The sequence below is a fragment of the Bufo bufo genome, chromosome 9 (genome assembly GCF_905171765.1).
Source record: "Bufo bufo chromosome 9, aBufBuf1.1, whole genome shotgun sequence".
Classification (NCBI taxonomy): Eukaryota; Metazoa; Chordata; class Amphibia; order Anura; family Bufonidae; genus Bufo; species Bufo bufo.
Window position 1 is genome coordinate 4097227 of NC_053397.1, and position 72089 is coordinate 4169315.

Consider the following 72089-nt stretch of genomic DNA (forward strand, 5'->3'; position numbering starts at 1 on the left):
AGAGAAGGCAAGAAAGGAGGAGGAGTGGCCCTGTATGTGAAAGATAGCATTAAATCTAACCTAATACAAGTTGGTGAGGCCAACATAGAGTCAGTTTGGGTTACGTTGCAGTTTGCTAACCATGCAGTAACTTGTGTAGGTGTGATATATAGACCACCTGGTCAAGTTAAAGAACTAGATGATCTACTAGTTGAAGAAATAGCTAAAATGACAATGAAAGGAGAAGTTATCATTATGGGAGATTTCAATCTTCCAGATATAAACTGGAAAACCAAAATAGCAAGTTCTACCAGGAGTACAGATATTCTAAATTCCCTACTGGGGTTATCTCTACAACAAGTGGTTGAGGAGCCAACCCGGAGGGAGGCCATTTTGGATTTGGTATTCACAAATGGGGATTCGGTATATGATGTCATTGTAGGCGAAACCTTGGGATCTAGTGATCACCAGTCAGTGTGGTTTAATATAAGAACTGTGAAAGAGTCCCACCACACAAAAACAAAAGTTTTAGATTTTAGAAAAACAGACTTTTCAAAAATGAAATTAGTCATAAATGAGTCCTTATCAGACTGGAACGGATTACATGGAGTCCAGGAGAAATGGGACTACTTAAAAGGTGCATTATTGAAGGCAACAGAAAATTGCATTAGACTTGTCAGTAAAAGCAAAAAAAGGAAGAGACCACTGTGGTACTCAGCAGAAGTGGCCCAAATCATTAAAAATAAAAAGCTAGCATTTTGTAATTATAAAAAAAACCAGAGCAATGAAGATAAGGAAATCTACAAGATTAGGCAGAGAGAGGCCAAGCAAGTTATAAGAACTTCTAAAGCGCAGGCAGAAGAAAGACTAGCTCAGTCTATGAAAAAAGGGGATAAGACATTCTTCAGATATATAAATGAAAAAAGGAAATTAAAACAGGGAATAACTAAATTAAAAACAAAGGACGGAAGGTATGTAGAAGAGACTAAAGGGCTAGCCGACTGCCTTAATGAATACTTCTGTTCAGTTTTTACAAAAGAAAAAGGAGAAGGACCTCCACTAGAAAGGATGACTAATAAATTGTTTGATGCATGTATCTTTACAGAGGAAGATGTTCTAAGTTTGCTGTCTAAGGTGAAGACAGATAAGTCACAGGGGCCTGATGAGATACACCCAAAATTATTAAAAGAGCTTAGTGGTGAGCTGGCAAAACCGTTAACAGATTTATTTAACCAATCATTAGTAACAGGAGTCGTCCCGGAAGATTGGAAATTGTCAAATGTCGTGCCCATTCACAAGAAAGGTAGTAGGGAGGAATCGAGCAACTATAGACCAGTGAGTCTGACATCAATAGTAGGCAAATTAATGGAAACCCTATTAAAGGATAGGATTGTGGAACATCTAAAATCCCATGGATTGCAAGATGAAAAACAACATGGGTTTACTTCAGGGAGATCATGTCAAACAAATCTTATAGATTTTTTTGACTGGGTGACTAAAATAATAGACGGTGGAGGTGCAGTAGACATCGCATATCTAGATTTTAGTAAGGCTTTTGACACTGTCCCACATAGAAGACTTATCAATAAACTGCAGTCATTGAGCATGGACTCCCATATTGTTGAGTGGATTAGGCAGTGGCTGAGTGACAGACAACAGAGGGTTGTAGTCAATGGAGAACATTTAAAACAAGGTAATGTTACCAGTGGGGTTCCACAGGGATCTGTACTGGGACCAATTTTGTTTAATATCTTCATAAGTGATATTGCAAAAGGCCTCGATGGTAAGGTTTGTCTTTTTGCTGATGACACAAAGATATGTAACAGGGTTGATGTTCCTGGAGGGAAACGCCAAATGGAAAAGGATTTAGGAAAACTAGAAGAATGGTCAGAACTCTGGCAACTGAAATTTAATGTGGATAAGTGCAAGATAATGCACCTGGGGCGTAAAAACCCAAGGGCAGAATATAGAATATTTGACACAGTCCTGACCTCAGTATCTGAGGAAAGGGATTTAGGAGTAATTATTTCAGAAGACTTAAAGGTGGGAAGACAATGTAATAGAGCAGCACGAAATGCCAGCAGAATGCTTGGATGTATAGGGAGAGGTATAAGCAGTAGAAAGAGTGAAGTGCTTATGCCGCTGTACAGAACACTGGTGAGACCTCACTTGGAGTATTGTGTGCAGTACTAGAGGCCATATCTCCAGAAGGATATAGATACTCTAGAGAGAGTTCAGAGAAGAGCTACTAAACTAGTACATGGATTGCAGGATAAAACTTACCAGGAAAGGTTAAAGGACCTTAATATGTATAGCTTGGAAGAAAGACGAGACAGAGGGGATATGATAGAAACTTTTAAATACATAAAGGGAATCAACTCGGTAAAGGAAAAGAGCATATTTAAAAGAAGAAAAACTACCACAAGAGGACACAGTTTTAAATTAGAGGGGCAAAGGTTTAAAAGTAATATCAGGAAGTATTACTTTACCGAGAGAGTAGTGGATGCATGGAATAGCCTTCCTGCAGAAGTGGTAGCTGCAAATACAGTGAAGGGGTTTAAGCATGCATGGGATAGGCATAAGGCCATCCTTCATATAAGATAGGGCCGGGGGCTATCCATAGTATTCAGTATATTGGGCAGACTGGATGGGCCAAATGGTTCTTATCTGCCGACACATTCTATGTTTCTATGTTTCTATTATAAAGCCACTACTAGAGGGAGCTCACTACATACAGATTATACATCCACCACTAGAGGGAGCTCACTACATACAGATTATACATCCACCACTAGAGGGAGCTCACTACATACAGATTATACAGTCACCACTAGAGGGAGCTCACTACATACAGATTATACAGCCACCACTAGAGGGAGCTCACTACATACAGATTATACATCCACCACTAGAGGGAGCTCACTACATACAGATTATACAGCCACCACTAGAAGGAGCTCACTACATACAGGTTATACAGCCACCACTAGAGGAAGCTCACTACATACAGATTATACAGCCACCACTAGAGGGAGCTCACTACATACAGATCATACAGCCTCCACTAGAGGCTGAGGGTACGCCAAATCTGTGTTCTGGCCATCACCTAGGCTGCCACCCAAGGTGTCGGCACGGAGCTTTGACTATTAGGCTGGGCTCCCCCTGGAGGGAATGCCCAAAGGGTTTTGCAGGGGAGTGCGCAACCGGGATGGCTCCCCCCCCCATCATCTCTAGGGGGTACCCATAAGGGAGACGCAACCGAAGAAATCCTTGCGACAAACATACATGGAAAGTGAACTCACAGTGAATAAAAAAAAGTTTAATAAATAGTGAATGTGCGCTGAACTTCAGCCCGGACATCTGCAGTGGGCTAATACCGATGCTAGGGGCCTCTTCTACAGGTGTTATGAGAGTTTTTAGAGTTTTTGTCGTGACTCCAGTTGCATTTCAGCAACGAGGGACAGAGTCCCCCTATGTAGAAAGTGATGGTGGAACCCAGGTGTAGGAATGCCAGAGTGGGATGAGGGTTGCCTATAGTGTCCCTTTTATGTGCGGCTTTTGCACTTGTCACGGTGTTCCTACCTGGATATTCGGAACCCCTAGCGTAGTCGTCTGAAGCAGTGATAAAAGGGTGGGCTCCTACCCCTAGTGAGTTCAGGCACCCCAGGGTCGCCACTCCTGGGGCTCTTCTGCACCTGGGGCTTTCAAACATCTCAGCCCCTGGCTTAGATCCAGTAGAGCCCTTGGTCACCTAGCATAGGGCACTAATGGCCCAAGCCGTACACCCTAGGGATGCTGTGTGGTTCTCTGCTCCACATCCTCGCAGGGCTCTGTCCACCAGGAATCTAAGAACAGATACTACACTTGATCTTAGCCAAAAGGCTGAGAAGCCAAGGAAATGCAGATTCCCCTCCAGCACCTGCCTCATGGTGCACTTCCTGTGCTGGCCTCCAGGGGGTAGCAGAGCAGTGTTTTTCCCACCTCTCCCTCGCACTGATGCATGATTGCACGTATGCAAACTTACACAAAACCACCGATTTCAATGTGGAAAAGGATTTGAATAATCGTTTGGAAATTCTAAACCTGTGACAGGAAAAAAACGTGGTCAGCAGTAACGAGAGCGGAGGGTGGCGCTGTCCGTTTGCAGGGGAGGGGGGCACCCTGTGACCTCTGTGCAGATAGTCGGGGATAATAATGGAAACAGATTTGCATGACAGGTGGATGAGGGGCGTCACCAGCAGGTGACAGCAAGCTGTAAGTCCTGACCAGCTACATCTCACAGCTGATGGGTTTGCTACAATGTGTCAGTACCATGAGTAAAGGAGTTAGAATGAACACACTAGATCTGCTCTGCTTGCTGTGAGTGAATGGAAACATCAATTGTAATAAACCCTTAGATAACTATTTCATCAGGAGGCGTCTCAGCCTCTGGATGCAATCAAGAAAGTTTTTATTCACTGACAGCCAGCAGAGATCTTGTGAATGATATATAAGTTCAATTATATAAATAGCAGAACGCATAACACAATGGCGAATATAAATCCAGAGCCCCAGAGCCACGCAGGATACTGGAGCTCCATGTGCAGCGGGGACTGGTGGGGGGTCTACACAATAACAGAACACAAGAAGTGAGTCACATATCTGATATACACAAGGAGGATATGGAAAGTGAATTGCGCACGCCCTGTCACGGTAGACACGCGAGGTGTAGTCTGCACTGATACACTATAACAAACTCTCAGCTGTGAAAGCAGGACAAGGCAAGGCAGGGTTTCAGCCTTTGAATGAAGACAATGGGGGCAATTACTAAGAATGGTTTTGTATTCCTCCATACGCTGCTGAAAGATGAGTCTAATTTATAATGAGGCGTGCCCCTCGTCATCAATTAGGCGCCTCTACAGCAATTAGTGCACCTGGCATAAAAAGTGCTCCAGACCTGACTGATACCTCCAGACTGACAGCCCCCTGACTGACTGACTGACTGACAGCCCCCTGCCTGATACCTCCAGACTGATACCTCCAGACTGACAGCCCCCTGACTGACTGACAGCCCCCTGCCTGACAGCCCCCTGCCTGATACCTCCAGACTGACAGCCCCCTGACTGATAGCCCCCTGACTGACTGATAGCCCCCTCCCTGCCTGATACCTCCAGACTGCCTGATACCTCCAGACTGCCTGATACCTCCAGACTGCCTGATACCTCCAGACTGACAGCCCCCTGACTGACTGACAGCCTACAGACTGATAGCCCCCTGACTGACAGCCCCCTCCCTGCCTGATACCTCCAGACTGACAGCCCCTGACTGATACCTCCAGACTGACAGCCCTTTACTAAAAACTCCTGACTGATAGCCCATGATTGATAGCGCCTGATACTTCCTGACTGATTCAGCCATTTCAGGGGAGAGGATGACTGTAGGACAGGAGAATACAGTCTATTACCCCCTGTTATCAGCCATTTCAGGGGGGAGGATGACTGTAGGACAGGAGAATACAGTCTATTACCCCCTGTTATCAGCCATTTCAGAGTAGAGGATGACTGTAGGACAGGAGAATACAATCTATTGCTCCCTGTTATCAGCCATTTCAGGGGAGAGGATGACTGTAGGACAGGAGAATACAGTCTATTGCCCCCTGTTATCAGCCATTTCAGAGGAGAGGATGACTGTAGGACAGGAGAATACAGTCTATTGCCCCCTGTTATCAGCCATTTCAGGGGAGAGGATGACTGTAGGACAGGAGAATACAGTCTATTGCCCCCTGTTATCAGCCATTTCAGGGGAGAGGATGACTGTAGGACAGGAGAATACAGTCTATTGCCCCCTGTTATCAGCCATTTCAGGGGAGAGGATGACTGTAGGACAGGAGAATACAGTCTATTGCTCCCTGTTATCAGCCATTTCAGGGGAGAGGATGACTGTAGGACAGGAGAATACAATCTATTGCCCCCTGTTATCAGCCATTTCAGGGGAGAGGATGACTGTAGGACAGGAGAATACAGTCTATTGCCCCCTGTTATCAGCCATTTCAGGGGAGAGGATGACTGTAGGACAGGAGAATACAATCTATTGCTCCCTGTTATCAGCCATTTCAGGGGAGAGGATGACTGTAGGACAGGAGAATACAGTCTATTGCCCCTGTTATCAGCCATTTCAGGGGAGGGGATGACTGTAGGACAGGAGAATACAGTCTATTGCCCCCTGTTATCAGCCATTTCAGGGGAGAGGATGACTGTAGGACAGGAGAATACAGTCTATTGCCCCCTGTTATCAGCCATTTCAGGGGAGAGGATGACTGTAGGACAGGAGAATGCAGTGTATTGCCCCCTGTTATCAGCCATTTCAGGGGAGAGGGCGACTGTAGGACAGGAGAATACAGTCTATTGCCCCCTGTTATCAGCCATTTCAGGGGGAGGATGACTGTAGGACAGGAGAATACAGTCTATTGCCCCCTGTTATCAGCCATTTCAGGGGAGAGGATGACTGTAGGACAGGAGAATACAGTCTATTGCTCCCTGTTATCAGCCATTTCAGGGGGAGAGGATGACTGTAGGACAGGAGAATACAGTCTATTGCCCCCTGTTATCAGCCATTTCAGGGGGAGAGGATGACTGTAGGACAGGAGAATACAGTCTATTGCCCCCTGTTATCAGCAATTTCAGGGGGGAGGATGACTGTAGGACAGGAGAATACAGTCTATTGCTCCCTGTTATCAGCCATTTCAGGGGGGAGGATGACTGTAGGACAGGAGAATACAGTCTATTGCTCCCTGTTATCAGCCATTTCAGGGGGGAGGATGACTGTAGGACAGGAGAATGCAGTGTATTGCCCCCTGTTATCAGCCATTTCAGGGGAGAGGGCGACTGTAGGACAGGAGAATACAGTCTATTGCCCCCTGTTATCAGCCATTTCAGGGGGAGGATGACTGTAGGACAGGAGAATACAGTCTATTGCCCCCTGTTATCAGCCATTTCAGGGGAGAGGATGACTGTAGGACAGGAGAATACAGTCTATTGCTCCCTGTTATCAGCCATTTCAGGGGGAGAGGATGACTGTAGGACAGGAGAATACAGTCTATTGCCCCCTGTTATCAGCCATTTCAGGGGGAGAGGATGACTGTAGGACAGGAGAATACAGTCTATTGCCCCCTGTTATCAGCAATTTCAGGGGGGAGGATGACTGTAGGACAGGAGAATACAGTCTATTGCTCCCTGTTATCAGCCATTTCAGGGGGGAGGATGACTGTAGGACAGGAGAATACAGTCTATTGCCCCCTGTTATCAGCCATTTCAGGGGAGAGGATGACTGTAGGACAGGAGACTACAATCTATTGCCCCCTGTTATCAGCCATTTCAGGGGAGAGGATGACTGTAGGACAGGAGAATACAGTCTATTGCTCCCTGTTATCAGCCATTTCAGGGGAGAGGATGACTGTAGGACAGGAGAATACAGTCTATTGCTCCCTGTTATCAGCCATTTCAGGGGAGAGGATGACTGTAGGACAGGAGAATACAATCTATTGCCCCCTGTTATCAGCCATTTCAGGGGAGAGGATGACTGTAGGACAGGAGAATACAGTCTATTGCTCCCTGTTATCAGCCATTTCAGAGGAGAGGATGACTGTAGGACAGGAGAATACAGTCTATTGCTCCCTGTTATCAGCCATTTCAGGGGAGAGGATGACTGTAGGACAGGAGAATACAATCTATTGCCCCCTGTTATCAGCCATTTCAGGGGAGAGGATGACTGTAGGACAGGAGAATACAATCTATTGCCCCCTGTTATCAGCCATTTCAGAGGAGAGGATGACTGTAGGACAGGAGAATACAGTCTATTGCTCCCTGTTATCAGACATTTCAGAGGAGAGGATGACTGTAGGACAGGAGAATACAGTCTATTGCCCCCTGTTATCAGCCATTTCAGGAGAGAGGATGACTGTAGGACAGGAGAATACAGTCTATTGCACCCTGTTATCAGCCATTTCAGGGGAGAGGATGACTGTAGGACAGGAGAATACAGTCTATTGCCCCCTGTTATCAGCCATTTCAGGGGAGAGGATGACTGTAGGACAGGAGAATACAGTCTATTGCTCCCTGTTATCAGCCATTTCAGGGGAGAGGATGACTGTAGGACAGGAGAATACAGTCTATTGCTCCCTGTTATCAGCCATTTCAGGGGAGAGGATGACTGTAGGACAGGAGAATACAGTCTATTGTCCCCTGTTATCAGCCATTTCAGGGGAGAGGATGACTGTAGGACAGGAGAATACAGTCTATTGTCCCCTGTTATCAGCCATTTCAGGGGAGAGGATGACTGTAGGACAGGAGAATACAGTCTATTGCTCCCTGTTATCAGCCATTTCAGGGGAGAGGATGACTGTAGGACAGGAGAATACAGTCTATTGCTCCCTGTTATCAGCCATTTCAGGGGGAGAGGATGACTGTAGGACAGGAGAATACAGTCTATTGCCCCCTGTTATCAGCCATTTCAGGGGGAGAGGATGACTGTAGGACAGGAGAATACAGTCTATTGCCCCCTGTTATCAGCCATTTCAGGGGGGAGGATGACTGTAGGACAGGAGAATACAGTCTATTGCTCCCTGTTATCACCCATTTCAGGGGGGAGGATGACTGTAGGACAGGAGAATACAGTCTATTGCCCCCTGTTATCAGCCATTTCAGGGGAGAGGATGACTGTAGGACAGGAGACTACAATCTATTGCCCCCTGTTATCAGCCATTTCAGGGGAGAGGATGACTGTAGGACAGGAGAATACAGTCTATTGCTCCCTGTTATCAGCCATTTCAGGGGAGAGGATGACTGTAGGACAGGAGAATACAGTCTATTGCTCCCTGTTATCAGCCATTTCAGGGGAGAGGATGACTGTAGGACAGGAGAATACAATCTATTGCCCCCTGTTATCAGCCATTTCAGGGGAGAGGATGACTGTAGGACAGGAGAATACAATCTATTGCCCCCTGTTATCAGCCATTTCAGAGGAGAGGATGACTGTAGGACAGGAGAATACAGTCTATTGCCCCCTGTTATCAGCCATTTCAGGGGAGAGGATGACTGTAGGACAGGAGAATACAATCTATTGCCCCCTGTTATCAGCCATTTCAGAGGAGAGGATGACTGTAGGACAGGAGAATACAGTCTATTGCCCCTGTTATCAGCCATTTCAGGGGAGAGGATGACTGTAGGACAGGAGAATACAATCTATTGCCCCCTGTTATCAGCCATTTCAGGGGAGAGGATGACTGTAGGACAGGAGAATACAATCTATTGCTCCCTGTTATCAGCCATTTCAGGGGAGAGGATGACTGTAGGACAGGAGAATACAATCTATTGCCCCCTGTTATCAGCCATTTCAGGGGAGAGGACGACTGTAGGATAGGAGAATACAGTCTATTGCCCCCTGTTATCAGCCATTTCAGAGGAGAGGATGACTGTAGGACAGGAGAATACAATCTATTGCCCCCTGTTATCAGCCATTTCAGGGGAGAGGATGACTGTAGGACAGGAGAATACAATCTATTGCCCCCTGTTATCAGCCATTTCAGAGGAGAGGATGACTGTAGGACAGGAGAATACAGTCTATTGCCCCTGTTATCAGCCATTTCAGGGGAGAGGATGACTGTAGGACAGGAGAATACAGTCTATTGCCCCCTGTTATCAGCCATTTCAGGGGAGAGGACGACTGTAGGACAGGAGAATACAGTCTATTGCCCCCTGTTATCAGCCATTTCAGAGGAGAGGATGACTGTAGGACAGGAGAATACAATCTATTGCTCCTGTTATCAGCCATTTCAGGGGAGAGGATGACTGTAGGACAGGAGAATACAGTCTATTGCCCCCTGTTATCAGCTGCAGTGTAAAGTATTGCCCCCTGTTATCAGCCATTTCAGGGGAGAGGATGACTGTAGGACAGGAGAATACAATCTATTGCCCCCTGTTATCAGCCATTTCAGAGGAGAGGATGACTGTAGGACAGGAGAATACAGTCTATTGCCCCCTGTTATCAGCCATTTCAGGGGAGAGGATGACTGTAGGACAGGAGAATACAGTCTATTGCTCCCTGTTATCAGCCATTTCAGGAGAGAGGATGACTGTAGGACAGGAGAATACAATCTATTGCCCCCTGTTATCAGCCATTTCAGGGGAGAGGATGACTGTAGGACAGGAGAATACAGTCTATTGCTCCCTGTTATCAGCCATTTCAGGGGAGAGGATGACTGTAGGACAGGAGAATACAATCTATTGCTCCCTGTTATCAGCCATTTCAGGGAGAGGATGACTGTAGGACAGGAGAATACAGTCTATTGCCCCCTGTTATCAGCCATTTCAGGGGAGAGGATGACTGTAGGACAGGAGAATACAATCTATTGCTCCCTGTTATCAGCCATTTCAGGGGAGAGGATGACTGTAGGACAGGAGAATACAGTCTATTGCCCCTGTTATCAGCCATTTCAGGGAGGGGATGACTGTAGGACAGGAGAATACAGTCTATTGCCCCCTGTTATCAGCCATTTCAGGGGAGAGGATGACTGTAGGACAGGAGAATACAGTCTATTGCCCCCTGTTATCAGCCATTTCAGGGGAGAGGGCGACTGTAGGACAGGAGAATACAGTCTATTGCCCCCTGTTATCAGCCATTTCAGGGGGAGGATGACTGTAGGACAGGAGAATACAGTCTATTGCCCCCTGTTATCAGCCATTTCAGGGGAGAGGATGACTGTAGGACAGGAGAATACAGTCTATTGCTCCCTGTTATCAGCCATTTCAGGGGGAGAGGATGACTGTAGGACAGGAGAATACAGTCTATTGCCCCCTGTTATCAGCCATTTCAGGGGGAGAGGATGACTGTAGGACAGGAGAATACAGTCTATTGCCCCCTGTTATCAGCAATTTCAGGGGGGAGGATGACTGTAGGACAGGAGAATACAGTCTATTGCTCCCTGTTATCAGCCATTTCAGGGGGGAGGATGACTGTAGGACAGGAGAATACAGTCTATTGCCCCCTGTTATCAGCCATTTCAGGGGAGAGGATGACTGTAGGACAGGAGACTACAATCTATTGCCCCCTGTTATCAGCCATTTCAGGGGAGAGGATGACTGTAGGACAGGAGAATACAGTCTATTGCTCCCTGTTATCAGCCATTTCAGGGGAGAGGATGACTGTAGGACAGGAGAATACAGTCTATTGCTCCCTGTTATCAGCCATTTCAGGGGAGAGGATGACTGTAGGACAGGAGAATACAATCTATTGCCCCCTGTTATCAGCCATTTCAGGGAGAGGATGACTGTAGGACAGGAGAATACAGTCTATTGCTCCCTGTTATCAGCCATTTCAGAGGAGAGGATGACTGTAGGACAGGAGAATACAGTCTATTGCTCCCTGTTATCAGCCATTTCAGGGGAGAGGATGACTGTAGGACAGGAGAATACAATCTATTGCCCCCTGTTATCAGCCATTTCAGGGAGAGGATGACTGTAGGACAGGAGAATACAATCTATTGCCCCCTGTTATCAGCCATTTCAGAGGAGAGGATGACTGTAGGACAGGAGAATACAGTCTATTGCTCCCTGTTATCAGACATTTCAGAGGAGAGGATGACTGTAGGACAGGAGAATACAGTCTATTGCCCCCTGTTATCAGCCATTTCAGGGGAGAGGATGACTGTAGGACAGGAGAATACAGTCTATTGCTCCCTGTTATCAGCCATTTCAGGGGAGAGGATGACTGTAGGACAGGAGAATACAGTCTATTGCTCCCTGTTATCAGCCATTTCAGGGGAGAGGATGACTGTAGGACAGGAGAATACAGTCTATTGTCCCCTGTTATCAGCCATTTCAGGGGAGAGGATGACTGTAGGACAGGAGAATACAGTCTATTGTCCCCTGTTATCAGCCATTTCAGGGGAGAGGATGACTGTAGGACAGGAGAATACAGTCTATTGCTCCCTGTTATCAGCCATTTCAGGGGAGAGGATGACTGTAGGACAGGAGAATACAGTCTATTGCTCCCTGTTATCAGCCATTTCAGGGGGAGAGGATGACTGTAGGACAGGAGAATACAGTCTATTGCCCCCTGTTATCAGCCATTTCAGGGGGGAGGATGACTGTAGGACAGGAGAATACAGTCTATTGCTCCCTGTTATCAGCCATTTCAGGGGAGGATGACTGTAGGACAGGAGAATACAGTCTATTGCCCCCTGTTATCAGCCATTTCAGGGAGAGGATGACTGTAGGACAGGAGAATACAATCTATTGCCCCCTGTTATCAGCCATTTCAGGGGAGAGGATGACTGTAGGACAGGAGAATACAGTCTATTGCCCCTGTTATCAGCCATTTCAGGGGAGAGGATGACTGTAGGACAGGAGAATACAATCTATTGCTCCCCTGTTATCAGCCATTTCAGGGGAGAGGATGACTGTAGGACAGGAGAATACAATCTATTGCTCCCTGTTATCAGCCATTTCAGGGGAGAGGATGACTGTAGGACAGGAGAATACAGTCTATTGCCCCCTGTTATCAGCCATTTCAGAGGAGAGGACGACTGTAGGATAGGAGAATACAGTCTATTGCCCCCTGTTATCAGCCATTTCAGAGGAGAGGATGACTGTAGGACAGGAGAATACAGTCTATTGCCCCCTGTTATCAGCCATTTCAGGGGAGAGGATGACTGTAGGACAGGAGAATACAGTCTATTGCTCCCTGTTATCAGCCATTTCAGAGGAGAGGATGACTGTAGGACAGGAGAATACAGTCTATTGCTCCCTGTTATCAGCCATTTCAGGGGAGAGGATGACTGTAGGACAGGAGAATACAATCTATTGCCCCCTGTTATCAGCCATTTCAGAGGAGAGGATGACTGTAGGACAGGAGAATACAGTCTATTGCTCCCTGTTATCAGCCATTTCAGAGGAGAGGATGACTGTAGGACAGGAGAATACAGTCTATTGCTCCCTGTTATCAGCCATTTCAGGGAGAGGATGACTGTAGGACAGGAGAATACAGTCTATTGCTCCCTGTTATCAGCCATTTCAGGGGAGAGGATGACTGTAGGACAGGAGAATACAGTCTATTGCTCCCTGTTATCAGCCATTTCAGGGGAGAGGATGACTGTAGGACAGGAGAATACAGTCTATTGCTCCCTGTTATCAGCCATTTCAGGGGAGAGGATGACTGTAGGACAGGAGAATACAGTCTATTGTCCCCTGTTATCAGCCATTTCAGGGGAGAGGATGACTGTAGGACAGGAGAATACAGTCTATTGCTCCCTGTTATCAGCCATTTCAGGGGAGAGGATGACTGTAGGACAGGAGAATACAGTCTATTGCTCCCTGTTATCAGCCATTTCAGGGGAGAGGATGACTGTAGGACAGGAGAATACAGTCTATTGCTCCCTGTTATCAGCCATTTCAGGGGGAGAGGATGACTGTAGGACAGGAGAATACAGTCTATTGCCCCTGTTATCAGCCATTTCAGGGGGAGAGGATGACTGTAGGACAGGAGAATACAGTCTATTGCCCCCTGTTATCAGCCATTTCAGGGGGGAGGATGACTGTAGGACAGGAGAATACAGTCTATTGCTCCCTGTTATCAGCCATTTCAGGGGGGAGGATGACTGTAGGACAGGAGAATACAGTCTATTGCCCCTGTTATCAGCCATTTCAGGGGAGAGGATGACTGTAGGACAGGAGACTACAATCTATTGCCCCCTGTTATCAGCCATTTCAGGGGAGAGGATGACTGTAGGACAGGAGAATACAGTCTATTGCTCCCTGTTATCAGCCATTTCAGGGGAGAGGATGACTGTAGGACAGGAGAATACAGTCTATTGCTCCCTGTTATCAGCCATTTCAGGGGAGAGGATGACTGTAGGACAGGAGAATACAGTCTATTGCCCCCTGTTATCAGCCATTTCAGGGGAGAGGATGACTGTAGGACAGGAGAATACAATCTATTGCCCCCTGTTATCAGCCATTTCAGAGGAGAGGATGACTGTAGGACAGGAGAATACAGTCTATTGCCCCTGTTATCAGCCATTTCAGGGGAGAGGATGACTGTAGGACAGGAGAATACAATCTATTGCCCCCTGTTATCAGCCATTTCAGGGGAGAGGATGACTGTAGGACAGGAGAATACAATCTATTGCTCCCTGTTATCAGCCATTTCAGGGGAGAGGATGACTGTAGGACAGGAGAATACAATCTATTGCCCCCTGTTATCAGCCATTTCAGGGAGAGGACGACTGTAGGATAGGAGAATACAGTCTATTGCCCCCTGTTATCAGCCATTTCAGAGGAGAGGATGACTGTAGGACAGGAGAATACAGTCTATTGCCCCCTGTTATCAGCCATTTCAGGGGAGAGGATGACTGTAGGACAGGAGAATACAATCTATTGCCCCCTGTTATCAGCCATTTCAGAGGAGAGGATGACTGTAGGACAGGAGAATACAGTCTATTGCCCCTGTTATCAGCCATTTCAGGGGAGAGGATGACTGTAGGACAGGAGAATACAGTCTATTGCCCCCTGTTATCAGCCATTTCAGGGGAGAGGACGACTGTAGGACAGGAGAATACAGTCTATTGCCCCTGTTATCAGCCATTTCAGAGGAGAGGATGACTGTAGGACAGGAGAATACAATCTATTGCTCCTGTTATCAGCCATTTCAGGGGAGAGGATGACTGTAGGACAGGAGAATACAGTCTATTGCCCCCTGTTATCAGCTGCAGTGTAAAGTATTGCCCCCTGTTATCAGCCATTTCAGGGGAGAGGATGACTGTAGGACAGGAGAATACAGTCTATTGCCCCCTGTTATCAGCCATTTCAGGGGAGAGGATGACTGTAGGACAGGAGAATACAGTCTATTGCCCCCTGTTATCAGCCATTTCAGGGGAGAGGATGACTGTAGGACAGGAGAATACAGTCTATTGCTCCCTGTTATCAGCCATTTCAGGAGAGAGGATGACTGTAGGACAGGAGAATACAATCTATTGCCCCCTGTTATCAGCCATTTCAGGGGAGAGGATGACTGTAGGACAGGAGAATACAGTCTATTGCTCCCTGTTATCAGCCATTTCAGGGGAGAGGATGACTGTAGGACAGGAGAATACAATCTATTGCTCCCTGTTATCAGCCATTTCAGGGGAGAGGATGACTGTAGGACAGGAGAATACAGTCTATTGCCTCCTGTTATCAGCCATTTCAGGGGAGATGATGACTGTAGGACAGGAGAATACAGTCTATTGCCCCCTGTTATCAGCCATTTCAGGGGAGAGGATGACTGTAGGACAGGAGAATACAGTCTATTGCTCCCTGTTATCAGCCATTTCAGGGGAGAGGATGACTGTAGGACAGGAGAATACAGTCTATTGCTCCCTGTTATCAGCCATTTCAGAGGAGAGGATGACTGTAGGACAGGAGAATACAGTCTATTGCCCCCTGTTATCAGCCATTTCAGGGGAGAGGATGACTGTAGGACAGGAGAATACAGTCTATTGCCGCCTGTTATCAGCCATTTCAGGGGAGAGGATGACTGTAGGACAGGAGAATACAGTCTATTGCCGCCTGTTATCAGCCATTTCAGGGGAGAGGATGACTGTAGGACAGGAGAATACAATCTATTGCTCCCTGTTATCAGCCATTTCAGGGGAGAGGATGACTGTAGGACAGGAGAATACAGTCTATTGCCCCCTGTTATCAGCCATTTCAGGGGAGAGGATGACTGTAGGACAGGAGAATACAGTCTATTGCCGCCTGTTATCAGCCATTTCAGGGGAGAGGATGACTGTAGGACAGGAGAATACAGTCTATTGCCCCCTGTTATCAGCCATTTCAGGGAGAGGATGACTGTAGGACAGGAGAATACAGTCTATTGCTCCCTGTTATCAGCCATTTCAGGGGAGAGGATGACTGTAGGACAGGAGAATACAATCTATTGCCCCCTGTTATCAGCCATTTCAGGGGAGAGGATGACTGTAGGACAGGAGAATACAGTCTATTGCCCCCTGTTATCAGCCATTTCAGGGAGAGGATGACTGTAGGACAGGAGAATACAGTCTATTGCCTCCTGTTATCAGCCATTTCAGGGGAGAGGATGACTGTAGGACAGGAGAATACAATCTATTGCCCCCTGTTATCAGCCATTTCAGGGGGGAGGATGACTGTAGGACAGGAGAATACAGTCTATTGTCCCCTGTTATCAGCCATTTCAGGGGAGAGGATGACTGTAGGACAGGAGAATACAGTCTATTGCCCCTGTTATCAGCCATTTCAGAGGAGAGGATGACTGTAGGACAGGAGAATACAATCTATTGCTCCCTGTTATCAGCCATTTCAGGGGAGAGGATGACTGTAGGACAGGAGAATACAGTCTATTGCTCCCTGTTATCAGTCATTTCAGAGGAGAGGATGACTGTAGGACAGGAGAATACAATCTATTGCTCCCTGTTATCAGCCATTTCAGGGGAGAGGATGACTGTAGGACAGGAGAATACAATCTATTGCCCCCTGTTATCAGCCATTTCAGGGGAGAGGACGACTGTAGGACAGGAGAATACAGTCTATTGCCCCCTGTTATCAGCCATTTCAGAGGAGAGGATGACTGTAGGACAGGAGAATACAATCTATTGCTCCTGTTATCAGCCATTTCAGGGGAGAGGATGACTGTAGGACAGGAGAATACAGTCTATTGCCCCCTGTTATCAGCCATTTCAGGGGAGAGGATGACTGTAGGACAGGAGAATACAGTCTATTGCCTCCTGTTATCAGCCATTTCAGGGGAGAGGATGACTGTAGGACAGGAGAATACAATCTATTGCCCCCTGTTATCAGCCATTTCAGGGGAGAGGATGACTGTAGGACAGGAGAATACAGTCTATTGCTCCCTGTTATCAGCCATTTCAGGGGAGAGGATGACTGTAGGACAGGAGAATACAGTCTATTGCTCCCTGTTATCAGCCATTTCAGGGGAGAGGATGACTGTAGGACAGGAGAATACAGTCTATTGCTCCCCTGTTATCAGCCATTTCAGGGGAGAGGATGACTGTAGGACAGGAGAATACAGTCTATTGCTCCTGTTATCAGCCATTTCAGGGGAGAGGATGACTGTAGGACAGGAGAATACAATCTATTACCCCCTGTTATCAGCCATTTCAGGGGAGAGGATGACTGTAGGACAGGAGAATACAGTCTATTGCTCCCTGTTATCAGCCATTTCAGGGGAGAGGATGACTGTAGGACAGGAGAATACAGTCTATTGCTCCCTGTTATCAGCCATTTCAGGGGAGAGGATGACTGTAGGACAGGAGAATACAGTCTATTGCTCCCCTGTTATCAGCCATTTCAGGGGGGAGGATGGACTGTAGGACAGGAGAATACAGTCTATTGCTCCCTGTTATCAGCCATTTCAGGGAGAGGATGACTGTAGGACAGGAGAATACAATCTATTACCCCCTGTTATCAGCCATTTCAGGGGAGAGGATGACTGTAGGACAGGAGAATACAATCTATTGCTCCCTGTTATCAGCCATTTCAGGGGAGAGGATGACTGTAGGACAGGAGAATACAGTCTATTGCTCCCTGTTATCAGCCATTTCAGGGGAGAGGATGACTGTAGGACAGGAGAATACAGTCTATTGCCTCCTGTTATCAGCCATTTCAGGGGAGAGGATGACTGTAGGACAGGAGAATACAGTCTATTGCCCCTGTTATCAGCCATTTCAGAGGAGAGGATGACTGTAGGACAGGAGAATACAGTCTATTGCCGCCTGTTATCAGCCATTTCAGAGGAGAGGATGACTGTAGGACAGGAGAATACAGTCTATTGCTCCCTGTTATCAGCCATTTCAGGGAGAGGATGACTGTAGGACAGGAGAATACAATCTATTGCCCCCTGTTATCAGCCATTTCAGGGGAGAGGATGACTGTAGGACAGGAGAATACAATCTATTGCCCCCTGTTATCAGCCATTTCAGAGGAGAGGATGACTGTAGGACAGGAGAATACAATCTATTGCTCCTGTTATCAGCCATTTCAGGGGAGAGGATGACTGTAGGACAGGAGAATACAGTCTATTGCACCCTGTTATCAGCCATTTCAGGGGAGAGGATGACTGTAGGACAGGAGAATACAGTCTATTGCCCCCTGTTATCAGCCATTTCAGGGGAGAGGATGACTGTAGGACAGGAGAATACAGTCTATTGCCTCCTGTTATCAGCCATTTCAGGGGAGAGGATGACTGTAGGACAGGAGAATACAATCTATTGCCCCCTGTTATCAGCCATTTCAGGGGAGAGGATGACTGTAGGACAGGAGAATACAGTCTATTGCTCCCTGTTATCAGCCATTTCAGGGGAGAGGATGACTGTAGGACAGGAGAATACAGTCTATTGCTCCCTGTTATCAGCCATTTCAGGGGAGAGGATGACTGTAGGACAGGAGAATACAGTCTATTGCTCCCCTGTTATCAGCCATTTCAGGGGAGAGGATGACTGTAGGACAGGAGAATACAGTCTATTGCTCCCTGTTATCAGCCATTTCAGGGGAGAGGATGACTGTAGGACAGGAGAATACAGTCTATTGCCCCCTGTTATCAGCCATTTCAGAGGAGAGGATGACTGTAGGACAGGAGAATACAGTCTATTGTCCCCTGTTATCAGCCATTTCAGGGGAGAGGATGACTGTAGGACAGGAGAATACAGTCTATTGCCCCTGTTATCAGCCATTTCAGAGGAGAGGATGACTGTAGGACAGGAGAATACAATCTATTGCCCCCTGTTATCAGCCATTTCAGGGGAGAGGATGACTGTAGGACAGGAGAATACAGTCTATTGCTCCCTGTTATCAGCCATTCAGGGATAGGATGACTGTAGGACAGGAGAATACAATCTATTGCTCCCTGTTATCAGCCATTTTAGGGGAGAGGATGACTGTAGGACAGGAGAATACAGTCTATTGCCCCTGTTATCAGCCCTTCCATGCTGATGGGGGTGGTCTGTGGCCCCGGGGTGGTCTGTGGCCCCGCTGTCTCTTGGTTACAGCCTAAGATCCGCCTGTATTACAGGGCTGATATATAATAGGCCTTCGCAGTTTGGTCATCAGGAAACCAATAAGATGGAGGAAGGCCGTACAGTACGAGCTGACACGAACTCCCATCATGCACTGTTGTGTGCGCTGCTATCATGATGGAGAAGGAAGGTGCTGTAGAAAACTCTGAGAGCTGACAATCCGCCATGCCCTAGTCCTGGTCTCACAGCTCAGGGTTTGTTACAATGACCTCAGGGTAGGAAGCTTTAGGCCACTTTCACAGCTCAGTTTTTGATCAGTGATTTTCAGCCAGTGATTCCTTCTCTCACAGGTGTAGCCTCCGCTCTTAGCTCACTGGGTAATCTCTTGAGATCTGCTCGGAGCTGGGGCAGAATCGGCTCTGGGAAGATCTGATCTGCTGATATTCAGAGCTGAGTTTCGCCCCATAAAATCTGAGCAGCAAAATCTATAAAAACTTTACTTCAAAGGGAAGGGCGTCGGCAAGTCACTGACTGGAGGGATTAGGGATGGCGGCGGCAGCAGCAAGTCACTGACTGGGGGGGATCAGTGATGGCGGCAGCAGCAGCAAGTCACTGACTGGGGGGGAACAGTGATGGCGGCAGCAGCAGCAAGTCACTGACTGGGGGGGAACAGTGATGGCGGCAGCAGCAAGTCACTGACTGGGGGGGGATCAGTGATGGCGGCAGCAGCAAGTCCCTGACTGGGGGGGGGATCAGTGATGGCAGCAGCAGCAAGTCACTGACTGGGGGGGGGATCAGTGATGGCGGCAGCAGCAAGTCCCTGACTGGGGGCGGTCAGTGATGGCGGCAGCAGCAAGTCACTGACTGGGGGGGGATCAGTGATGGCGGCAGCAGCAAGTCACTGACTGGGGGGGGGATCAGTGATGGCGGCAGCAGCAAGTCACTGACTGGGGGGGGGATCAGTGATGGCGGCAGCAGCAAGTCACTGACTGGGGGGGGGATCAGTGATGGCAGCAGCAGCAAGTCACTGACTGGGGGGGGATCAGTGATGGCAGCAGCAGCAAGTCACTGACTGGGGGGGGATCAGTGATGGCAGCAGCAGCAAGTCACTGACTGGGGGGGGGGGGATCAGTGATGGCGGCAGCAAGTCACTGACTGGGGTGGGGGGATCAGTGATGGCGGCAGCAGCAAGTCACTGACTGGGGTGGGGGGATCAGTGATGGCGGCAGCAGCAAGTCACTGACTGGGGGGGGGGATCAGTGATGGCGGCAGCAGCAAGTGACTGACAGGAGGGATTAGTGATGGCGGCAGCAGCAAGTGACTGACAGGAGGGATTAGTGATGGCGGCAGCAGCAAGTCACTGACGGGAGAGATCAGTAATTGCGGCGGCGGTAGCAAGTCACTGACTGGGGGGGAACATTGATGGCGGTGGCAGCAAGTGACTGACGAATGGGATCAGTGATGGCCACAGCAGCAAGTCAGTGACGGGAGGGATCAGTGAGGGCGGTGGGGGCAGCAAGTGACGGCGACAGCAGCAAGTCAGTGACAAGGCCTTAGTGATGGCGGCAACAGCAAGTGACTGACGGGAGACATTAGTGATGGCGGCGGCAAGTCACCGACAGGAGGATCACCGCTGGGCGGGATTACTGAGGCCGACATGTCACTGGTTGGACGCAATAGTGATGGCAGTGGCAAATCAGTGACGGGAAGGATTAGTGATGGTGGCGCCATATTACTGACGGGAGGGATCCGTGATGGCGGCAGTGGATACCAGGATTCTCCGTTTCACACAGATCCGTGATTTCCCATCTACATTCAGTGGGAAAAGTGCCGCCATCTGCAGTCAGAGGAGTGCATCCGTTATCCTCGCGCAGTGACAGCGTATGACCGCCTGCCGAAGCAAAAAGCACTTGTGAAAGGACTGACAGCTCGCGGTCATGGCGCGGTTTTTTGGGTAGTTGTGAGCCGTCCCGATACGCGCGGTTCATCCATATCACAGCCAAGGGCGGCCATGTTGCTGCAGTGAACCGAGGCTCAACAGGAAACGTCGGCCGCGGATGTGCCGTTCACACTGCGACACGTGAGAGCGCGGCGTTAATTTATATCCGCAATCTGGACTTCAGGGCCTGTTCACACTGAGGTTTTGCTGGATTCTTTGCGGTTTTCTCTCTCCCCATTTCAGTCTAGATACATATTCCGCATCACGTTTTTTGGCTGCAGCGGTTTTTAGACTTGCCAGGGGAAAAATGACCGTTTTTGGGCACAGAATTCCCGCCGTGTGAACCTGTCCTTAGACCCGCATACAGAAACTGAATTCCCACTGAAGATGGCAGGCGGCAACCATGCGGTTTCCAACACGAAAGCCCGGGCCCAATCCCCGTGTGAACAGGCCCCGGTCTGCGCTCGTCCCCTCGGATAACGGCTCTCCGGGGGGCGGGGCCGGGGTGTGGCCTGGGGGCGGGGCCTCGGGGTGGGCCGTTCTCCCGGGGCAGGGCGTCCCTCACTTGTGTCTGGCTCTGGTGTCGGGTGAACGACGGGCTCTTCTCTCTCCGTGTCGCAGGGGATATCGCGGGAGTGGAGGCGCACGGGAGTCGCGGCGGGGCCCGGGGCTCTCGGTCTAGCGCTCTATCGGGACGTCTGGCGTTGTCGCGACATATCGCCGCCATGGGCTGCACGGTGAGCGCCGAGGACAAAGCGGCGGCCGAGAGATCCAAGAACATCGACAAAAACCTGAGGGAAGACGGAGAGAAGGCGGCGCGGGAGGTGAAGCTGCTGCTGCTGGGTAACTGCCCCCTATATATACACCCCCTATATATACACCCCCTACACATCTGTACACCCCCTATATATGTACCCCTATATATATATACACCCCCTATATATGTATATACACCTCCTATATATACACCCCCTACACATCTGTACACCCCCTATATATACACCCCCTACACATCTGTACACCCCCTATATATGTATATACACCCCCTATATATACACCCCCTACACATCTGTACACCCCCTATATATACACCCCTACACATATGTACACCCCCTATATATACACCCCCTACACATCTGTACACCCCCTATATATACACCCCCTACACATCTGTACACCCCCTATATATACACCCCCTACACATCTGTACACCCCCTGTATATGTATATACACCCCCTATATATGTATATACACCCCCTACACATCTGTACACCCCCTATATATGTATATACCCCCATATATGTGTATACACCCCCTATATATACCCTCTATGTACATGTATATCTACCCCTACACATCTATACACCCCTATATATGTATATACACCTCCTACACATCTGTACACCCCCTATATATGTATATGTACCCCTATATATATACACCCCTATATATGTATATACCCCCATATATGTGTATACACCCCCTATATATACCCTCTATGTACATGTATACACCCCCTGTATATCTACCCCTACACATCTATACACCCCTATATATGTATATACACCCCTATATATGTGTATACACCCCCTATATATCTACCCCTATGTACATGTACACACCCCCTATATATGTATATACACACCAGCTATATATTCACCCCCTATATATGTATATACCCATATATATACCCCCTATATACGTGTATACACCCCCTGTATATCTACCCCTATATACATGTATACACCCCCTATATATACCCCTATATATGTGTATACACACCAGCTATATATACACCCCCTATATGTGTATACACCCCCTATATATATATATCTACCCCTATGTACATGTATACATCCCCCTAATACATATACTCCCTATACACATATATACCCCCTATATACAACTCTGTATACATACCCTAAAATAGGCCCCCCTTATATGCATGGTTCTACACACACACATACATTCCCTGTACACACCTGTATGTACCCCCTGTACCCCCCGGTCTCCACACACACATACATTCCCTGTACACACCTGTATGCACCCCCTGTACCCCCCGGTCTCCACACACACATACAGTCCCTGTACACACCTGTATGTACCCCCTGTACCCCCCGGTCTCCACACACACATACAGTCCCTGTACACACCTGTATGTACCCCCTGTACCCCCCGGTCTCCGCACACACACACATTCCCTGTACACACCTGTATGCACCCCTGTACCCCCCGGTCTCCACACACACATACAGTCCCTGTACACACCTGTATGTACCCCCTGTACCCCCCGGTCTCCACACACACATACATTCCCTGTACACACCTGTATGTACCCCCTGTACCCCCCGGTCTCCACACACACATACATTCCCTGTACACACCTGTATGCACCCCTGTACCCCCCCCCCCCCCGGTCTCCGCACACACATACATTCCCTGTACCCCCCCCCCCCCCCCCCGGTCTCCGCACACACATACATTCCCTGTACACACCTGTATGTACCCCCTGTACCCGTCCCCCCCCCCCCCCCGTCTCCGCACACACATACATTCCCTGTACACACCTGTATGCACCCCTGTACCAGCCCCCCCCCCCCCCCCCCGGTCTCCGCACACACATACATTCCCTGTACACACCTGTATGCACCCCCTGTACCCCCCCCCGTCTCCGCACACACATACATTCCCTGTACACACCTGTATGCACCCCTGTACCACCCCCCCCCCCCCCCCCCCCCGGTCTCCGCACACACATACATTCCCTGTACACACCTGTATGCACCCCTGTACCCCCCCCCCCCGGTCTCCGCACACACATACATTCCCTGTACACACCGGTATGCGCCCCTGTACCCCCCCCCCCCCCCCCCGGTCTCCGCACACACATACATTCCCTGTACACACCTGTATGTACCCCCTGTACCCCCCCGGTCTCCGCACACACACACATTCCCTGTACACACCTGTATGCACCCCTGTACCCCCCGGTCTCCACACACACATACAGTCCCTGTACACACCTGTATGCACCCCCCGGTCTCCGCACACATCTGCACCTTCTGTATATCTTCACCCTCCATACAGATCCTTCTGGGCGGCAGCTCCTATTGTAGGCCCACATACTCCTGCATGCATCCTCTGTGCATCCCCCTATACTTTCTAGTACAGGGGTCAGCAACCTCCGGCACTTCAGCTGTTGTGAAACTACGACTCCCAGCATGCTCCATTTACTTCTATGGAGTTCTGAGAACAACTAAGCAAGTATGCATGCTGGGAGTCGTAGTTTCACAACACCTGGAGTGCTGAATGTTGCTGATCCCTGTTATAGTATTCACCCCCCCCCCCCCCCCCACCAACTTAATCCCGTATACTGCCTGGTATATACCCCCATATGCATCCCCTATACTGCCTGGTATATACCTCCACATGCATCTCCTATACTGCCTGGTATATACCTCCACATGCATCTCCTATACTGCCTGGTATATACCCCCACATGCATCTCCTATACTGCCTGGTATATACCTCCACATGCATCCCCTATACTGCCTGGTATATACCTCCACATGCATCTCCTATACTGCCTGGTATATACCCCCACATGCATCTCCTATACTGCCTGGTATATACCTCCACATGCATCTCCTATACTGCCTGGTATATACCCCCACATGCATCTCCTATACTGCCTGGTATATACCCCCACATGCATCTCCTATACTGCCTGGTATATACCCCCACATGCATCTCCTATACTGCCTGGTATATACCCCCGTATGCATCCCCTCTACTGCCTGGTATATACCCCCGTATGCATCCCCTATACTGCCTGGTATATACCCCCGTATGCATCCCCCATACTGCCTGGTATATACCCCCGTATGTATCCCCCATACTGCCTGGTATATACCCCCGTATGCATCCCCCATACTGCCTGGTATATACCCCCGTATGCATCCCCCGTACTGCCTGGTATATACCCCCGTATGCATCCCCCGTACTGCCTGGTATATACCCCCGTATGCATCCCCCGTACTGCCTGGTATATACCCCCACGTGCATCCCCTGTCCGGCCCGGCATATACCCCCACGTGCATCCCCTGTCCGGCCCGGCATATACCCCCACGTGCATCCCCTGTCCGGCCCGGCATATACCCCCACGTGCATCCCCTGTCCGGCCCGGCATATACCCCCACGTGCATCCCCTGTCCGGCCCGGCATATACCCCCACGTGCATCCCCTGTCCGGCCCGGCATATACCCCCACGTGCATCCCCTGTCCGGCCCGGCATATACCCCCACGTGCATCCCCTGTCCGGCCCGGCATATACCCCACGTGCATCCCCTGTCCGGCCCGGCATATACCCCCACGTGCATCCCCTGTCCGGCCCGGCATATACCCCCACGTGCATCCCCTGTCCGGCCCGGCATATACCCCCACGTGCATCCCCTGTCCGGCCCGGCATATACCCCCACGTGCATCCCCTGTCCGGCCCGGCATATACCCCCACGTGCATCCCCTGTCCGGCCCGGCATATACCCCCACGTGCATCCCCTGTCCGGCCCGGCATATACCCCCACGTGCATCCCCTGTCCGGCCCGGCATATACCCCCACGTGCATCCCCTGTCCGGCCCGGTATATACCGTCGTTGGTTGTGGCCCACCCATCCCCCTATGATGGTGCCACTGATGTTCTTTGTTGTCAGTTTCTGGGAAAGCTGGGTGTTTGTCGGCAGAGGATGGCTATTGGCGGTGCTGGCAGTTGTCGCTGCGCTCGCGCTTCCTGTCGCTCTCTGGAGATGCAGGAAGACATGGGTGGACGCGGAGCCGCATCCTGCCCGACCGGAGCGTCTTGTGATTGTCGGCCATGATGTGACGCTGATTACAGGGGCCGGGATTTATAACTCTTCGTGGTTACTTCCCCTCAGCGGCCGCGGCCGAAACGTCAACATGTTGTACGCACTTCTGCTTTTTCGTGGCCTCTGTCCCTGTGTGCGGGGGAGGGGACGGTCACTAGTAGTGATCTGAAGCCCAGAGACGTTCACATCGCAGTTTTACAGCCGCCGCCGTCCCCTCCCCCCTAAATGAGGTGCGATTTTGCTGCCTTTTTCCCACTTATTTGTTTTTTCTTCTAGTGAAAAAATAATAATAAAGATCTAATAAATGTGAGAAACTGAATATTGGCGGAATCTGGAGGTTAGCGTCTCGGGCGGCGGTCAGTACTCGGACAGGCATGGAGCTATCCGACTACACCATTTGTCCTCAGCTGCTGGGCCTTGTAGTTCTCCAGTTAGCACCAGGTTTGTCGACCTCCTGGAATGAGCTGGGAGGGGTCTATGCTGAAGGGTTAATGTGGCGGCCGTACAGGGGCAGAGAATGGCGCTTCCTGTTTACGCTGCGCTGTGTGGTGTCCCGAGAAAAGGTTTACATTGACGACACCGCTGTTTATCTGCAGCGCGGCCGCCAGACGCTCCTGCCGCGCTCATCGTGACACGGGCTGCGGATCCACGGTGCGCTCGGTTAACCCTTCACCTTCCACAGGCTCTTCTTCCTTCATTATTGTAAACGGATGTATTGATTGCGGGATAATTGGCGACCGGCGTTACTGCGTCCGCAGCCGCTGGATGTCTCCGCAGCCGACTCTATTCTCCCATTAATCCAGTGTAGACCCCGCTATAATGTGAGCGGCCAGCGCCGTCGCCATGCCGTAAATGATCACCATATCATCTGCCACTTCCCTCTTGACTGTTTTTCATTTTATTTTTTCCACCAAGATTCAAGATCTCTGCTTGCAGTCAGTGAATCGGAATAGCGACCTAGTACTGCTGTCACAGCTGAGGATTTGTCACACGTGTATCCAGCCCAGGAGATCTGAGAGGTAAACAACACAGTCCAGACTGATACATTGTAACAAACTACCAGGACCGGCAGACTGGAAACATTGTATCACGCCCATCAGCTGTGTGACAGGACGTGTTTCCATTCACAGACAGCAAGCAGAGGACTTAATAGATTTGCAGTGTGTCAGGCCCCGGTTGCTTCTCCTCGTTCATTCTCCCAAATGGTTTGCGGTTGCGCTATTTTTATTTGGTGTTTCTTCCCACGCTGGCCGGCCCCACCCTCCGCTCAGGGAAGGGGCCACGCTGCTGTTAACCCCTCTTTGCCCTTGGCTTCTAGACTAAATTGTGGTGGTATCTTGACGTTGTCCTACCCGGAGCGCATGCTGAGCTACGTACGTAAAACTGTTACACCAGCTGTCCAGGAATTGGGGTTCCTCTGATTTTAAGGGGGAGGAGGGGTAGCGGTCCTCTGATTTTAAGGGGGAGGGGGGGGTAGCGGTCCTCTGATTTTGGGGAGGAGGGGGGGGGGTAGCGGTCCTCTGATTTTGGGGAGGAGGGGGGGGGGTAGCGGTCCTCTGATTTTGGGGGGGGGGGGGGGGGGGTAGCGGTCCTCTGATTTTGGGGAGGAGGGGGGGTAGCGCGGTCCTCTGATTTTGGGGAGGAGGGGGGGGTAGCGGTCCTCTGATTTTGGGGAGGAGGGGGGGGGTAGCGGTCCTCTGATTTTGGGGAGGAGGGGGGGGTAGCGGTCCTCTGATTTTGGGGAGGAGGGGGGGGGGTAGCGGTCCTCTGATTTTGGGGAGGAGGGGGGGGGTAGCGGTCCTCTGATTTTTGGGGAGGAGGGGGGGGGGGTAGCGGGTCCTCTGATTTTGGGGGGGAGGGGGGGTAGCGGTCCTCTGATTTTGGGGAGGAGGGGGGGTAGCGGTCCTCTGATTTTGGGGAGGAGGGGGGGGTAGCGGTCCTCTGATTTTGGGGAGGAGGGGGGGGTAGCGGTCCTCTGATTTTGCGGAGGAGGGGGGGTAGCGGTCCTCTGATTTTGGGGAGGAGGGGGGGGTAGCGGTCCTCTGATTTTGGGGAGGAGGGGGGGGTAGCGGTCCTCTGATTTTGGGGAGGAGGGGGGGGTAGCTGTATCTTTTTAACCCCTTCCTCTGACGTGCGCCCCCGGCCTCCATGGTAACACAACTCCCGGCGTTCTGTGTACTGATCTCTTAGCAGCAGGTTCGGCTTCCTCACCCTGCACTTGGCAACCAGAGTCCGCCCGAGGGCAAAGTCCTGCACGTTCCGATCCCCGCAGCGCCCTGGGCTCGTTCATTATATGGTTATTATATTCCCGTGCGGCCGGCACCCACCCTCCTCCGCGCCAATGTTGCTCATGCTTTGTCAGGGCCGTTCCCTGCGCTGCGCATTTTATGGGATTGACATGAAAGTCTCCAGAATAGTCTCCACCCGGCCCTCATCTGACCTGCAGCGCCGCGTCACCTCTGCTATTCCCTGTAGGGGGAGGGGTCACATTGTGGTACCCCATACCCCTCCTGAGTGTTACATTTTACCTGCAGTGATACATTGTAGAATCCAGGAGACTGATGCACTGTAACAAACCCTCAGCTCTGAGGAGTGATGACGCGTTATAGAGCCCCCTGTACACGTCTCTTGCTCCACCTCGGTCTTGGCCTTTCCTTGGCTGATTGTACTCGTTCTGGGGAGTCGCTGGCGGCGCGGGGGTTAATGAGCGCCGTGGTTGAGGGGTCAGCAGCGGCTCTGTAATTATTCTACAGGAATAAATCCAGCAGACGTGTACCATGGAGGAGCCTTCTGTGCAGCGCCCGTGCCAGCATCCTCCCCGCACACATGGAATCACAGGCTGGGCGCTGCCAGCCTCCCCCACACAGGGCACCAACCCACCTGCCTCCATGGCGTATGCTGCTGCCCCCTGCTCACACCAGCCTCTCCTCTCAGCACTGCGGCCGACAGTGCCCAGTCTAGATGCCATTGTAAGGACACTGCAAGTGCTATTTAAAGGGCCGGTAACACCAAAGTGAGAGCGGTAATGATCATGGGGGCAGAGAGCTTATCGTCTCCGCTGGTTAGTGGGTGCCTCATCTGGAAGGGGGAGGCCATCATCTTCATTGGTTGGTGGGTGCCATCGGCTGGGGGGGGGGGGGGGTATCTTCTCTGTGTTAGTGGGGGCCTCATCTGGGGGGCTCAGTCTCCTCTGGTTCGGGGGCATTGCAGTTTTGTCCTCATTGATATCTCGGGTTGCAGGGGCTGCGCTTCAGCCTGGTGACCCTGTGACTGATTCTGGGCTCCATGTCTGATGATGGCTGACACAGGAAGCCCGCCGCCGCATGTTGGGGGCGGGGAGCAGACTGCGTTTGTTTCATGTGACTCTGGGGGGTGGCGCTGTTCATGTCAGACCCCTGACCCATAAATTCTGCATCATGTGAGTGTGGGGGATGATGACCGGGGTCTGCAGAACATTTCACACGGGTGATGGGTAGGGTGGGCGGGGTCAGTATCTCCCCAGTGGTCTGCAGCCTGTCGCACCCTGGTGATGGAGGACAGTATCTCCCTGGTCTGCACCCTAGTGATGGGGGGCAGTATCTCCCCGGTGGTCTGCAGCCTGTCGCACCTTAGTGATGGGGGGGCAGCAGTATGTCGCACCTTATTGATGGGGGGGGGGGGGGCAACAGTATGTCGCACCCTGGTGATGGGGGGGTAGTATGTCACCGCTGGTCTGCAGCCTGTCGCACCCTGGTGATGGGGGGGCAGTATGTCCCCGCTGGTCTGCAGCCTGTCGCACCCTGGTGATGGGGGGGCAGTATGTCCCCGCTGGTCTGCAGCCTGTCGCACCCTGGTGATGGGGAGGCCGTATGTCCCCGCTGGTCTGCAGCCTGTCGCACCCTGGGGGGGGGGGCAGTATGTCCCCGCTGGTCTGCAGCCTGTCGCACCCTGGTGATGGGGAGGCCGTATGTCCCCGGTGGTCTGCAGCCTGTCGCACCCTGGTGATGGGGAGGCCGTATGTCCCCGGTGGTCTGCAGCCTGTCGCACCCTGGTGATGGGGGGGCAGTATGTCACTGCTGGTCTGCAGCCTGTCGCACCCTGGTGATGGGGGGGGCAGTATGTCACTGCTGGTCTGCAGCCTGTCGCACCCTGGTGATGGGGGGGGCAGTATGTCCCCGGTGGTCTGCAGCCTGTCGCACCCTGGTGATGGGGGGGCAGTATGTCCCCGCTGGTCTGCAGCCTGTCGCACCCTGGTGATGGGGGGGGCGGCAGTATGTCCCCGCTGGTCTGCAGCCTGTCGCACCCTGGTGATGGGGAGGCAGTATGTCCCCGCTGGTCTGCAGCCTGTCGCACCCTGGTGATGGGGAGGCCGTATGTCCCCGCTGGTCTGCAGCCTGTCGCACCCTGGGGGGGGCAGTATGTCCCCGCTGGTCTGCAGCCTGTCGCACCCTGGTGATGGGGAGGCCGTATGTCCCCGGTGGTCTGCAGCCTGTCGCACCCTGGTGATGGGGGGGAAGTATGTCCCTGGTGGTCTGCAGCCTGTTACTGCCCCCCCCCCCCCCCATCACCAGGGTGCAACAGGCTGCAGACCACCGGGGACATACTGCCCCCCCCCCCCCCCCCCCCCCCCCCCCATCACCAGGGTGCATGTCCCCGGTGGTCTGCAGCCTGTTACTGCCCCCCCCCCCCCCCCCCCCCCATCACCAGGGTGCAACAGGCTGCAGACCACCGGGGACATACTGCCCCCTCCCCCCCCCCATCACCAGGGTGCATGTCCCCGGTGGTCTGCAGCCTGTCGCACCCTGGTGATGGGGGGGCAGTATGTCCCTGGTGGTCTGCAGCCTGTCGCACCCTGGTGATGGGGGGGCAGTATGTCCCCGGTGGTCTGCAGCCTGTCGCACCCTGGTGATGGGGGGGCAGTATGTCCCCGGTGGTCTGCAGCCTGTCGCACCCTGGTGATGGGGGGGGGGGGGGGGCAGTATGTCCCCGGTGGTCTGCAGCCTGTCGCACCCTGGTGATTGGGGGGGGGGGGGCAGTATGTCCCCGGTGGTCTGCAGCCTGTCGCCCCCTGGTGATGGGGGGGGGGGGCAGTATGTCCCCGGTGGTCTGCAGCCTGTCGCACCCTGGTGATGGGGGGGGGGGGGGGGCAGTATGTCCCCGTGGTCTGCAGCCTGTCGCACCCTGGTGATGGGGGGGCAGTATGTCCCCGGTGGTCTGCAGCCTGTCGCACCCTGGTGATGGGGGGGCAGTATGTCCCCGGTGGTCTGCAGCCTGTCGCACCCTGGTGATGGGGGGGGGGGGCAGTATGTCCCCGGTGGTCTGCAGCCTGTCGCACCCTGGTGATTGGGGGGGGGCAGTATGTCCCTGGTGGTCTGCAGCCTGTCGCACCCTGGTGATGGGGGGGGGCAGTATGTCCCCGGTGGTCTGCAGCCTGTCGCACCCTGGTGATGGGGGGGGGGGGGGGGGCAGTATGTCCCCGGTGGTCTGCAGCCTGTCGCACCCTGGTGATGGGGGGGGGGGGGGGGGGGCAGTATGTCCCCGGTGGTCTGCAGCCTGTCGCACCCTGGTGATTGGGGGGGGGGCAGTATGTCCCTGGTGGTCTGCAGCCTGTCGCACCCTGGTGATTGGGGGGGGGGCAGTATGTCCCTGGTGGTCTGCAGCCTGTCGCACCCTGGTGATGGGCATGCTCCTTGCAGTTTGTAATCATCCTGCTGATCAGTCTCTGATGTCACACATTGTCTGCCAGGAAGGGAGGGGTTAACAGTGGCCCTTGCGTCTGTCGCCCTAGGTAATTATAGGGTGTTGGACGTCTCGGCTCTGCTATTTCATTGGGTGTTTGTGGAGGGTCTGTGGGTGATGGCGCCTTTATGTGGGGGTAAGAGAACCCCAAAACCTACAGTACTGAAGGGTAAAGAAACGGGAAGTGCGTCCCCCGGGGGCTGAGAGAAGTAGAATATACTGAGAACTGCCTATATGTGCCGGGTATCCGCGTTTGAGAACGCTGCGTTTCCACTGGTTGCTATAGTTACCGTCCCAGGTGACTGCGCCTCCGCAGCGGTTTGTCTTCGTGTTACCTGTCTTTTGCAGGCTGAGCATCGCGGCACAGCGCTGTCCATTGTGTAGTGGCCCTGCTTGGTATTGCAGCTCAGGCCCATTCACTTGAATGGAGTCACATGACTGAACGTGACATCACATGGAGAGGGGTTGGGGGAGAGTGTTGGCGTCGGGCCCCCACCAATCAGATAACGATGACCTGAGGATTGGTCACCAGTATTAAACACTCGGACAACCCCTTTAAGATCCTGGTTTTCTGGGGAGGGGTCTCTGACCGTGGACCCCGAGGTGATGTGGTGTGCGCGCCTCATGGTCCGGCGCTGATAATCGGGTTAGGAGGCGACGCTCCCCTTCCTGCGTTACACTTCCCTTTATGAGACTCACAGCAGAATGGCAGGAAATGGAGCCGAGTGGGGGAGGGGGCAACGGGCACTCGCTGCAGGACAATAGGGACAGGGCTCCGGACAGGAGGCAGACGCTTCACATCAGTCCTGCCTCTCGCTTATCTGTTTGTGGGAAAGCTGGGTGACTAACAGGCCCGGCACTGCAGCTCACGTCAGCGCTTCCTCACCTCCGACATTCCCCATCCAGGGAAGCTGTGTGCGCTCATGACCCCATCTTGATTGTCCCCCAACGCTCCTAGAAAGGAACCTAATTGACAAACTGTTACATTGTAACAGAAGTTAATGCCTGTAGCAGTTGGGAGATGCTAGGAGTTGTAGTTCACAGCAGCTGGACATCCTCCGGTTGCAGTGACCGCAGCTCTCGGGGGTGTTGAGCATTGTCTTCTGTGGCCGTCCCTGCAGATCCGTTGCGTGTTGGGCGTACGTGCTCACGGCAGAGTAAACAGCAGCTTCCTGTCAGTGCATGATGTGTCCGCAGAGGATCTGCTGCAGTGTGCCAGGAGCCTGCAAACTGCTGTCATTATCTGGCACAATACCCTCATCATGTGCGCCAAGGGGCAGGTGGGTGGTGCATGAGGGAATGCGATTAGGTCCAAGTCTTGAGCCTGTGGTGGTGAGATACTCTGCAGCATTTTCCCACCACCTGCTCAATCAATGATGGATCTGTCCTTAGGTGAGGGAAAACCACAAAAGATAAATCCAAGGAAGTGTCACAGAGAGCGCCGCTTATCTCATGTCAGAGGAGCTCGTGTCATATGTGACGGCATTATTCACATGTACTGATCCTGAGTTACATCCTGTATTATACTCCAGAGCTGCACTCACTATTCTGCTGGTGCAGTCACTGTGTACATACATTACTGATCCTGAGTTACATCCTGTATTATACTCCAGAGCTGCACTCACTATTCTGCTGGTGCAGTCACTGTGTACATACATTACTTATCCTGTATTATACTCCAGAGCTGCACTCACTATTCTGCTGGTGCAGTCACTGTGTACATACATTACTTATCCTGTATTATACTCCAGAGCTGCACTCACTATTCTGCTGGTGCAGTCACTGTGTACATACATTACTTATCCTGTATTATACTCCAGAGCTGCACTCACTATTCTGCTGGTGCAGTCACTGTGTACATACATTACTTATCCTGTATTATACTCCAGAGCTGCACTCACTATTCTGCTGGTGCAGTCACTGTGTACATACATTACTTATCCTGTATTATACTCCAGAGCTGCACTCACTATTCTGCTGGTGCAGTCACTGTGTACATTACATTACTTATCCTGTACTGATCCTGAGTTACATCCTGTATTATACTCCAGAGCTGCACTCACTATTCTGCTGGTGCAGTCACTGTGTACATACATTACATTACTTATCCTGTACAGATCCTGAGTTACATCCTGTATTATACTCCAGAGCTGCACTCGCTATTCTGCTGGCGCAGTCACTGTGTACATACATTACTTATCCTGTACTGATCCTGAGTTACATCCTGTATTATACTCCAGAGCTGCACTCACTATTCTGCTGGTGCAGTCACTGTGTACATACATTACTTATCCTGTACTGATCCTGAGTTACATCCTGTATTATACTCCAGAGCTGCACTCACTATTCTGCTGGTGCAGTCACTGTGTACAGACATTACTTATCCTGTACTGACCCTGAGTTACATCCTGTATTATACTCCAGAGCTGCGCTCACTATTCTGCTGGTGCAGTCACTGTATACATACATTACTTATCCTGTACTGATCCGGAGTTACATCCTGTATTATACTCCAGAGCTGCACTCGCTATTCTGCTGGTGCAGTCACTGTGTACATACATTACTTATCCTGTACTGATGCTGAGTTACATCCTGTATTATACTCCAGAGCTGCACTCGCTATTCTGCTGGTGCAGTCACTGTGTACATACATTACTTATCCTGTACTGATCCTGAGTTACATCCTGTATTATACTCCAGAGCTGCACTCACTATTCTGCTGGTGCAGTCACTGTGTACATACATTACTTATCCTGTACTGATGCTGAGTTACATCCTGTATTATACTCCAGAGCTGCACTCACTATTCTGCTGGTGCAGTCACTGTGTACATACATTACTTATCCTGTACTGATCCGGAGTTACATCCTGTATTATACTCCAGAGCTGCACTCACTATTCTGCTGGTGCAGTCACTGTGTACATACATTACTTATCCTGTACTGATCCTGAGTTACATCCTGTATTATACTCCAGAGCTGCACTCACTATTCTGCTGGTGCAGTCACTGTGTACATACATTACTGATCCTCAGTTACATCCTGTATTATACTCCATATGATGTTGGCGGTTATATCAGCGCTGGAGCGTTATCCGGTTTTCTAGCCTTCCATTGGGGGTCATTTTCCCCATCTCATCACTTGCAGAGGTCGGCGGGCAGTACATTTACGGTCAGCAGATGTTTTGCGCTGCCTCACCCTCGTGGTTGCAGGGTCTGCAGCTCTTGTGTATAATGTGGGGGGTTTATGTAATCGGGGGCAGCAGACACAGGCGCGGTGTATACAGCGGTAGCGCACCTCCATATAAATCACCCGCGGGGCGGCCTGGAGTCTCTGTGTCTGCAGTAAACAGTTTATTCAGAGATCGGCGGCTGCTGGATTTATTTCTCAGGCATTTGTCCGGCCGCCATGGTTCAGCAGACTCCTTGGTATCGGAGCAGACGCCATTACTGCTCCGTCCTCCCCGCTGCTCCCCAGTCGCCTGATCCTCGCAGTCCGTTATACTAAAGAATATAGAGCTGATTAAGACCCGGAGAGACGCCATGTAAATCTGCACCTGGGGGAAGGTGACGGAACGTTTCAGGATGCGGCGACTTTCTGACCCCTGTGTTTACGGTCCCCATGATCCCCGGGGGGGGGGGTGATATTCTGCCCTGGGGCCGCAGTCTACACCCCGGGGTGTGGTGCTTCCCACCTCTCACATGACGTTTCCCTGTAGTTTTGGGGTCCCCTGTGTGATTCTCGGGCCCCTAGGCTCCGTGCTATAGACGTGCAGTGGGTGCGGCTCAGGAAGAACCTCTGCTTCCTGCTTGTCAAGTGCAAGAGGAACCGAGCGGCTGCATTAACCCTGAGAGCGCCCTGCACCCCCTCATTGACCGAGGGGTTCACGGCGGCTGCTGCTCCTCGCTGCATGCGGGGCTTCCACATTCTACATCGTCACGTCGGTGCACTCGGCTGCATCCATGTATCCAGCCTCTCCCCGTGTATTTACTAATCCCCCCCCCCCCCCCCTTCAGTGGCAGGAAGGGAGGAGGAAGTTCAGCTCTGAGGACATCGCTTCTTGGAGGAACAAATCTGTTTGGTTTCAAATGGACGCAATCTGAATATCAACCAATCAGGAGAGCAGAAGATGTCCAGGGAGTTCATTGTGTATGCAAGGCAGGTCTGGACGTACATGGCGGCAGTATATAGGGCAGGTCTGGGCGTATATGGCGGCAGTATATAGGGCAAGGCTGGACGTACATGGCGGCAGTATATAGGGCAGGTCTGGACGTACATGGCGGCAGTATATAGGGCAGGTCTGGACATACATGGCGGCAGTATATAGGGCAGGTCTGGACGTACATGGCGGCAGTATATAGGGCAAGGCTGGACGTACATGGCGGCAGTATATAGGGCAGGTCTGGACGTACGTGGCGGCAGTATATAGGGCAGGTCTGGACGTACATGGCGGCAGTATATAGGGCAGGTCTGGACGTACATGGCGGCAGTATATAGGGCAAGGCTGGACGTATATGACAGTAGTATACAGGGCAGGGATGGGCGTACATGGCAGTAAACAGGGCAGTATATAGGGCAAGGCTGGATGTACATGGCGGCAGTATATAGGGTAGGTCTGGACGTACATGGCGGCAGTATATAGGGCAAGGCTGGACGTATATGACGGTAGTATACAGGGCAGGGATGGGCGTACATGGCAGTAAACAGGGCAGTATATAGGGCAAGGCTGGATGTACATGGCGGCAGTATATAGGGCAAGGCTGGACGTACATGGCGGCAGTATATAGGGCAGGTCTGGACGTACATGGCGGCAGTATATAGGGCAGGTCTGGACATACATGGCGGCAGTATATAGGGCAGGTCTGGACGTACATGGCGGCAGTATATAGGGCAAGGCTGGACGTACATGGCGGCAGTATATAGGGCAGGTCTGGACGTACGTGGCGGCAGTATATAGGGCAGGTCTGGACGTACATGGCGGCAGTATATAGGGCAGGTCTGGACGTACATGGCGGCAGTATATAGGGCAAGGCTGGACGTATATGACAGTAGTATACAGGGCAGGGATGGGCGTACATGGCAGTAAACAGGGTAGTATATAGGGCAAGGCTGGACGTATATGACGGTAGTATACAGGGCAGGGATGGGCGTACATGGCAGTAAACAGGGTAGTATATAGGGCAAGGCTGGATGTACATGGCGGCAGTATATAGGGTAGGTCTGGACGTACATGGCGGCAGTATATAGGGCAAGGCTGGACGTATATGACGGTAGTATACAGGGCAGGGATGGGCGTACATGGCAGTAAACAGGGCAGTATATAGGGCAAGGCTGGATGTACATGGCGGCAGTATATAGGGCAGGTCTGGACGTACATGGCGGCAGTATATAGGGTAGGTCTGGACGTACATGGCGGCAGTATATAGGGCAAGGCTGGATGTATATGACGGTAGTATACAGGGCAGGGATGGGCGTACATGGCAGTAAACAGGGCAGTATATAGGGCAAGGCTGGATGTACATGGCGGCAGTATATAGGGCAGGGCTGTTCGGTCCTAGTACATGGCGGCAGTAAATAGGGCAGGGCTGTTCGGTCCTAGTACATGGCGGCAGTATATAGGGCAGGGCTGTCCGGTCCTAGTACATGGCGGCAGTAAATAGGGCAGGGCTGTTCGGTCCTAGTACATGGCGGCAGTATACAGGGCAGGGCTGTTCGGTCCTAGTACATGGCGGCAGTATACAGGGCAGGGCTGTTCGGTCCTAGTACATGGCGGCAGTATATAGGGCAGGGCTGTCCGGTCCTAGTACATGGCGGCAGTATACAGGGCAGGGCTGTTCGGTCCTAGTACATGGCGGCAGTATACAGGGCAGGGCTGTTCAGTCCTAGTACATGGCGGCAGTATATAGGGCAGGGCTGTTCGGTCCTAGTACATGGCGGCAGTATACAGGGCAGGGCTGTCCGGTCCTAGTACATGGCGGCAGTATATAGGGCAGGGCTGTTCGGTCCTAGTACATGGTGGCAGTATACAGGGCAGGGCTGTTCGGTCCTAGTACATGGCGGCAGTATATAGGGCAGGGCTGTTCGGTCCTAGTACATGGTGGCAGTATACAGGGCAGGGCTGTCCGGTCCTAGTACATGGCGGCAGTATACAGGGCAGGGCTGTTCGGTCCTAGTACATGGCGGCAGTATACAGGGCAGGGCTGTTCGGTCCTAGTACATGGCGGCAGTATATAGGGCAGGGCTGTTCGGTCCTAGTACATGGCGGCAGTATACAGGGCAGGGCTGTTCGGGCCTAGTACATGGCGGCAGTATACAGGGCAGGGCTGTTCGGTCCTAGTACATGGCGGCAGTATACAGGGCAGGGCTGTTCGGTCCTAGTACATGGCGGCAGTATACAGGGCAGGGCTGTCCGGTCCTAGTACATGGCGGCAGTATACAGGGCAGGGCTGTTCGGTCCTAGTACATGGCGGCAGTATATAGGGCAGGGCTGTTCGGGCCTAGTACATGGCGGCAGTATATAGGGCTGTTCGGTCCTAGTACATGGCGGCAGTATATAGAGCAGGGCTGTTCGGTCCTAGTACATGGCGGCAGTATACAGGGCAGGGCTGTTCGGTCCTAGTACATGGCGGCAGTATACAGGGCAGGGCTGTTCGGTCCTAGTACATGGCGGCAGTATACAGGGCAGGGCTGTTCGGTCCTAGTACATGGCGGCAGTATACAGGGCAGGGCTGTTCGGTCCTAGTACATGGCGGCAGTATACAGGGCAGGGCTGTCCGGTCCTAGTACATGGCGGCAGTATACAGGGCAGGGCTGTTCGGTCCTAGTACATGGCGGCAGTATATAGGGCAGGGCTGTTCGGGCCTAGTACATGGCGGCAGTATATAGGGCTGTTCGGTCCTAGTACATGGCGGCAGTATATAGAGCAGGGCTGTTCGGTCCTAGTACATGGCGGCAGTATATAGGGCAGGGCTGTTCGGTCCTAGTACATGGCGGCAGTATATAGGGCAGGGCTGTTCTGTCCTAGTACATGGCGGCAGTATACAGGGCAGGGCTGTTCGGTCCTAGTACATGGCGGCAGTATACAGGGCAGGGCTGTTCGGTCCTAGTACATGGCGGCAGTATACAGGGCAGGGCTGTTCGGTCCTAGTACATGGCGGCAGTATACAGGGCAGGGCTGTACGGTCCTAGTACATGGCGGCAGTATACAGGGCAGGGCTGTTCGGTCCTAGTACATGGCGGCAGTATATAGGGCAGGGCTGTCCGGTCCTAGTACATGCCGGCAGTATACAGGGCAGGGCTGTTCGGTCCTAGTACATGGCGGCAGTATATAGGGCAGGGCTGTCCGGTCCTAGTACATGGCGGCAGTATATAGGGCAGGGCTGTCCGGTCCTAGTACATGCCGGCAGTATACAGGGCAGGGCTGTTCGGTCCTAGTACATGGCGGCAGTATATAGGGCAGGGCTGTTCGGTCCTAGTACATGGCGGCAGTATATAGGGCAGGGCTGTCCGGTCCTAGTACATGGCGGCAGTATATAGGGCAGGGCTGTCCGGTCCTAGTACATGGCGGCAGTATACAGGGCCCACTATAAATGTTTGTCAGATTGTACATGGCTGCTGACTTCCAAAACCAGCGCCACACTGGTCCACAGGTTGTATGTGGTACTGCAGCTCAGGCCCACCCAGGGGAGCTGCAGTACCAGACACAACTTGTATATATTGGGGGTTGATGGGATTTGTCATTTCACTGGACACTGGACCGGCCTCCAGTGTGGATACGAATGAAGCCTAACCTGCACTGACACATTGTAACAAACTGCAGGACTGGGCCAGTATAGATTTTAGCTCGTGGCTTGTACCTGTGGCCCTTCTGAGTCTTCTCGGCGGCACCGCCCGTCCCCTCCCCACAGATGTGCAGGTACCCGGCCCTTTCTGTTGCTTTGTGGTTTCCTGTTCAGGGGCCGCACGTTGTCAGGAAGCTGAAGGCCTGTGCGCTGCATCCCGCCATGTTCTACAGCCGTACATGGCGGTATAACGGTGCCCTCTACTGACGGACATCTAATGTGAATGGGCAGGAGACCCTGCAGAAATGTAATGTGGGGGCGTAAACCTGCCAATCACCCATGGGGGGGGGGGGGGGGTAATGTGCACACAGGTGGCAGTTGCACTGTTGCGTGTAGTGCACCACACGTACATCTGGTTGGTGTCGCACGTTATCGTATGGCAGCATGTGGTTGATGGGTGACCGCTGCCCGATCAGTCTGCTTATCCTCCCGACGTAACCAGTGATATCTGTAGTAAGAGGCGGTGTGGAGACGCTGCCATTAAGCTGGCACCAGTCTGCCCGGCAGCGCATGTGGCAGTTGGACGCGATCCACTTACTGGGTGTCGGATGAGATAATCTCCAGCGGATTAGGAGCTCAGAGATGATCAGATTAACACCTGATCTGCAAACAGAGGCCAATCTCTGAGCTCTTGGGGTTAATGCACCCATGATACCCGCTGCGGAGGTTGGCACCTGGCTGCTTGGCTTCTCTGCACTGGTTCTGTGTGAGGACACAGTTGGCACCGCCGCCGATACCACGGTGTACACAGAGAAACAAAGCTCTTATTGTGGTAGCGCAGGACACATGTTGTATCAGGCCGGGCCAGCTGTCGGCGAGGGCGAGATATCAACGGGGCCGCCGCCAGGGGCAGCGCTGATCCTTCATTATAGCATCATCCGGGTTTAACTCCCTAACTTTCTGTGCCCTCCTCAGTCGGTGCCCACCTGCAGATACATTCCTCCAGATCTCGGTGCCCACCTGCAGATACATTCCTCCAGATCTGTGCCCTCCTCCGTCGGTGCCCACCTACAGATACATTCCTCCAGATCTTGGTGCCCACCTGCAGATACATTCCTCCAGATCTGTGCCCTCCTCCGTCAGTGCCCACCTGCAGATACATTCCTCCAGATCTCTGTGCCCTCCTCCGTCGGTGCCCACCTGCAGATACATTCCTCCAGATCTGTGCCCTCCTCCGTCGGTGCCCACCTACAGATACATTCCTCCAGATCTTGGTGCCCACCTGCAGATACATTCCTCCAGATCTGTGCCCTCCTCCGTCAGTGCCCACCTGCAGATACATTCCTCCAGATCTCTGTGCCCTCCTCCGTCGGTGCCCACCTGCAGATGCATTCCTCCAGATCTCTGTGCCCTCCTCCGTCGGTGCCCACCTGCAGATGCATTCCTCCAGATCTCTGTGCCCTCCTCCGTCGGTGCCCACCTGCAGATGCATTCCTCCAGATCTCTGTGCCCTCCTCCGTCGGTGCCCACCTGCAGATGCATTCCTCCAGATCTCTGTGCCCTCCTCCGTCGGTGCCCACCTGCAGATGCATTCCTCCAGATCTCTGTGCCCTCCTCCGTCGGTGCCCACCTGCAGATGCATTCCTCCAGATCTCTGTGCCCTCCTCCGTCGGTGCCCACCTGCAGATGCATTCCTCCAGATCTCTGTGCCCTCCTCCGTCGGTGCCCACCTGCAGATGCATTCCTCCAGATCTCTGTGCCCTCCTCCGTTGGTGCCCACCTGCAGATGCATTCCTCCAGATCTCTGTGCCCTCCTCCGTCGGTGCCCACCTGCAGATGCATTCCTCCAGATCTGTGCCCTCCTCCGTCGGTGCCCACCTGCAGATGCATTCCTCCAGATCTGTGCCCTCCTCCGTCGGTGCCCACCTGCAGATGCATTCCTCCAGATCTCTGTACCCTCCTCCGTCGGTGCCCACCTGCAGATGCATTCCTCCAGATCTCTGTGCCCTCCTCCGTCGGTGCCCACCTGCAGATACATTCCTCCAGATCTCTGTGCCCACCTGCAGATGCATTCCTCCAGATCTCTGTGCCCACCTGCAGATGCATTCCTCCAGATCTCTGTGCCCTCCTCCGTCGGTGCCCACCTGCAGATACATTCCTCCAGATCTCTGTGCCCACCTGCAGATGCATTCCTCCAGATCTCTGTGCCCACCTGCAGATGCATTCCTCCAGATCTTCGGGACGGTCAGCTGAGTTTAATTAATCCCACGTCCGTCTCAGCCCCCCCCTTCCCCCCCCAACCTTCGCTCTGTCTCATCACATATCTGTCTCCATGGCTTTGATATCTTCACACATGGCTGCCCGCTGTACCCGCACTCGCCCTGGACACGCCCGCCATGCAGTTTAAGGCCTCACTAATAGTAAATTCAGGGACGCTTAATAGTCTCCATGGCTGACGGTCCAGAGCCCGCTATTACGTCAGACTGCGCTGCAAAATCCGTAAACATGACGTAGCCATGTCCCCCTCCCCCATCATGTTGCTTTGGTCAGTTGCAGGCGGAGCAGAATGTGTTGTAGCAGCGCGGCCTGTGTGACCGTCACGTGAAGCCGCCTCTGATGTCTTTTTCTTGGTTTTCAGGTGCAGGAGAATCGGGGAAAAGCACAATCGTCAAGCAGATGAAGTAAGTGCCAGCGCCCGCGCGTCAGAGGTCAGGATGGCCGCCGGTCCTTTACTCGCTTGCACAGATATGGGGGAGGAAGAGAAGTGTCGGGGAGACTCGTCAGGTACACATCGGGGTATTTACGCGCTGTAATCTTCTAGGATTATCCACGAGGACGGTTACTCGGAGGAGGAGTGCCGGCAGTACCGGGCCGTGGTTTACAGTAACACCATCCAGTCCATCATGGCCATAATAAAGGCGATGGGGAACCTCAAGATCGATTTTGGGGACTCGGCCAGAGCGGTGAGTATGAGGAAATGCTGTCTGCAGAGGGCCACTCAGATGGGCCCCTAACACAGGCACCACAACATTTAAGGGGGGCTCCTGGCTGCAGTGGTGGGGGAGGGGTATAAGCTGTCTCCATTATGATACTGGGATTTCGGAGGCTTCAGTGTCCAGGCCGTATATCTGCTGTGTGATTACATGATGGGAGTCGGAGTGTTAAAGGAGCATTCCGGTTGGTGGATATGGGATAACTATCAGATGGGTGGGGGTCCTAGGACTGCCCCCCCCCCCCCCCCCCGGATCATGAGGACATGGGCCCCGTACCCCCTGCAGCTCCTCTGAAAAGAACGGAGCCGCTGGTCTCACTTGATCCGGAGATAGGTGAGCGCGGTTCTAGGCTATCTCCAGAACTCCCATAGAAATGAATGTAGAGACCACGTGCATGTGCGACCGGCCACTCTGTTCATTTCACGGGAGCTGTGAGGGGTACGGGCCCCTGTTGTCATGATCGGTGGGGGTCCCAGCAGTAGGGCCCCCACTGACCTGATGGTTATCCCCTATACTGCGGAATAACTTTAACCAACTGGACTACCCCTTTAATGAGGAGACTCCAGGTCCTGGTCAGGAAAGTGTTAAAGATCACAGTGAGGAGAGAACGTCCTGATCGCAGCAGTGAAGCCGGAGAATAATGAGGACGCGACTCCCAGGACCCGCTCCTAATTAGATTACCCCGTCCCTGGTGCCTGCGCCTGCCTATTATTTCCACGAGACGTGACAGACGGGAGACCGGCACTAATGCTCCTCTGTATGTTACGCTGACGACAACCCCCATCAGAGCAGTGCTGGTCATGTGACCATTGTGCCACCTTTAGCATGGACCTTCCAGCCATGTGACTGGGATGGCAGGAGTGCGGGCATAGGACAAATGGTGATCACATGACTGACCTCGGGCAGGTGATGACTACTCCCTGGAGGAGGGGCGGTGTGAAGCCGAGCAGGAGCATGGCTGCATCTCCCATGCCCAGGACTTCCTGTTGGGTGCATTAGATATCTGACGCTTGGTCTCTTCACAGGACGATGCCCGGCAGCTCTTTGCATTGTCGTGCACAGCGGAGGAGCAGGGGATAATGCCGGATGACCTAGCCGGAGTGATCCGCAGACTGTGGGCGGACCAGGGCGTGCAGGTCTGCTTCAACCGCTCCCGCGAATACCAGCTCAACGACTCCGCAGCCTAGTGAGTGATGTACACGGGGGACATAAGGGGGTATGGTGATGTCTGGGGGTAAAGCTGACAGCAAGCAGAGATCCTGAAACGGTAAAGTCTGTTTGAAGGTTGCAGAATGTCTCATTCTTTGTTACACAGGATGAGGGTATGTTCACACCTCGCTCGTCTCACACGGTCCTCACATTCTGCCCTCAGTCCCCAGAAAGTGAGAAGAAGGTGAGAAATCTTTACTGAGAAGGAGAAACTAACGTCTCACATGGACAGAAGTCTTGGGCCCCCTTTCCCCGGGGGTGAAGGGCGAGTGAGTTTTCCGCGCAGGTGCAATGTGGGAGGTGAACGCATCGCACCCGCACTGAATCCTGGCCCATTCATTTCTACGGGGCTGTTCACATGAGCAGTTTTTTTCCCGCATCACTTCTGCGTTGCGTGAAAAAACACAGCATGTTCTATATTCTGTGTTTGTCACGCAGCCCTGGCCCCATAGAAGGGAATGGGTCTTCAGTGAAAAACGCATCGTATCCGGAATCTAGTGCGGGTGCGATGCGTTTTTCACTGATTGCTAAGAGATGTTTGTAAACCTTCAGTTTTTTTTTTTTTTTAGCACGCGCGTGCAAAACGCATCAGAACGCATTGCACCCGCGCGGAAAAAACTGAACACAATCACAGACAAAACTGACTGAACTTGCTTGCAAAATGCTGCGAGTTTCACTGAAGGCATCCGGACCTAATCCGTATCTTTCGTGTGAAAGAGGCCTAAAGGGGCTGAAGACTTTTATGTCCTTTGTGAGATTTTAGTTTTTCCTTTTCAGTAAACTGGCGCCGATTCCTCGCCTTCTGTTCTCTCTTGCACGTTATAACATCGTCCTGAGAACGTGCCGTGGATCCTGGTTCGTTTTTTTTAATCACTTCTGATTTTCTGGTTGCTATGGGCAACGCAGTTTCAGGATGAGGATCAGTGACCAATGTGACCGTAGTCATAACTGCGGCCCAGTGGGAGTGGCATGCTTGGAGTTGTTGTTCACACAGTAGGGTAGTTGTCCTGGTGATTTCTACGTTTCCTTGGGTCTGTGGTTTCGGTCGGGCTCTATATTTAGGATGTGCGCGGCTGCGGGAGAGGAGAGGGGCGGGGCCTGGCGTATCGGAAAACTTGTTTGCATGTTCCAAGATGCAAACTATCCCCGGAGGTTTCTGGGGGATGGCACTGGCACGATTGACGCCCTCGTGAGAGAGCGGGACCCTGCACAACCAAGAGGATGAGTTGTCAGGGATGAAGATCTCGGGGACCAATTAGCTCCCAAGTCACGTGTTTTCAGGGATGAAGATCTCGGGGCCAATTACCTCCCAGGTCAAAGGTTGTCAGGGGACAGATTACTTTAGAAACCGGGAGTTGTCAGAGATGAAGATCTCGGGGCCAATTACCCCCATGGTTAATAGCGCAGTAAAAAGGCAGAACTGTTCCTTCATCCCTCCAGGAAAGCTTGGTGACAACCCTGCGTCCTCCACAGATGACCCAGCTTTTCTGGACTCCTGGGGGGAGCTGATTATACAGGAGGGGGGTCTCCAGCATCTGGGAAGGCTGAGCATCCTCTCCTGTGGGTGTCGTCATGGCAGCAGTTTTTGAAAATTTGTCAAAAGACCATTCCAGCGCCCGTCCTCACCCTCACACAGCAGCCGTGCAAATGACTGACCGATCCTGGACTCTCCAGGCTGATACATTGTAACAAGCACCGCAGCTGTGTTAGCAGGACTAGGTCTGGATCAAAATAGGAATTCACTGACAGCAGAGATCTTAAAAATGGCAAGAAACGTAAAGTCTATTAGAAATTCAGCAGCAGTTTCCATTCTAGAATGGATGCTGTATTCACAAAATTCTGCATCGGCCCTTTAAATCTTGTTACGCCCTCCTCTTGCTCATTTCCATCTGATGTCATGTGGTTTTTCCCTCCAGCAGACAAGTGGTTAATGGCAAATTATATAAATGCAAAGCAGGGTTTGCATGAAGTGCGGGGACGGTCGGTGCCATGTAAAGGGATCCTGCGTGGACTCGGCAGAAAAAGAAATGCAAAGTTCTACCCCCCCCCATATACTGTGACGATGCGTCAGGGTGTATATATAGATTGTACAGTGCTGAGGGGCCTTCATCATAGCCTCTCACTGGTGGTCTCACTACTGGGATGTGATGTGGGGTGACAACATGGCGCCTGACAACTGGCAGCGCCTGTTATCCTATGGGGCAGGAAGGTTTAGGAAATGTTCGTTTACTCCACAGCGGGGGTCCCCTGGGTCTTGTTTGCAGCTCAGTCCCTCAGGGGTTAATGTACTAAATCTTCCACCATAATTTCTTATGGTTTTGCAGCAGCTGCGTAAATGGCTCATTAGACGTGTTAACGAGGTCAAATCAGTATTAATTAGCAGGGAGGTAAGCGCCGGGCCCCCGGGAGCCAGTGTTGAGAAGCCTTGTCATCCCCACTGGGGGCTCGCAACAAGTTGAGACCTGGCGCAGAGCGGCGGCGACGACTCGGGACACGGTGGACGATAATCTGTGTAATTAATTAGTGGCTGGGATAACGATAGATGGTGAAATCGTTCCGTGCGCCAGATTGTCCGATATTCTGGATTAATTCTGATTTGTGTCCCTGCAGCTATCTGAATGATCTGGAGCGGATCGCCCGGTCGGACTACGTGCCCACGCAGCAGGACGTCTTGAGGACGAGAGTAAAAACCACGGGGATTGTGGAGACGCATTTCACCTTCAAAGATCTCCATTTCAAGTGCGTATAATGAGCGCTCGCCGGCGTCTTCTCCCGCACCGTGATGACATCGCTCACTTTCTTTAGGGAGGTGTGAGGCTCGGGTCGGCCTCATCCTGCCCCTGTGACCTGTCGCTGATTATGGGGCGCTGGGGTCTCCACTCTCTACAGCCTCCTGTGAGGTGGTCCCCAGTGAATGTCCCCCGACTGATAGTATAATATACACATCTTCATCTTCCACTATAGAATTACACAAAGCAAAAAATATATAAAAAGCCCCGCAGTGTCGTAGCGTGCCGCCACCTGGTGGTCACTGTGTGTAAGTGCAGCTGCTGATAGATTCCACAGCTGGAGCAGACTGTAGTGTGACCCTGTCCACAGGACGCCCCCAGCAGCGAGATACTTCTAGAAGTCTTAAGGATTGTGGCGCTCGGGAAGCCATGGCCAATAATTTAGTGACCGATTTCCTGTATAAGATGGTGACATCCGGCTTTTACATAGAACATAAACCATATTTATAGGAATCCAATTTCTGAATTCCTGGAAGTAAATATGGAATGCGCTCGGCATCTAATTACTGGAGACATTGTTACCCACTGAAGAATTGTACGAAATCTAGGACTTTGTCCTCCGAAACGGACAAGCTCTGTGTGTCTGTGCTGGGAATGCAGAGAATCCTGTGCAAGTCTGAATGGGAACAGAAGGAACGTAAGACGTGGGGAGGCAGTAAATGGCCTTTCACAGGAGGCCGCAGCCTCCGCAGTGGAAAGCCTCAGACTTACCTGCCATCTGCAGCTCCGCAATTAATTCATAACTTCTATTAGAAATAATAAAGGAACGACACAACATAGAGCCATAAGAATAGATGTTCCAGAATTGCTATTACATGGGTAATATGTGAGCTGTTAAAACAGGCGGGGGGGCGGCCTCTTTAAAGGGGTTCTCCAGAAATTAAGAAAATAAACATTCTTACATTTTTACTTTATTAGAAATATATTCCCATATACCTTTCATTAGTTATAATGGCTGGTTTTGTCTGGGGAGCAATCAGTAAGAGAAATAAAATGGCTGCTGTCCTATTAGTGCACAGAAAACCTGTCCTAATCTCCCACAGCAGCACAAGTTACTTCACAACCCTGAGCTAAAGAGGTGCCTCATCCTCCTCTCGGTTCTGCTTGTCAGGGATTACAAGGATACAGTTTAATAGGAGATATAATGCACAGGGAGGAGGGTAGGGATGTGGATAATGAGCAGCACTTGTATGCAACCCCACGTTACCACAGTCTGTCCTCTCTGTACTTCATGTCTCCTCATGAACTCTATTCCTACAAAGAAAATCTTCAAATTAATATCATCTGTATTCAGGATTCTGAACCCTCACAAGTAGGAGAGCAGGATAAGGCAGATCTTTGGCTCAGAGTTCTGAAGATTAGGACAGGTTTTGTGTGAACTAATAGGGTGGCAGCCATTTTATTTTTCCTGATTGCTCCCTAACAATCCATTATAACTAATAAAAGGTAATTGGGAATATATTTATTTAGGTATTTTAATTTTTTTAATTCCTGGAGAACCCCTTTAACTACTGAGGCATGTGCAGCACAGATTCAGGCATTGTAATTAAAGGCCTTGGAGCTGCATAAAGATATCTAGTATAAGGGACGGGGGAGGGGGAGAACTGATTATCTATCACAACTAGAACACTGCTTATCACGGTGTATAGTATAAGGGACAGGAGAGAACTGATTATCTATCACCACTAGAACACGCTGCTTATCACTGTGTATAGTATAAGGACAGGAGATGTGAGAACTGATTATCACAACTAGAACATGCTGCTTATCACTGTATAGTATAAGGACAGGAGAGAACACAGGAGAGGTGAGAACTGATTATCTATCACCACTAGAACACCCTGCTTATCACTGTGTATAGTATAAGGACAGGAGATGTGAGAACTGATTATCACAACTAGAACACGCTGCTTATCACTGTATAGTATAAGGACAGGAGAGAACACAGGAGAGGTGAGAACTGATTATCTATCACCACTAGAACACCCTGCTTATCACTGTGTATAGTATAAGGACAGGAGATGTGAGAACTGATTATCACAACTAGAACACGCTGCTTATCACTGTGTATAGTATAAGGACAGGAGATGTGAGAACTGATTATCACAACTAGAACACGCTGCTTATCACTGTGTATAGTATAAGGGACAGGAGAGAACTGATTATCTATCACCACTAGAACACCCTGCTTATCACTGTGTATAGTATAAGGACAGGAGAGAACACAGGAGAGGTGAGAACTGATTATCTATCACCACTAGAACACCCTGCTTATCACTGTGTATAGTATAAGGACAGGAGATGTGAGAACTGATTATCACAACTAGAACACCCTGCTTATCACTGGGTATAGTATAAGGACAGGGTTAGAGGGGAGGTTATCACTTTTATAGAGAAATGAGGACTGATGTTCTCCTGCATATCAATGTTTTTGATGAATAAGGGCTTTAGATTGACAGAACATAATATATTGATTAACATTTCTAAACTTCTCTACATTTATATGAAAGTCAGTAAATAAATTAAAAGATATAAATAACGGATATTCTTTTGAAGCTGGGGTCGGTACTTTTCTACTCCAGCCACTTTTACACCATGCTTTGCACTATCACGTGCAGATTGCACAATGTCTGGTGCTCGAGCTCAGGAAAGGTTTCTTCACTTCCTCTTGCTGCAGGATGTTTGATGTCGGTGGACAGCGGTCTGAGCGGAAGAAATGGATCCACTGCTTTGAGGGGGTGACGGCTATCATCTTCTGTGTGGCTCTCAGCGCTTATGACCTCGTCCTGGCGGAAGACGAGGAGATGGTGAGTAAAGCTTTATAGATCAGCTCCAGTTCCTGTAATATGGCCACATGTGAACTACATGAAATCCCAGCACCAGCTACGGGTGAATCCTGAGCTGGAGAAGATGCCACCAACGCAGTAATGCACAGTATGATATGGTTGACGGGGGGGGGGCACAAGTTTTCACGCCCCTGTTCTCTTCTTTCTCTACAGAACCGGATGCATGAAAGCATGAAGCTCTTCGACAGCATTTGCAACAACAAATGGTTCACGGAGACGTCCATCATCCTCTTCCTCAATAAGAAGGATCTGTTTGAGGAGAAGATCACCCAGAGTCCTCTCGCCATCTGCTTCCCTGAATACACAGGTGACGATACCTACCTCACCCTCCATCAGAACGCCTGTGGTTGTCACTACTACTTGAACGCCACAGTTTATATGTTACGTGTGTCTCGTTCCCGCCATACTCCACTAAACTTGATTTTAAAGTGACCCTTCACGTTATAACCAACCACTGAGAACCCAGATTTGTCAGGAGGGACCATGAGTTCACATTGAGGAATGGGATTCTAGGCATGGCCCCCACCGGTCATCCACAGGTCTTTAGTACATACGGTGTGCCCCTGGTCTGATTTTTGGCCCCCACCCTCCAGGATGATTATATAGGGGCTGTTTCATCCTAGTAAATGCGGGGGTCTTGCTTGTTCTCTGGCGGTGCCTCCTGTTAACCTGTGGTCATGGCCTTCCTGCAGGTGCTAACCAATACGATGAAGCCGCCAGCTACATCCAGAGCAAGTTTGAGGACCTGAACAAGAGACGCGACACCAAGGAGATCTACACGCACTTCACCTGTGCAACAGACACGAAAAACGTCCAGTTCGTGTTTGATGCGGTGACGGATGTGATCATCAAGAATAACCTGAAGGACTGCGGCCTCTTCTAACCCCAGGGTGAGGCGCTGCGCGTTTGTGCTGGTCACAAGGGACGCGGGGGCGGAGCTTATTCTCCTATATAAGGATGCAATCGATATGCTGGGAGATTTCAGCTCTGAAGCTGCAGAACAGTGAAGTCCGTTAACCTACTGGAATAGTGGTGCTCTACCTGATGATGAGGGTAGTAGTGCCTGCTGACTGACGGTCTTCTCTTCTCCTTGCAGGGCCGCTGGTGATGTCGGCAGGAGATGGGAGCAGAGTTTCGCCCTTCTTGAAATTTTACAGTTTTTATTCTGAGTGTCTCATTTTGTAATTAACCTTTCCTCTGCTGGATGGAGTCGGGCGTGGGGAGCAGTAATCTTAACCCCTTCACAGCTGGAGCCCTCCGCTCCCCTCTCTCTCGGCACAGCTGACATATTTTTTTTCCTATCATTTCCGGTTTTGCAGATGTTTAAAGCACAACCTGTGTCCAGAGAGGCGAGGGCGCCGGGTGCAGAATGTGGCGGGGGTTGGATTTACCGCCGCCTCGGACACGGTCGTAGCGGTCATCTTCACTCGCCGAGGCCGCAGGGCTTCGTGCGTGTAACGGTCTTACGGCATTAACTCCATTACGAGGAGCAGAACCGCGGAGTGCCTGTAGCTTTAACCCATTCTTCTCCAGGGCTGCGTTAAACCTGCGCCTCTTCCCGGTCTGTGGCTCTTGAATATTTAGCTTCTTTCTGTATTGTGATCATTTCATTGCCAGGTGGGCACAAGAAGGGCAACATCCAGTCAGCAGTGTCCCCTCCCCCGCTAGTTACTGCGAGCGCTGCCCTTCATCAATGGCGGTTTAACCTGTCTGCCGAAACTCACATTCCTGTAAGAGGGTGTCATAGAGAAGTGAGCCTAGCCTCTAGCTGTGGGGCCGCGGCGCTGTCCCCCTGCCTGGGGCCCCGGAGATCATTACCTGTAGCTTTCGTGCCTTCAGCCGTTCTGTGTGGTTATTTTTTTTTTTTATGTTTTATCTTAATATTTGTAGCTCCGCAGATAACCGGAGAAGAGCGTGGCCTCCATCTTGAGGCGCCTCCGCATCTTACGTTCTTTGCCGCCTTGTACTGAACTCCCACAATCCTCTGCTCTTCTTCTCACATTTCCATAACTGAACCCCCACACCCGGGCCAATGGCGTCTGTTTCTTTATCGCTCAGGGTCACCACTGAAGAGGTTAATCCAACATGAGAACCTCCCCAAGCTTAATTTATTTTCCTGAGGTCAGGGGCCCCTGCGGCTCACATGATGGAGGTGCCGTGATTGTAAAGAGATGGCGATAGAAACACGGACCAAAGCGGATGAGGCGGCCATTGTGTAGACGAGGGCAATATTCATCCTGATTATCAGCTCATTAGACACCATTGACCTTGCTGAGGTATGAGGCACCAAGTGCCTCTGGAGACGATGTCCCACACAGTGGCTGCCTCCATTGTCCCTTAGATCGGGGGTATGATGTACATTGCTTGTTCCCCGACGCTGCCCCCTCCCCCGTCTTTTAATAGTCTTTTTTTTTTTTTTTTTCTCTCTCTGGAATTGTTCACAAAGTTTTAAATAATAAAATGTAGAAACTGAACCGCGACTCATTTACTGGTAATAGGACAGCGCAGAAAGCAGTCCACTGCGGCACGTCCGTTATACCGTACACTACAGGAGCACAGGCTTCGCTGCTGGGGGTCTCGTGGGGGCAACGACAGTCAGGATCAGGCTTCCTGGAGCACTAGGCTGAAAATGGCGCTACTACAGCGGGTGCGCTGAGATCATGGACTGTAGACTGCATGTTAAAGCAGCGCCCGTGAAAAGTGCCCCCCACAGCTTGTGAGAACCAAGGGGCCGCGGAGATCCTTGTGTGCAGTTTACTGTCATCGACCTACATGGGACCCTGGTGCCCATCAAGGGGGTGCGCAATCACAACTGCCCCGTTCAAGAGCGTTACAACCCCCTGCCCTGATTAGAGAGAGGAAGCAGCAGCCGGACCTCCGCCAGACCACTACTGCCGACCTAGCCTCAGGACAGGCCTGCTGACATCTAGTGGCCAATCAGAAAACTGCAGAATATCACCGAGTGGTCGCTGTGCGCTGGTTTATAACGCCTTGTGTCCGCCATCTGTAAGGAACAGAAGCGCTGCCAAATCTGTCATACCTCACCCCCACATGCCCTGAACTAAGTTCAACAACACACTGTATATATGAGACGGAAAGAAAGCACTTTACACCCCTGCTGATGACATCACTGATATACTGACATTAGGTCCACACCCCTTATACTACAGGAACATCTATTACTGCTGACAACCTGCCTGTATGTCCTGTCTGAGGGGTAGTCACAGCCCCGCCCCCTGCTGATGACATCACTGATATAATGACATGAGATCCACACCCCTTATACTACAGGAACATCTATTACTGCTGACAACCTGCCTGTATATCCTGTCTGAGAGGTTGTCACAGCCCCGCCCCCTGCTGATGACATCACTGATATAATGACATGTGATCAGACATGAGATCACACACCTTATACTACAGGAACATCTATTACTGCTGACAACCTGCCTGTGTATACTGTCTGAGAGGTAGTCACAGCCCCGCCCCCTGCTGATGACATCACTGATATAATGACATGTGATCAGACATGAGATCCACACCTTATACTACAGGAACATCTATTACTGCTGACAACCTGCCTGTACATCCTGTCTGAGGGGTAGTCACAGCCCCGCCCCCTGCTGATGACATCACTGATATAATGACATGTGATCAGACATGAGATCACACACCTTATACTACAGGAACATCTATTACTGCTGACAACCTGCCTGTATATCCTGTCTGAGAGGTTGTCACAGCCCCTCCCCCTGCTGATGACATCACTGATATAATGACATGTGATCAGACATGAGATCACACCCCTTATACTACAGGAACATCTATTACTGCTGACAACCTGCCTGTATATCCTGTCTGAGAGGTTGTCACAGCCCCGCCCCCTGCTGATGACATCACTGATATAATGACATGTGATCAGACATGAGATCCACCCCTTATACTACAGGAACATCTATTACTGCTGACAACCTGCCTGTATATCATGTCTGAGAGGTAGTCACAGCCCCGCCCCCTGCTGATGACATCACTGATATAATGACATGTGATCAGACATGAGATCACACACCTTATACTACAGGAACATCTATTACTGCTGACAACCTGCCTGTATATCCTGTCTGAGGGGTAGTCACAGCCCCGCCCCCTGCTGATGACATCACTGATATAATGACATGTGATCAGACATGAGATCACACACCTTACACTACAGGAACATCTATTACTGCTGACAACCTGCCTGTACATCCTGTCTGAGAGGTAGTCACAGCCCCGCCCCCTGCTGATGACATCACTGATATAATGACATGTGATCAGACATGAGATCACACACCTTATACTACAGGAACATCTATTACTGCTGACAACCTGCCTGTACATCCTGTCTGAGAGGTAGTCACAGCCCCGCCCCCTGCTGATGACATCACTGATATAATGACATGTGATCAGACATGAAATCACACACCTTATACTACAGGAACATCTATTACTGCTGACAACCTGCCTGTGTATCCTGTCTGAGAGGTAGTCACAGCCCCGCCCCCTGCTGATGACATCACTGATATAATGACATGGGATCAGACATGAGATCACACACCTTATACTACAGGAACATCTATTACTGCTGACAACCTGCCTGTATATCCTGTCTGAGAGGTAGTCACAGCCCCGCCCCCTGCTGGTGACATCACTGATATAATGACATGTGATCAGACATGAGATCACACACCTTATACTACAGGAACATCTATTACTGCTGACAACCTGCCTGTATATCCTGTCTGAGAGGTAGTCACAGCCCCGCCCCCTGCTGATGACATCACTGATATAATGACATGTGATCAGACATGAGATCCACACCTTATACTACAGGAACATCTATTACTGCTGACAACCTGCCTGTATATCCTGTCTGAGAGGTAGTCACAGCCCCGCCCCCTGCTGATGACATCACTGATATAATGACATGTGATCAGACATGAGATCACACACCTTATACTACAGGAACATCTATTACTGCTGACAACCTGCCTGTACATCCTGTCTGAGGGGTAGTCACAGCCCCGCCCCCTGCTGATGACATCACTGATATAATGACGTGATCACACCCCTTATACTACAGGAACATCTATTACTGCTGACAACCTGCCTGTATATCCTGTCTGAGCGGTAGTCACAGCCCCGCCCCCTACTGATGACATCACTGATATAATGACATGAGATCACACACCTTATACTACAGGAACATCTATTACTGCTGACAACCTGCCTGTATATCCTGTCTGAGAGGTTGTCACAGCCCCGCCCCCTGCTGATGACATCACTGATATAATGACATGTGATCAGACATGAGATCACACACCTTATACTACAGGAACATCTATTACTGCTGACAACCTGCCTGTATGTCCTGTCTGAGAGGTAGTCACAGCCCCGCCCCCTGCTGATGACATCACTGATATAATGACATGTGATCAGACATGAGATCACACACCTTATACTACAGGAACATCTATTACTGCTGACAACCTGCCTGTGTATACTGTCTGAGAGGTAGTCACAGCCCCGCCCCCTGCTGATGACATCACTGACATAATGACATGTGATCAGACATGAGATCCACACCTTATACTACAGGAACATCTATTACTGCTGACAACCTGCCTGTACATCCTGTCTGAGGGGTAGTCACAGCCCCGCCCCCTGCTGATGACATCACTGATATAATGACATGTGATCAGACATGAGATCACACACCTTATACTACAGGAACATCTATTACTGCTGACAACCTGCCTGTATATCCTGTCTGAGAGGTTGTCACAGCCCCTCCCCCTGCTGATGACATCACTGATATAATGACATGTGATCAGACATGAGATCACACCCCTTATACTACAGGAACATCTATTACTGCTGACAACCTGCCTGTATATCCTGTCTGAGAGGTTGTCACAGCCCCGCCCCCTGCTGATGACATCACTGATATAATGACATGTGATCAGACATGAGATCCACCCCTTATACTACAGGAACATCTATTACTGCTGACAACCTGCCTGTATATCATGTCTGAGAGGTAGTCACAGCCCCGCCCCCTGCTGATGACATCACTGATATAATGACATGTGATCAGACATGAGATCACACACCTTATACTACAGGAACATCTATTACTGCTGACAACCTGCCTGTATATCCTGTCTGAGAGGTAGTCACAGCCCCGCCCCCTGCTGATGACATCACTGATATAATGACATGTGATCAGACATGAGATCACACACCTTACACTACAGGAACATCTATTACTGCTGACAACCTGCCTGTACATCCTGTCTGAGAGGTAGTCACAGCCCCGCCCCCTGCTGATGACATCACTGATATAATGACATGTGATCAGACATGAGATCACACACCTTATACTACAGGAACATCTATTACTGCTGACAACCTGCCTGTACATCCTGTCTGAGAGGTAGTCACAGCCCCGCCCCCTGCTGATGACATCACTGATATAATGACATGTGATCAGACATGAGATCACACACCTTATACTACAGGAACATCTATTACTGCTGACAACCTGCCTGTGTATCCTGTCTGAGAGGTAGTCACAGCCCCGCCCCCTGCTGATGACATCACTGATATAATGACATGGGATCAGACATGAGATCACACACCTTATACTACAGGAACATCTATTACTGCTGACAACCTGCCTGTATATCCTGTCTGAGAGGTAGTCACAGCCCCGCCCCCTGCTGGTGACATCACTGATATAATGACATGTGATCAGACATGAGATCACACACCTTATACTACAGGAACATCTATTACTGCTGACAACCTGCCTGTATATCCTGTCTGAGAGGTAGTCACAGCCCCGCCCCCTGCTGATGACATCACTGATATAATGACATGTGATCAGACATGAGATCCACACCTTATACTACAGGAACATCTATTACTGCTGACAACCTGCCTGTATATCCTGTCTGAGAGGTAGTCACAGCCCCGCCCCCTGCTGATGACATCACTGATATAATGACATGTGATCAGACATGAGATCACACACCTTATACTACAGGAACATCTATTACTGCTGACAACCTGCCTGTACATCCTGTCTGAGGGGTAGTCACAGCCCCGCCCCCTGCTGATGACATCACTGATATAATGACGTGATCACACCCCTTATACTACAGGAACATCTATTACTGCTGACAACCTGCCTGTATATCCTGTCTGAGAGGTTGTCACAGCCCCGCCCCCTGCTGATGACATCACTGATATAATGACATGTGATCAGACATGTGATCACACCCCTTATACTACAGGAACATCTATTACTGCTGACAACCTGCCTGTATATCCTGTCTGAGAGGTAGTCACAGCCCCGCCCCCTGCTGATGACATCACTGATATAATGACATGTGATCCACACCTTATACTACAGGAACATCTATTACTGCTGACAACCTGCCTGTATATCCTGTCTGAGAGGTAGTCACAGCCCCGCCCCCTGCTGATGACATCACTGATATAATGACATGTGATCAGACATGAGATCCACACCTTATACTACAGGAACATCTATTACTGCTGAAGACCTGCCTGTATATCCTGTCTGAGAGGTAGTCACAGCCCCGCCCCCTGCTGATGACATCACTGATATAATGACATGAGATCCACACCCCTTATACTACAGGAACATCTATTACTGCTGACAACCTGCCTGTATGTCCTGTCTGAGAGGTAGTCACAGCCCCGCCCCCTGCTGATGACATCACTGATATAATGACATGTGATCCACACCTTATACTACAGGAACATCTATTACTGCTGACAACCTGCCTGTATATCCTGTCTGAGAGGTAGTCACAGCCCCGCCCCCTGCTGATGACATCACTGATATAATGACATGTGATCAGACATGAGATCACACACCTTATACTACAGGAACATCTATTACTACTGACAACCTGCCTGTATATCCTGTCTGAGAGGTAGTCACAGCCCCGCCCCCTGCTGATGACATCACTGATATAATGACATGTGATCAGACATGAGATCCACACCTTATACTACAGGAACATCTATTACTGCTGAAGACCTGCCTGTATATCCTGTCTGAGAGGTAGTCACAGCCCCGCCCCCTGCTGATGACATCACTGATATAATGACATGTGATCAGTCATGAGATCACACACCTTATACTACAGGAACATCTATTACTGCTGACAACCTGCCTGTATATCCTGTCTGAGAGGTAGTCACAGCCCCGCCCCCTGCTGATGACATCACTGATATAATGACATGTGATCAGACATGAGATCACACCCCTTATACTACAGGAACATCTATTACTGCTGACAACCTGCCTGTATATCCTGTCTGAGAGGTAGTCACAGCCCCGCCCCCTGCTGATGACATCACTGATATAATGACATGTGATCAGACATGAGATCCACCCCTTATACTACAGGAACATCTATTACTGCTGACAACCTGCCTGTGTATACTGTCTGAGAGGTAGTCACAGCCCCGCCCCCTGCTGATGACATCACTGATATAATGACATGAGATCACACACCTTATACTACAGGAACATCTATTACTGCTGACAACCTGCCTGTATATCCTGTCTGAGAGGTTGTCACAGCCCCGCCCCCTGCTGATGACATCACTGATATAATGACATGTGATCAGACATGAGATCACACACCTTATACTACAGGAACATCTATTACTGCTGACAACCTGCCTGTATATCCTGTCTGAGAGGTTATAAAAAAAAAAAAAAAAAGGGAAATGCAGCGCCCGGTTAACCAGATAAAGTACAATACTGCCATAGTCACAAAACATATTATAGAGCTGATGCTGCGCTTATTTATAAAGTGAGATACTTGCCAGATGCATTTTGTACAAAACCATCCAATCCTGCCCCATAGAGAATGAATGGGTCCGCACCCGTTCCGCAATTTGCAGATGCGGACCCATTATTATTATGGACGTGTGAATGGAGCCTTACCCAATAAGGCCATGGTTAAAATTTGTATGACATTGTAGAGATGTGAAGGTTTTGCCAGGGTGGATTTGATTTAAATCGTAGTTTTCTACATAAAGACTGATTCTCGCAGGTATAACTTATAATATGCAAGTAGATGAAGACTTTTAGAATAACAACTTTTCACATTAGTTTGATTCGGTTGATTCTGCATTCATAGGTTTGTAGAAGTTCGGATTAAGGTATTTTTCTCAGCTCTGTTCATGTTATAACATTTTTGCTGTGAAGAAGAGGCCTGTGATCTCTGCTGAGTCAAATTCCGTTTTGAGAACTGCAAAAGTAAACCAAGCATCTGTGATAATATCTTGTAGGCAGAGAAACTGCCCAATAATCTTACAAAAACCTCTGGAAGAGCCGGACATTGTGAATGGATTCATGGAATTTATTTACCAAAAAAATTACACATATAGAAACCTAGAATGTGTCGGCAGATAAGAACCGTGTGGCCCATCTAGTCTGCCCAATATACTGAATACTATGGATAGCCCCGGCCCTATCTTATATGGAGGATGGCCTTATGCCTATCCCATGCATGCTTAAACCCCTTCACTGTATTTGCAGCTGCCACTTCTGCAGGAAGGCTATTCCATGCATCCACTACTCTCTCAGTAAAGTAATACTTCCTGATATTACTGTTAACCCTTTGCCCCTCTAATTTAACACTATGTCCTCTTGTAGCAGTTTTTCTTCCTGTAAATCTTCTCTCCTCTTTTACCTTGTTGATTCCCTTTATGTATTTAGCAGTTTCTCTCATCTCCCCTCTGTCTCGTCTTTCTTCCAAGCTCTACATGTTAAGGGCCTTTCATCTTTCTGGGTAAGTTTTATCCTGCAATCCATGGACCAGTTTAGTAGCTCTTCTCTGAACTCTCTCCAAAGTATCGATATCCTTCTGGAGATATGGTCTCCAGTACTGCGCACAATACTCCAGATGAGGTCTCACTAGTGCTCTGTAGAGCGGCATGAGCGCCCCCCTCTGTCTACTGGTAATGCCTCTCCCTATACACCCAGCATTCTGCTAGCATCTCCTGCTGCTCTATGACATGGTCTGCCTACCTTTAAGTCTTCTGAAATAATGACCCCTAAATCCCTTTCCTCAGATACTGAGGTCAGGACTGGATCACTGATTGTATATTCTGCTCTTGGGTTTTTACGCCCCAGGTGCATTATCTTGTACTTATCAACATTACATTTTAGTTGCCAGATTTTTGACCATTCCTCTAGATTTCCTATATCCTTTTCCATTTGGTGTATCCCTCCAGGAACATCAACCCTGTTACAAATCTTTGTGTCATCAGCAAAAAGACACACCTTACCATCGAGGCCTTCTGCAATGTCGCTGATAAAGATATTAAACAATATGGGTCCCAGAACAGACCCCTGCGGAACCCCACTGGTAACAAGACCTTGGTCTGAATATACTCCATTGACTACAACCCTCTGTTGTCTGTCCCTCAGCCACTGCCTAATCCATTCCACAATATGGGAGTCCACGTACAGCCTTATTCTGCATAATTAAAAAACTAATCTTTATTTCATGATGGAATAACCTTTGGGTGGTAATATATTTTCCTCAAAAAGCATTTTATCTAAAGAAAAATCAGATTTAAATAATAAAAAACAGAGTTTTTAATATTTTTTATTTTTTTTAAATCATAGATTTTTACCTACCCTGGTTTTTGCCCAAACAGGGTGCAGTTATTAAATGGTTGCTATGGGCGATATTACTATGCAGTAAATTGTGTTGCTGCTCGGTGTGTAATGGCAACTCCCGGGATCACAGTTCAGTGGACTGAAGCGTCACCTGTGCTGCCCCCGTTACTTCTGTACACCACAGGCGAGTGCAGGGTCCCGTGGGAAGCCACAGGGCGAGTGCGGGGTCCCGTGGGAAGCCACAGGGCGAGTGCGGGGTCCCGTGGGAAGCCACAGGCGAGTGCGGGGTCCCGTGGGAAGCCACAGGGCAAGTGCGGGGTCCCGTGGGAAGCCACAGGCGAGTGCGGGGTCCCGTGGGAAGGCAGAGGCCATCTGCACGTAATTTCTACATATACAAGTCGGCATTCCGGTGTACTTGCTGTGGCGTTTGCGTCTAGGAGAGGCGCTCACTCTGCTGCAGTCTATCTCTGGTTTATTGTCACATTATAGTTACATGGGATGCGTTTTGACTCCAATCTAAGCCTTCCTCAAACATGTCGACATTGGAGCCGAAACGCGTCAAATGTAACTATAATGTGGCCACTCTTTACCTGCACATAGCCTAATAATGAAAGCCCGAAAGTTTCCAGCAGGTGGCGCTGTGTACACAGGAATGAACGACATGCTGGCCTGGCAGCCGGGAGGGACACAGAAATAATACTAGACCTCCGCGGCCTCCTATACAGAGGGACATAGAAATAATACTAGACCTCCGCGGCCTCCTATACAGAGGGACACAGAAATAATACTAGACCTCCGCGGCCTCCTATACAGAGGGACACAGAAATAAGACTAGACCTCCGCGGCCTCCTATACAGAGGGACACAGAAATAATACTAGACCTCCGCGGCCTCCTATACAGAGGGACACAGAAATAAACCTGTAGACCTCCGCGGCCTCCTATACAGAGGGACACAGAAATAATACTAGACCTCCGCGGCCTCCTATACAGAGGGACACAGAAATAAGACTAGACCTCCGCGGCCTCCTATACAGAGGGACACAGAAATAATACTGTAGACCTCCGCGGCCTCCTATACAGAGGGACACAGAAATAAGACTGTAGACCTCCGCGGCCTCCTATACAGAGGGACACAGAAATAAGACTGTAGACCTCCGCGGCCTCCTATACAGAGGGACACAGAAATAATACCGTAGACCTCCGCGGCCTCCTATACAGAGGGACACAGAAATAAGACTAGACCTCCGCGGCCTCCTATACAGAGGGACACAGAAATAATACCGTAGACCTCCGCGGCCTCCTATACAGAGGGACACAGAAATAATACTGTAGACCTCCGCGGCCTCCTATACAGAGGGACACAGAAATAAGACTAGACCTCCGCGGCCTCCTATACAGAGGGACACAGAAATAATACCGTAGACCTCCGCGGCCTCCTATACAGAGGGACACAGAAATAAGACCGTAGACCTCCGCGGCCTCCTATACAGAGGGACACAGAAATAAGACTAGACCTCCGCGGCCTCCTATACAGAGGGACACAGAAATAAGACTAGACCTCCGCAGCCTCCTATACAGAGGGACACAGAAATAATACTAGACCTCCGCGGCCTCCTATACAGAGGGACACAGAAATAAGACTAGACCTCCGCAGCCTCCTATACAGAGGGACACAGAAATAATACTAGACCTCCGCGGCCTCCTATACAGAGGGACACAGAAATAAGACCGTAGACCTCCGCGGCCTCCTATACAGAGGGACACAGAAATAAGAGACCTCCCGGCTCTACAGAGGGACACAGAAATAAGACTAGACCTCCGCGGCCTCCTATACAGAGGGACACAGAAATAATACCGTAGACCTCCGCGGCCTCCTATACAGAGGGACACAGAAATAAGACCGTAGACCTCCGCGGCCTCCTATACAGAGGGACACAGAAATAATACCGTAGACCTCCGCGGCCTCCTATACAGAGGGACACAGAAATAAGACTGTAGACCTCCGCGGCCTCCTATACAGAGGGACACAGAAATAAGACCGTAGACCTCCGCGGCCTCCTATACAGAGGGACACAGAAATAAGACTGTAGACCTCCGCGGCCTCCTATACAGAGGGACACAGAAATAATACCGTAGACCTCCACGGCCTCCTATACAGAGGGACACAGAAATAATACCGTAGACCTCCGCGGCCTCCTATACAGAGGGACACAGAAATAAGACTGTAGACCTCCGCGGCCTCCTATACAGAGGGACACAGAAATAAGACTGTAGACCTCCGCGGCCTCCTATACAGAGGACACAGAAATAAGACTGTAGACCTCCGCGGCCTCCTATACAGAGGGACACAGAAATAAGACTAGACCTCCGCGGCCTCCTATACAGAGGGACACAGAAATAATACCGTAGACCTCCGCGGCCTCCTATACAGAGGGACACAGAAATAAGACTGTAGACCTCCGCGGCCTCCTATACAGAGGGACACAGAAATAAGACCGTAGACCTCCGCGGCCTCCTATACAGAGGGACACAGAAATAAGACTGTAGACCTCCGCGGCCTCCTATACAGAGGGACACAGAAATAAGACTGTAGACCTCCGCGGCCTCCTATACAGAGGGACACAGAAATAAGACTGTAGACCTCCGCGGCCTCCTATACAGAGGGACACAGAAATAAGACTGTAGACGTCCGCGGCCTCCTATACAGAGGGACACAGAAATAAGACTGTAGACCTCCGCGGCCTCCTATACAGAGGGACACAGAAATAAGACTGTAGACGTCCGCGGCCTCCTATACAGAGGGACACAGAAATAAGACCGTAGACCTCCGCGGCCTCCTATACAGAGGGACACAGAAATAAGACTGTAGACCTCCGCGGCCTCCTATACAGAGGGACACAGAAATAATACCGTAGACCTCCGCGGCCTCCTATACAGAGGGACACAGAAATAAGACCGTAGACCTCCGCGGCCTCCTATACAGAGGGACACAGAAATAATACTAGACCTCTGCGGCCTCCTATACAGAGGGACACAGAAATAATACTGTAGACCTCCGCGGCCTCCTATACAGAGGGACACAGAAATAATACCGTAGACCTTCGCGGCCTCCTATACAGAGGGACACAGAAATAAGACCGTAGACCTCCGCGGCCTCCTATACAGAGGGACACAGAAATAAGACTGTAGACCTCTGCGGCCTCCTATACAGAGGGACACAGAAATAAGACTGTAGACCTCCGCGGCCTCCTATACAGAGGGACACAGAAATAATACTAGACCTCTGCGGCCTCCTATACAGAGGGACATAGAAATAAGACTGTAGACCTCCGCGGCCTCCTATACAGAGGGACACAGAAATAATACTGTAGACCTCCGCGGCCTCCTATACAGAGGGACACAGAAATAAGACTGTAGACCTCCGCGGCCTCCTATACAGAGGGACACAGAAATAATACCGTAGACCTCCGCGGCCTCCTATACAGAGGGACACAGAAATAAGACCGTAGACCTCCGCGGCCTCCTATACAGAGGGACACAGAAATAATACTAGACCTCTGCGGCCTCCTATACAGAGGGACACAGAAATAATACTGTAGACCTCCGCGGCCTCCTATACAGAGGGACACAGAAATAATACCGTAGACCTTCGCGGCCTCCTATACAGAGGGACACAGAAATAAGACTGTAGACCTCCGCGGCCTCCTATACAGAGGGACACAGAAATAAGACTGTAGACCTCCGCGGCCTCCTATACAGAGGGACACAGAAATAAGACCGTAGACCTCCGCGGCCTCCTATACAGAGGGACACAGAAATAAGACTGTAGACCTCTGCGGCCTCCTATACAGAGGGACACAGAAATAAGACTGTAGACCTCCGCGGCCTCCTATACAGAGGGACACAGAAATAATACTAGACCTCTGCGGCCTCCTATACAGAGGGACATAGAAATAAGACTGTAGACCTCCGCGGCCTCCTATACAGAGGGACACAGAAATAATACTGTAGACCTCCGCGGCCTCCTATACAGAGGGACACAGAAATAATACTGTAGACCTCCGCGGCCTCCTATACAGAGGGACACAGAAATAAGACTGTAGACCTCCGCGGCCTCCTATACAGAGGGACACAGAAATAAGACTGTAGACCTCCGCGGCCTCCTATACAGAGGGACACAGAAATAAGACCGTAGACCTCCGCGGCCTCCTATACAGAGGGACACAGAAATAAGACCGTAGACCTCCGCGGCCTCCTATACAGAGGGACACAGAAATAAGACCGTAGACCTCCGCGGCCTCCTATATAGAGGGACACAGAAATAAGACCGTAGACCTCCGCGGCCTCCTATACAGAGGGACACAGAAATAAGACTGTAGACCTCTGCGGCCTCCTATACAGAGGGACACAGAAATAAGACTGTAGACCTCTGCGGCCTCCTATACAGAGGGACACAGAAATAAGACTGTAGACCTCTGCGGCCTCCTATACAGAGGGACACAGAAATAATACTGTAGACCTCCGCGGCCTCCTATACAGAGGGACACAGAAATAATACTGTAGACCTCCGCGGCCTCCTATACAGAGGGACACAGAAATAAGACTGTAGACCTCCGCGGCCTCCTATACAGAGGGACACAGAAATAAGACTGTAGACCTCCGCGGCCTCCTATACAGAGGGACACAGAAATAAGACTAGACTTCCGCGGCCTCCTATACAGAGGGACACAGAAATAATACTAGACCTCCGCGGCCTCCTATACAGAGGGACACAGAAATAATACTAGACCTCCGCGGCCTCCTATCCAGAGGGACACAGAAATAAACCTGTAGACCTCCGCGGCCTCCTATACAGAGGGACACAGAAATAAGACTGTAGACCTCCGCGGCCTCCTATCCAGAGGGACACAGAAATAAGACTGTAGACCTCCGCGGCCTCCTATCCAGAGGGACACAGAAATAATACTGTAGACCTCCGCGGCCTCCTATCCAGAGGGACACAGAAATAAGACTGTAGACCTCCGCGGCCTCCTATACAGAGGACACAGAAATAAGACTGTAGACCTCCGCGGCCTCCTATACAGAGGGACACAGAAATAAGACTGTAGACCTCCGCGGCCTCCTATACAGAGGGACACAGAAATAAGACTGTAGACCTCCGCGGCCTCCTATACAGAGGGACACAGAAATAAGACTGTAGACCTCCGCGGCCTCCTATACAGAGGGACACAGAAATAAGACTGTAGACCTCCGCGGCCTCCTATACAGAGGGACACAGAAATAATACCGTAGACCTCCGCGGCCTCCTATACAGAGGGACACAGAAATAAGACTGTAGACCTCCGCGGCCTCCTATACAGAGGGACACAGAAATAATACCGTAGACCTCCGCGGCCTCCTATACAGAGGGACACAGAAATAAGACTGTAGACCTCCGCGGCCTCCTATACAGAGGGACACAGAAATAAGACTGTAGACCTCCGCGGCCTCCTATACAGAGGGACACAGAAATAAGACTGTAGACCTCCGCGGCCTCCTATACAGAGGGACACAGAAATAATACTAGACCTCCGCGGCCTCCTATACAGAGGGACACAGAAATAAGACTGTAGACCTCCGCGGCCTCCTATACAGAGGGACACAGAAATAATACTAGACCTCCGCGGCCTCCTATACAGAGGGACACAGAAATAAGACCGTAGACCTCCGCGGCCTCCTATACAGAGGGACACAGAAATAAGACTGTAGACCTCCGCGGCCTCCTATACAGAGGGACATAGAAATAAGACCGTAGACCTCCGCGGCCTCCTATACAGAGGGACACAGAAATAAGACTAGACCTCCGCGGCCTCCTATACAGAGGGACACAGAAATAAGACCGTAGACCTCCGCGGCCTCCTATACAGAGGGACACAGAAATAAGACTGTAGACCTCCGCGGCCTCCTATACAGAGGGACACAGAAATAAGACTGTAGACCTCCGCGGCCTCCTATACATGCACCCAAAATTAAAAGCTATGAAAACTGTGAACAGGCGTAGATTTCCATTTTAATTCATACCACATAGTTTAGTAAACCTGCAGCACAAGGCCCCTCCTGATAGACCACACCCACTGGGGGGGCCTTCTAATAGACCACACCCACTGGGGGGGGGCTCCTGATAGACCACACCCATGGGGGGGGGGGGCTCCTGATAGACCACACCCACGGGGGGGGGCTCCTGATAGACCACACCCACGGGGGGGGGGGGGGCTCCTGATAGACCACACCCAGGGGGGGGGGGGGGCTCCTGATAGACCACACCCACTGGGGGGGGGGCTCCTGATAGACCACACCCACTGGGGGGGGGCTCCTGATAGACCACACCCACTGGGGGGGGGCTCCTGATAGACCACACCCACTGGGGCCTCCTGAACCTATTGCCACTTTTGGAAAGTTGCAAATTATGGTGGGCAATTGTAAGAATAAATGTCCCTCTTTGTGTTTCAGTTTCTCTGCAGGCTTAAGATTTCTGGTTGCTGTCAGTGAATGGAAGCATTCATTGTTTGTAGGCTGCAGGAGTCTCCTGTCTTACTACATCTCACAGCTGAAGCACTTGTCACAATGTATCACAGCAGGTAATAAGACTGGAGAATATTGTAACAAACCCTTAAGCTGTGAGCAATATTAGGTCTGCACTGGTTTTCATCCTGTTTCCATTCACTGACAGCAAAGACAAAGATAAGAAACCTAGTAATGCAGCGATGTGTCTCCCCAGGAGCCACGTATGCCACACGGGTCAGTGCCTCCTAAACTAACATTTCTACGTAGATTTACTTTAAACCCCCCTCCCCACGTTTTGTGTCTACAGCTCCAATGCAGACCTATGTGTCTCCATGGTTACGGACTACAAGCAAGCCCTGCTGTCCTGGGAGGGGTCAGAGGTCAGCAGTGGGCCTCAACTTATATTTGTGTCCTAATACTAATTACAATCCATGGAGATTTATCAGCATTGTGGGCGGGGTCGGTAGGATAGGGCGCAGGTCACGTCCTGCAGGAGGGGGACTCTATGCTGAGACCTTCATGACAGCGCAGTGACCGCAGTCGTCCCTCGTGTCCCCAGTCACTGGGGTGCTGACCCCACCCCCCCCCCCCCCCCCCCCCCACCCCGGTCTTCTACAGAACCCATGGACTGCATTCTTCATGGTAGACACCGGCGCCCCATGACTTCATCACTTTGCTGATATGAGAGGATGCAGTGTTGATTAGTCGCCGACCTGTATGACCCCCCCTCCCTATCCGCAGACCGGGGTGACAATAAGCTCCTCTGTCCGCAGAATGGGGAGGGGTCAATATTTGTCCCTTGGACCAGAGCCACCTGAAAGGACAAGAGAAACCATTGTTGAGTCGCCCCCACCATCGTCATCCAAGACATGGGAGGCGCAGAGCGGAGGAGCAGCTATGTGTACTACTGCTGCGTGTGGACATGGAGGAGAGCGATTGTCCTGTGTCACCTGCTGGTGCCTGCAGTGCACCTGTGCGCGGGACAAGGGGCCAAACAGAACCCCTCATCCTTCATGGGGTGATCTGAAGTTCGGGGGTCAGAGATCAGAAGGGAATGAGTCAGAATGATCTCAGCGTTCGCTCCATAATCATGGATGAATAGAGGGCACAACGAGCGTGCACTGAGATATATGGGGGGGGTCAGGACAACGGAGAGGGTGCAGCGGGCGTGCACTGAGATATATGGGGGGGTCAGGACAATGGAGAGGCTGCAGCGGGCGTGCACTGAGATATATGGGGGGGGGTCAGGACAATAGAGAGGGTGCAGCGGGCGTGCCCTGAGATATATGGGGGGTCAGGACAATGGAGAGGGTGCAGCGGGCGTGCCCTGAGATATATGGGGGGGGGGGGTCAGGACAATAGAGAGGGTGCAGCGGGCATGCCCTGAGATATATGGGGGGTCAGGACAATGGAGAGGGTGCAGCGGGCGTGCACTGAGATATATGGGGGGGGGGGGGGGTCAGGACAATGGAGAGGGTGCTGCGGGCGTGCACTGAGATATATGGGGGGTCAGGACAATTAAGAGGGTGCAGCGGGCGTGCCATGAGATATATGGGGGGGGTCAGGACAATGGAGAGGGTGCAGCGGGCGTGCCCTGAGATATATGGGGGGTCAGGACAATTAAGAGGGTGCAGCGGGCGTGCCATGAGATATATTGGGGGGGGGGTCAGGACAATGGAGAGGGTGCAGCGGGCGTGCACTGAGATATATGGGGGGTCAGGACAATGGAGAGGGTGCAGCGGGCGTGCCCTGAGATATATAGGGGGGGGTCAGGACAATAGAGAGGGTGCAGCGGGCATGCCCTGAGATATATGGGGGGTCAGGACAATGGAGAGGGTGCAGCGGGCGTGCACTGAGATATATGGGGGGGGGGGGGGTCAGGACAATGGAGAGGGTGCTGCGGGCGTGCACTGAGATATATGGGGGGTCAGGACAATTAAGAGGGTGCAGCGGGCGTGCCCTGAGATATATGGGGGGTCAGGACAATAGAGAGGGTGCAGCGGGCGTGCCCTGAAATATATGGGGGGTCAGTACAATGGAGAGGGTGCAGCGGGCGTGCCCTGAAATATATGGGGGGTCAGGACAATAGAGAGGGTGCAGTGGGCGTGCACTGAGATATATGGGGGGGGGGGGTCAGGACAATGGAGAGGGTGCAGCGGGCGTGCACTGAAATATATGGGGGGGGGGTCAGGACAATGGAGAGGGTGCAGCGGGCGTGCACTGAGATATAAGGGGGGGGGTCAGGACAACGGAGAGGGTGCAGCGGGCGTGCACTGAGATATAATGGGGGGGTCAGGACAACGGAGAGGGTGCAGCGGGCGTGCACTGAGGTATATGGGGGGGGTCAGGACAACGGAGAGGGTGCAGCGGGCGTGCACTGAGGTATATGGGGGGGGTCAGGACAATGGAGAGGGTGCAGCGGGCGTGCACTGAGGTATATGGGGGGGGTCAGGACAATGGAGAGGGTGCAGCGGGCGTGCACTGAGGTATATGGGGGGGTCAGGACAATGGAGAGGGTGCAGCGGGCGAACACTGAGGTATATGGGGGGGTTCAGGACAATGGAGAGGGTGCAGCGGGCGAACACTGAGGTATATGGGGGGGGGGTTCAGGACAATGGAAAGGGGGCAGCGGGCAAACACTGAGGTATATGGGGGGGTCAGGACAATGGAGAGGGTGCAGCGGGCGTGCACTGAGGTATATGGTGGGTCAGGACAATGGAGAGGGTGCAGCGGGCAAACACTGAGGTATATGGGGGGTCAGGACAATGGAGAGGGTGCAGCGGGCGTGCACTGAGGTATATGGGGGGGTCAGGACAATGGAGAGGGTGCAGCGGGCGTGCACTGAGATATATGGTGGGTCAGGACAATGGAGAGGGTGCAGCGGGCGTGCACTGAGATATAATGGGGGGGGGTCAGGACAATGGAGAGGGTGCAGCGGGCGTGCACTGAGATATATGGTGGGTCAGGACAATGGAGAGGGTGCAGCGGGCGTGCACTGAGGTATATGGGGGGGGTTCAGGACAATGGAGAGGGTGCAGCGGGCGTGCACTGAGATATATGGTGGGTCAGGACAATGGAGAGGGTGCAGCGGGCGTGCACTGAGGTATATGGGGGGGGTCAGGACAATGGAGAGGGTGCAGCGGGCGTGCACTGAGGTATATGGGGGGGTCAGGACAATGGAGAGGGTGCAGCGGGCGTGCACTGAGATATATGGTGGGTCAGGACAATGGAGGGCAGAGCCTGGGGTACAGCATCTGGATGTGAATTGCATTAAAGGGGTTATCCAGTTTGGGGAATGTTGAAGATCTCTACTTGCTGTCAGTGAATGAGAATCGTATCCCCATCCAGACACGGCTAACCCGTCCGGATCACGTCCCACTGTCATGGCGGCCGGGCTGATTATTGTTATTCCTCCCCCGGATCGAGTCATCAGTTCCTTTATAACTTTGGAGTCTCACCGTGTTGGCCTTGATGGGGGTGATAGTCATTACTGATCTCGGCATGTGGACCCGGCCCTGGAAATGGGCAATGGCTGAAAAGAGAATAAAACCTGCGTGTCCATACAGCCAGAGGCGCTGTGCCCGCTCCCTGGGCGATGGGCATCCTTCCTCTGCTCTTCTCCCTGCACCCTTTCATTACCCCACCACAAGCGTCGCCCCTGCCCCCCTCCCCTGGCACGGGTCGCTGCTCCCCCATTGTCCTGGATCCTCTCCCTGTGTCTTTCGTAGCCTCACAGACAATAAGCGCTAATTAGAGGAGATAATGGGCCCCTGGGTGGTCAGGGAGCGGGCGCTCGGGGAATATCCCGCTGATTTCATACACACTCCGGCCCATGGCGACATGTCCGCTTTATGTCAGGTCCACTGGAGCCCATTGATGAAGAAGCCACCATTGTCTCATCGACTCCGAGTGGAACAATGGACTCTTCTCCGCTCTCCATGAAGCGGTTTCTGAAGATCCAGGTTTTTGTTTGGCTGCTCAGTTTAGCATAAAGACCCATTCGGGGTGTCAGGGCGAGGAGGGGTCACTCTTATTCTTACACTGGTCAGGCCACAGATATTCTGGCAGACTAGGCCTCATGCACACGACGGCCATTTTTAGCACCAATGAAAGTCTATGGGGCTATTCACATGGCCGTTCTTTTAACCGCCAGTGAATAGCGTCCGTCCAAAAATAGGACTATTTTTGCCAGTTTCACGGTCAGACGGTTCCATTGAAATCAATGGGACCGTTTTTAACGGCCAATTGACAGGAGTGCACCCGTCTAACGGCTGTTAAAAACGGGTACACTTTAACCAGGAGGGGTTAAAAAATAAATTTAAAAAAACTCACCTCATCCACTTGCTTGCGGTGCAGAAGTCTCTTCTCTCTTCATTGAGCAGGACCTGCCGAAGGACCTGCGATATGCGTGGTGACGTAACCACGTGGGAGCGCGCAGTGACGTCATCGCGCACCTTCGGCAGGTCCAGCGCGAGCAAGAGGATGAGGTGAGGGGTTTTTGTTTTTGTAAAATCAATAACAACAACAAAAATAAACAGCAGTGGGCCATTATGGGGGCATTATTTAAGATGGGGCCCTACACTGGGGGCATTAAAAAAATAATTCCTACACTATGGGGGACATTATTTAAGATGGGTGACTACATGGGGGCATTATTAAAGCTGGGGGCACTATGAAAAATTATTTACACCTTGGAAGACATTATTTTATCGGAGGCCTACCATCCTGTGGGTGTTCTCAGAAGGGGGGGTCTAGAAATAACTGCCAATCAAATTCATCCATTTTTTATGTCCGTTTTTAATGGACATGAAAAACTGATTCAAAACAGACATTAAAAACGGACAGAAAATGGATGCAAAATGGCCATGAAAAACTGACAGTGTGTCCGTCGTGTGCATGCGGCCTTAATGACCGGATAATCTGCATTTCCCATAATTTATGTTGTGCAGAACAATTACTCCCATCATCTTAAACAAGTGCCCACAAACTGAAAAACAGCCACAAATATCATGTGAATGTCTCTGGAGGTTATATCAGCGCTGGAGCGTTATAAGAGCAGCGGCCGATATCAGTCACATATGATGTAATGTCTCTGGAGGTTATATCAGTACTGGAGCGTTATAAGAGGAGCGGCTGATATCAGTCACATGTGATGTAATGTCTGGAGGTTATATCAGCGCTGGAGCGTTATAAGAGCAGCGGCCGATATCAGTCACATATGATGTAATGTCTCTGGAGGTTATATCAGTGCTGGAGCGTTATAAGAGCAGCGGCCGATATCAGTCACATATGATGTAATGTCTCTGGAGGTTATATCAGCGCTGGAGCGTTATAAGAGGAGCGGATGATATCAGTCACATATGATGTAATGTCTCTGGAGGTTATATCAGTACTGGAGCGTTATAAGAGGAGCGGCTGATATCAGTCACATGTGATGTAATGTCTCTGGAGGTTATATCAGTACTGGAGCGTTATAAGAGGAGCAGCTGATATCAGTCACATATAATGTAATGTCTCTGGAGGTTATATCAGTACTGGAGCGTTATAAGAGGAGCGGCTGATATCAGTCACATATGATGTAATGTCTGGAGGTTATATCAGTATTGGAGCGTTATAAGAGGAGCGGCTGATATCAGTCACATGTGATGTAATGTCTCTGGAGTGTTATATCAGTGCTGGAGCGTTATAAGAG

The 72089-nt window shown here is 51.1% G+C and overlaps 1 protein-coding gene and 1 pseudogene across 1 annotated transcript; one reads left to right on the plus strand and one right to left on the minus strand.

Moving 5' to 3' along the window:
• Positions 1 to 3766: 3766 nt before the first annotated feature.
• On the minus strand, positions 3767 to 3873 carry LOC120979954 (annotated as a pseudogene).
• Positions 3874 to 21492: 17619 nt separating this feature from the next.
• Positions 21493 to 51610, plus strand: GNAI2 (G protein subunit alpha i2). Its single transcript, XM_040408566.1, has 9 exons — positions 21493 to 21779; positions 41938 to 41980; positions 42121 to 42262; positions 43318 to 43478; positions 46112 to 46240; positions 48968 to 49097; positions 49290 to 49443; positions 49829 to 50026; positions 50233 to 51610. The coding sequence occupies exons 1-8, from the start codon at positions 21662 to 21664 to the stop codon at positions 50017 to 50019; spliced, it is 1068 nt and encodes a 355-aa protein (XP_040264500.1). The 5' UTR covers positions 21493 to 21661; the 3' UTR covers positions 50020 to 50026; positions 50233 to 51610.
• Positions 51611 to 72089: the final 20479 nt, after the last annotated feature.

Excerpts from the sequence above, each read along its gene's own strand:
- GNAI2 (XM_040408566.1), top strand. The coding sequence starts at position 21,662 with ATGGGCTGCACGGTGAGCGCCGAGGACAAAGCGGCGGCCGAGAGATCC. Across the intron at positions 46,241-48,967 it reads TTCAAAGATCTCCATTTCAA|GATGTTTGATGTCGGTGGAC; the intron begins GTGCGTATAATG and ends CTCTTGCTGCAG. Across the intron at positions 49,098-49,289 it reads TGGCGGAAGACGAGGAGATG|AACCGGATGCATGAAAGCAT; the intron begins GTGAGTAAAGCT and ends CTTTCTCTACAG.